We start from the raw sequence: 72089 nt of genomic DNA, 5'->3' as shown, positions 1-72089 counted from the left end.
TAGAATCCTCAATAAACTTATTAAAACTTTGTATTTCACTACTATAGTTGACATTGTTACTTTGACCTCTTCTCTCCCCAGCACATCTAATAGAATTAAAATCTCCAGCTACACACCACAACTTTATTTGGTGATTTTTCTTTATCTCACTTATCTCATCCCAAATACTTCTCTTTTCTCTAAGACTACCACCACAGTAAACATTCACTATTACTATTTCCATTGGCTTCCCTACCTTCCATATTCCTTCATTGATTGAATAGTTTTTCCCACTTCTGAACCCTTTCAATTCAAAACAATCTTTCTTCCACATCGTGATTATTCCTCCACCATTATTAACTGCTCCAACCTCAATCCAGTCGATTTCATTTGACCCCCACATTTGATAACACTTTTCCTTACTAATCTGTTCGCATTTTGTTTCCTGCAGACAAATAACTCCAACTTGTTGTTTTTTAATGAGCTCACTAATATACTTCCTTTTTATCTTTCCCCCCAACCCCCTTATATTCATACTAATGAGTTTCATCATTAACAACAAATTGTCCATCCCAACCTAATCCCTTCTTCTCGTTGTCCCTTTCTTCCAAGCATTTTAATTTGTTTAAAATATCATCCTCGTTTCCAAACCGAGAGTATCCTAGTTTCTTTCCTGAATTCCAAATTCTATCTGCTTCCAACTTTTCATTGTTTAACCAGACCAAACAGTTTTTAGTATCATTATTAGTACAAGCGGTAGAATTAGATACTAACCTTACTTCCGTTTTATGAGATAAATCTTTGAGTCCATCGACGCGTGTAAGTCCCGCCTCTTGTGACTTGCTGTTGCTACACTCCCCAACTTCCATCAACCTTTGTCCAACACCGGGCATCACTACACCTTTACGGTAAATACGCATGTTCCCCACAGGGCTTGTAGCCATGCACAACGGCCTACGGACCACCAGCGAGTACGCAGAGTTGCTACCAGATTCCGATGAGGTTTCCGCCACCACCAAGTCGACATCTCCGGCAGATACAGGCGTGACTAGGCAGTTCGGAGACACCTTCGCTTCGCGTGTGGCAGCCATACGAGTAGAGTCAAAGGTACAAGGAGGTGACGCATCAACGGCAAGGGAGGTCATCTTACCAGTAACGCGCCACGGTTCGCCGTCGAGGACTGCGGAGGAGACCCCCGTGTGTGAGATCCTTTGCGCAGCCAACGTCACCGCAGACGTGGTCGTCGTTCGAGTCGCGGGAATGGTCGTCGTTCGAGCCGCCGAGCCACTCCACGTTGACGTCGCAACCATAGGAACTCCCTTATCGTCGGCAACCGCAGGTGGCGGTGAACGGTGACCGCTGCTAGGATGACCTAGGGCCACGTCAGCCCTACTTCCCACACCAGATAATTCAGTTTCACTAAGACTAGGGCCAGATCCGGCTAATCACACTCAAGGGGCCCAATATCAACAAATAGGTTTTTTATCTCTATTAGGGTTTGTCGCTGGCCACCAATCTCATTGAATGCAACGGTATCTTCACTAGACAACCCCTCTACTTTGTCACCTACCTCATTAAAACCCCCTTCTTGGCCATCTAAAACATTAATTGCCTCATTAAAATGTTCAACAATTTGTATTCCACTAATTTTCTGACCTTCCACGTCATCACTCCTGACTAGTGTAGCCGCAAGTTGGTTTTGTGCCTCCCTGCGAAGGAGCTCTTCCTCCTCCTCCACCGTCATCTCCTCCCCAACTCCTCCATTAAAAATAAAATTACTACCAAATTCTGACTCTTCCGAAGCACCACACTCCCTCCCAACGAGACTTCCGAGATCACCATCATCAGAGTTATTTTCCCTTCCACCAAAGTGACATTTTTTAACTGTATTGACAGGTTCTTCTTCAATAGCTATTTGACATATAGTCTCATTAACCTTCATACAATTTGACCAACGAACATCCCTTTCTACAGGTAGTTTAATTAAGACTCTTGCAAACTCTAGTTCTTCCATCTCCAAAGTATCCTTATCAATTTCTACAAGTGTTCCTACCATAGACACAATATTTTCCAAACTATGTCTACTCCACAGATTCAGGGGCAATCCTCTAATGCGAGCCCAAACAAATTTTTCTGACACCATAAAATCTTTCTCCCAAGGAATAATTGATTCGAAGATTGATTCAAACCACTCTTTATTTTCCTCTATGGTCTTTTTAATTAAAATGGCGTCTTCTCCAGATAACAGTACACAATTACCTCCCAAGAACCGCACACGAATAAACTTAAAACCACCCAATAAAAACTTTCCCTCATATCCTTAGTCATACTTGGTTCCAAGGTTCTCCCGATGAAACAGTTGTCTAACCACTCTGAATGTTGCACCTCTGCCTTGAACGCTATGGGGTTCTTCATCCTTTTTTCCCCCTTACCGCCAATCTCCACAGCAGAAGGATTTGATAGCTTTTCCTTCCAAACATTATGGCTCTGATTTACGTTGGATACTCCATTCCACTTCTTCCTTTGTATACTAGCTCTACTAACTTTTGGTTTGGGATCTAAATTCCTAACGTGCCAAGGTTCTCGGTCTCTACCATATTTCGGACTGTTTACCCTTACTTTCCAATAACCAATCCAAACTGAATCCAGTCTCCTTTCTAGATCTACCGCGTCTACCACATCTTGAAACTTGAGAAAACCAAATCTCTGGTTTTTGTTATTCAGTCTTCTGGAGATAAACACGTCAACCACTCTTCCCCATTTCTGAAACACTCTCCACATATCCTCCTCTTGATATTCAAGAGGAAAGTTTGTGAAGAAAAAGTTAATACTTGATTTCTTCAACCCAGAACCTCTCTTCCTCACAACGTGCCACTCACTAATATAACTCTAAGAATGAATTTAATTAATAAAGATTTTTTTAACTTCTTATCTTATTGTCTAAAAAAAAGTACTTGATTGAGGATGGTTTTGCTAGGTAGGTTTTTTTGTCTTTGTGGTGTAGAAATTACCTATTTTGATATTTTATTGTGATTTCTAAGACTATGGAAACCTTTTTTTAATGTTCGTGCAATTATAAGAGTGTTATTTCTACTTGTTGCTTTTTTTTGATTCCGGACTTGCTAGCATGATACGACAAGTGTACCGAGTCAAAAGTAATAATTTGTCTCTTCAAAAGACGGATATCGAACCTACGTGAAACAATTCTTTTAAAATTTCAATGTATAGTGTTCACTAAATATCAAGATATGTGTAAAAGTTTAATTGAAAAGATATTGGCATTGTTAAAATAAATTCGTGTGAAAATTAAATGAAAACAAAGTATATACTTAAAAGAATTCAATTGATAAAATCGGGATTGAAGTTAATCTTTCTCACTCTTCTGAATCATGGATGAATATAGAAACTTTCAATATTTTGAATTAATTGATATTGATGCAACATATAAGAGTCATTCATATTGATGTCTCAATTATGAAATTATTAAGATTATCTCCTAAACATTGATGTCTCAAATATTTAGAAAACATTCTCATCATTAAGAAAAGATGTTATAATAGCAATTGATATATTCTAATTTATGTCTAGTATCAAAACATATCAAATATTCTCTTTTGGGTTAGATTCTTAGAAATACATTTCAGATAAATCCAAGAATCAAGTTCATGAATAAAAATTCAAGCTTTAAGCACAAAATACAATAATCAAGTTCACAAATAAAAATTCAAGCTTTAAGCATAAAATGACAATACCAATATCAATTAAGAACAAAATATCATATATCAAAATTACCAGGATTCATCCGAGTTTGAAAAGATTACATTTAATCTCAAAAGAAAGGAATTAGCCACTTATTAAATGCACCAAAGCAAAAGAAAGAAATCCAGAACGTTTCTCCTTGACGACTGCTTCCTAGGGTTTCCTTTTTCTCTCTTTCTCTCTGTTACGCCCTTATTTAACCTAATTGCACTTAGGCTAAGTGACATCTCTATTCATAATATATCTCTTTGTTTCATCTCTCCTTAAATCTTGAAAAGAAAACAAAATTGTGAATAAATAGTTCTATTAATCTCATAACTCCAAAATATATTATTAAATTCTATTTTTTTCAAATTAGGATTGAGCCATAGCTTAATCAACAATTAAAATCAATAAATGTCTAACTTTTTGCATGGAATTTCATTAAATAATAACACTTATCAACTCCCCAAATCTAGAATCTTACTTGTCCTCAAGCAAAGTAAATAAATCCAGATAAACAAGACCATGGTTCAATTATCAAAACAACTTCATTCACTGGATAATAGATTAAATTAGAAACATATGTTGCTTCCAACTCCAAATGTAGCAAGATATAAATGCAATCAATATCCAAGATAAACAAGTGTAACCATGAAATGACAATTAGTAAGGAATCTTTTATCATATTTTCATAGGTAAGTGTTTTCTCTCAATTTTCATTAAATTTTAACAAATCATAGTTGTCCTTCATTTTTTTTTATATCATAATCACATAAAAAACATGAATCTTAAGGTCTTTTATAGGGTTTTAATGAGGTTGAGTTACAAAAAGTATTGATTTTTTCGATAACAAAATGCACACTTTAAAAGAAGAAGAACATACCTACAATTTAAATGCAGTCACATTTGTATTACTCAATTATCAATTTCTCGTAACATTTTCCCCATTTTCATTTCATATCTCTTATTCATCATAACAATTTTTTTTCTATTTTTTTTCAAAAGAGAATAAAAATAGATTATTCATATTTCCAGCAAAATGAATTATTTAAACTTATAATATTAAAAACAACCAAAACCAACCACCCTTTTTTCTTATATAAATTGCATTTATGTTCTCCTTCCCTGATCATGTCAACAGGTAGGAAAATATATTAGTTAAGGTTTTGGGTGCAATAAAAAAAATCTTGGCTCAAAAGGGCTATTACAAAAATGTAATCAATTTAAACAAAAGGGCTAACATGAAATCTTATTATTTCAGTGCTTGTTAGTGGGAGGGGAAGCACAAATGCAAAAAAAATCACTTGGATGATGCACCTTAAGGTATTTGAAGTTATATTTGTTCACTCGCTTTAATGTGTCTAATTCATTCATTTAATAGAGGTTGATTATGAGTACAAATATTATGTTTTGCGGTGGATGTCGACTATTGTGCAAGATGGAATTCATAGAGGTTGGGATCAAGTAATACCTTATAATACAAAAAAAAAACTTAAGATTTGGGGTTTAGAATCACATAGAACTTTTTCATATATTTGTAGAAATTTTTTGTATAATGTTATATGTACTAATTTATTGTGTGTAGACTTTCATGTTTAAATTATGATATTACATGCATTATTGTGCTGCAAATTTGATATTTTATGCAAGATTAGGATATATATAATAATTTTTTTTTTAAAAGTTCAGTTATAACAACCGTTCCATTATATATATTTCATTTATTTTGCAGAATAACGACAGTTTTTTACACGTGTCGTTAATGGGGTTTATAACAATGGTTGTAGAACTATATTGTTATACACAACTGATTTATAACGACATCCAAAATAATGATGATTTTTGAACCGTGTTTATATAACTTTTTAACAATCGTTAAAGCATTGTTATGTATTAATGATGGTTTAACGTGTTAACGATTAATAAGTGTTGATATGTCATTTTTTTATCGGCAATAAAAAATAAATAAATTGGAACCACTTCAGGGGTGGTTCAACCTTTATACACGGTGCCCAAATACCGATTCCAGCCTAAAACCTCTGAAACTAGCTAAAATAAAGTAAAACAAACCTTGCCCTTAAAACTTCAAGTGACTAACCTCATACACACCAAAGGTTTTAAACACCAATCAGAAAATGAAAACGACACTAACCGAAAATTTGTAGAGACTCAAGACCACACCTTTACCTGCACCAGAGCAAAAACTTCAAACACATCAGCCACTCCAGTTTTGAAAATTATGTTATTCCTGTGTTTCCATATCTCGCTAACCACCCCGACCCAGATTGTGTTCCAAACAATATTAACCGTCTCTGAGCAAAAAGTGATTGATATGTCATAAACACTTAATTAAACAAGTAATTGTAAAACAAGTATAGATGACCTTTGATGAAACTAAAGAGAAAGTTATAAAGAAATACAAAACAAAATGTACTTAATTAGTTATACCATCAATGTCACAAATTTCGAAAATGATTCACAAATATTTTTTACACCACTAATTATACATGACATTTAAAACAATGTTATTAATGATCCAGTTATCTTACAAGCAAATATATGTCCATTAAACACTTGTTTAAAACAATAAATCTTTTCTTCTATTTTTTTTAAAGATTTTCGTCATCATAACTTTCAAAAATTATGTATTGATAACCTACGTTAATATACAACTTGTAATTAATGATATAAAGAAAAAATATTTTTATCATTTCATGAAAAAAAAAAAACTTAGATTTTAGAAAAAAAATTAAAATGTAAACTAATATATGTTATCAATATATCACTTATTCATAACTTGACCCGATTCTTCTCGATGTGTCGAATTTGTTGACTAATTTTTTTCTCAATTTAAAATTTTAACAACTATTTTTGAAGAATGAACCATTCTTCTTTTTTTTAATTAATGTCATTTCAGAGTAGTTAAGTTTATTTAATAGTTTCATTTTCATACAATGGAGAGATACTTTTACTGAATTACCTATTACGAAGTGAACTTTAAGCCTAACTCAACTTCAGGTTATAATCTCTAGTCGACGTGGGATTTCCAACATTACCTCAATTATAGGGGCCTCAATTATAGGGGGAAATGTGCTTATGTTTAAAGATAAGTATATAGTTTTGGATGTTGAAATTTGCTTATATTTAAGTACTTATTAGTCTTTGTGTTTCTTGGAACAAACTTCTGTTATTTCTTGGAACAAACTTTTGTTATTGTCACGTGTACTGTTCATTAGTCTGGCTTGACTTTTCTGCATTAATATAACGCACGGAAGATATAGAACTTTTGTAGCTGTGAATTTCAAAGAATTTGATAAGGTGGTATTGTATACGAGTGAGACTCTCACTGCATTATTGTTGTTTGGGGGAGTCAATTCTTGGCACTTAATATGCATCTACCTTGACATTCATAGAATTAAATTTATGATAATAATAGTTATCGCTAAATTATGACACTGGACTGGATTTCATTTTTTCATAACGCGGACTTTGACTAATGAGAAATCACAAGTCTTTTTTATCTTTTCTATGTGGTTTCTTCAACTGATTGCAAATGTAAAAAACAAATAGAAATTAGAAGTGTTAAGATAAACTAAAAGAGGCACTCAGCTCGGTTAACAGCTGTTTTCAAAGTAAGAAAACAAAATGGCAGCAGCGCTCATAACGAGTGCGATGAGGAATTCTCTTGTGGTCTGAATAAACCCTAAACCCTTCAAACTCATGACAGAGATGGACCAGCCATGCAGTTATCCCCTTCTTTGTATTTCTTGCACTGAAAATAATGAGACCATGCTTGCGCGATGAAACTCCTAGTCAGTCACATAAACTACCCAAGTCAGGAAATTAGCTTAACTACATAGCACTATAAATATAAGTGTTAATCCCTTATAAATATAAGTGTTAATCTCTTATAAATGAGATTTGAATTAATAATGAAATGTTGTCCAAGTTGTTAGCTGGTTTGTCTTCAAATTCTCACCCTCAACTTTGCACTTCTATTAGTGTTTTGCTTGAATCTTTATAGAAGTTGGTCACACCTCTTCTAAGTCTCTACCTCTCCTCTACCTTTCATCTTCTCCACACTTCAATTCAGTCATTGATGCCACTTTACCTCTCTTCTCCCTTTCATCTTCTCCACACTTCAATTCAATCATTGATGTCACTTTTAAGTCCATTATCTCACAACATAAACGAGGGATAATTTTAAAATTTTAAAAAACAATCGGATGCATGTCACAGGATTTAAGGTGTGGTAAGATTTTGCCTAATAATATAAGAAAAATGAATGCAACAAGCATTTTTTTGTTGTTGTTAATTAACAGTAGAATTGATTAGAAGAGTAGAAAAAGATAGAGGAGATAAGCAAGTGGTATCTTTCATGATTAAGACAAATTCACAACAAAACGTTCACACTTTCAATAAAAATTGTATCTTTTTAAATAAAAATTTCACATATAATATGATTTCATTTATACCTATTTGAATATTTTTGTAAACTTTTCATCAGATACAACCATAATTGTAAAATTAGTGTAGTTTTTTTTCACATATTCAATTATATTTTTTTTTCATATATTGGATGTGACTAGAAAGGTTTTAGAATGATTTTTTTTAAAATTTGAAATTGTTAAGAAATATTAATTTATTAAAATATTCTTATCACATACTTTTAATGATTTTTTAATTTTATATTTATTTTTTTACTCTTATATTGTCATAAATTATATAATAAAAAATAAAGAAATATGGTTATCTTAATTAATATTAGATAAATTATTTGATTGAACTTTGCAACTGAAAAAAAATCATTTTAATTTAAATATTTTATTATTTTATTTATCTTAATTAGTATTTCAAACTAAAAAAAATTAAGTCTTAATTAATAATTTTTTAGTGATTACGGTAATATTTGATTTTTAAATCATTTTTTTATATTTGTTCTTATTTTAAATCTCTAAAATATGAATAATTTATTTATTTTGTATTTTATTTTAAAATTCATATAATTAAAATTCTTTTGAAATAAAATATATTTAATTCTATCGTTAAAATTGTGTCAACATCATATTCCATCTATTTTATTTAAATTTTTATAATGTTTAATAAATATTTTACAACCATTTTACCTTATTGTCATCTGTATTTAAAATCGTAAAATACAATTTAAATTTTTGTATTTATTAAATGTGATATTTTGTATATAGATTCTTACTAAAACCATTTCTATAAAAACAAAAATAAAACAACCCATGTTACTACACTTCTATACTAACAGCAAAGAATAACAAAATATGTGAAGTTTCAATTTTGAGGGATAAAAAGTGAAAAAAAATATGGGTAAGAAAGAAGATATATTATATGTAATACAATAATCGAAAAAAACACTAACTATCAAAATAAGTAAAACATAAAAATGATTATAATTTTAAAAAAAATGAAAAATAGGAACTTTTTGGATCTGCGTCCAATCTCACAGCCTCCTGTAACACAAAATAAAAGTTAACAAAAAATAAATAAATAGAAAGCAAATGAGAAATATCAAAATTTATAACATACACAAAGCTCCACATATAGCAACTTATTATTGATATTACTTTTTATAATAATAATTAGTGAATGATCTTAAGAAAATATTTATAGTGCAAGAATATATATTAGTTTAATCATACTCAAATTTAGTTTAAATCTTTCAAACAACATCTCTCTTTTTCAAAGTGGTGAAAAAAATATTAAAAAATTATTTTATAATGTATCGATCGGCATCAGACGAGTCTTTTCTGGACACAGCAACCGACCGAATCAAATGATACTTCAAGTCATGCATTACATAAGAGTAACTATAGTTACAATAGCATTTAATGTGCTATAATCGTATCTAAAATATGTGGGAAACATCTCCGCAAAATTAGTCAAATACTGATTAACTAAAAGACGTTGCAGATATTCTTTAAACAACACACCTCCCAATTAATCAAGGATCACGATGTATAAGTGAATAACTAATATTCAGCCCATCATGGAGAAAGCCCATAACTAGCACTATAAATAAAACCTTCACAAAGTTGTAATAAGGTACGTTTTTACTCTGAAAGAACACCCCAAAATTCTAATACTGACTTGAGCGTCGGAGTGCAATCGCAGGTACCCCCGACCGCCTGAATTCAACAGTGAAAGAAGGAAGCTTGAAGTTACTCAGCAGATAACCAGCAAACATCGACACGTCACCAAATTGTGTTACCTAGGTCCCGCTCCCTCTATACAGGTACAATTGGCGTCCATCATAGGGCCAAGGTAGCAAACTTGATCTTCGACAACAAAAACAAGCAACTATGGCCTCAACAAGAAATAATGTCGATCGCATGATGGACGAACAAGTAGGCATGATTAGAGCCCTTCAAGCACAAATGGAGGAACTGCGTCAAAAAAGTGTCGTGGATCAACTATGCAATGAAGAAAACCAGCATCGTCATGCAGAGGAAATGTCCTTCCTAAGGGAGCAAAACAGATCCTTGCAACAACAGCTCGAGAGTCATAAACGAGAAGGGCAGTCTCATGCTCCGCCAACTAATCCAACTAATCCAATCCCACAGCCGCCACCCACTTTCCAAACAAATCAGACGCACCAAAGCTCCAGAATTCCCAGATAATGAGGAAGACGTTTGGGGATACTCATTCACAGAAACACCACTCCCTTCCAAGTGGAAAGGGCTGACTGTTAAACTGTATGATGGCTCCACCGACCCAGACGAACATATGAATGTCTTCAAGACCCAAATGACTCTGTACACGATTGACAAGTCTGTCTGGTGTAAAGTCTTCCCTACTAAGAGGCTCGGGCCAACTAAAGGTAAATGGATCGAAGAAATCCTAGAAGTCCTATGGGCCTACCGATGTATGCCACAATCCACCACACAAGAAACACCGTTCAGTTTGACTTACGAGACAGAGGCCATGATCCCGGTCGAGGTGGGAAAACCTTCTTTGCGACGACAAACGTTGGATCTGACCCTAAAAAACGAAAGCTTATTGGTTAGCCTCGACCTCATTAACGAGTTAAGAGACAAAAACAGAATCAGGGAAGAGGCGTGCAAGTAGAGGGCGACCAAACGGTATAACTCAAAAGTAGAGCAAAGGAATTTTCAAAGAGCAGACTTAGTGTGGCGAATGTGAAGTGACGCTCGAAAGGCTGAAGGCAAATTCTCAAGCAACTGGGAAGGACCGTTCCACATTACCGACCCAGCAGTCGGAGGTGCTTATTACTTAGAATATTTGTCAGGAAAAGCTATGCCAAGAATGTGGAATGTCACACATCTAAAATTTTATTATAGCTAATAAACATTGACAGTGTACTCTTTCCTCGCTTGGTTGTTTTATCCCTGAGGAGGGTTTTCGAACAAGAAGGTTTTAACGAGGCACTTTAAACATTTTTATCATCTTATCTCCTTCCCTTTATCTTTATATATTTTATTACCACGGCAGGTCAGAACATAAGGAGTTCTGACTCCAATTGCATTTATTAAAGGATTACTCCTCCTATAAACCCACAAAATGTGACCAGAATTAAAACTATCAAGAAACTCGACTCGATCCACACATCTTTTATCGGTCATTCTTGAGTAAATGTGGTTGTGTAGAAACTTCTTGATAGGGTTTCTTAGAGTGTTATTGGTGCTAAAATAGGGTTTTTCAGCATTGTGTATGCCTTGTTCTTGAAGGGTTCAAGAACCACGATCTTGTAATTGGTTGTATATTGATTAGTGGATTTCACCTTGGTGTGAGGTGAGACTGGATGTAGCTCTTGATGAGTGAACCAGTATAAAGTGTGTGTTCATCTTTCTTCTCAATCCCTGCACTCATTTTCTGCATAATTTGATAATCTGTTAGAAAATAAATCTGTTGAATCAAAATTAAATTTCTTCTTTCTGGGCTTGTTCATAACTGTTCTTCAAAGATCCTGAATAAATTCTTGGTTGTCTGCAAATATCTGAATCTGTGTGTTGGTTGTTTAAAGAGAGTAATAAATCTTTGAACTAACTCTTCACAAGATTCATATTCCATTCAAGATCACTTGTTAAAGATTCAAAGTTTAATTTCTAGGTGTAAATCTTGTTGTTGTAAAAGATCCTACCTGTTCTGGAAAAACTATCTTTTAATCTCAAGTTAATCAGATTAAGGTTCTGAATTTGAAAAACTAATCAGAAAATAAATCTGTTCTTTTTAAAATCAATTTGTTCTTTCTTCTCAGGATGCCGACCGATTCAAAGCTCAATTCAACCCCCCCCCCCCCCCCCCCCCCTTAAACTTAGACATTAATAGACCCAACAAGTATGACCTGTTAGAATATATGACCTTAAACGAGAGGGGGGTGAATTGTTTAAGAGAGATTTTCGCAAACTCTGAAGGTATAATGAAAATCAATGCTAAATTACAGAGAAAATAATCAAGGAAACAAATACCCAAAACTGTTTTAAGATGCTACCAGAAAAACAATCGGTTGTTTTTATCAGCAGTTTATCAAAACAACTCTAAAACAGAATTTAAAGAGTTAAGGGTAAGAGATAAGCACGCAAACAATTTATACTGGTTCACTCTTACACCAAGAGCTACATCCAGTCCCCAGAAACCACTGGGTATTCCACTATGCAATCAAAACCAGATTACAAACACCACACACCAAAGTAGTGACCTTGAACCCCTCAAGAAACACACTACCTTTGGCAAACCACACCAAGAATGTTGATCTTGAACCCCTCAAGAACACACAAAACTCCTTGGCAACACACCTACAGAAATGTAGTAATCAAGGAAGAAGGGAATAGAATACACCTGGGTATTACAAAGCTTAAAGTTCAGAATTACAACCCAATCCTATTCCACACACTTAAGAATGATCCAAAGCTCTTTCAAATCTTGGAAAAACTGTTTTGATAAACTCTTTCTGTTACTTCAAGATTAGGAGCGTAAAACCACCTTTAAATAGACCCACCAAGTGGTCAAAAGCATTTAATAAAGGAGCCAAGTTAGTTAGGATCATTTAAAACATATTAAAACCGCTTAACAGAATTTTGTTAAGGTTTGCAGGAAAACAATCGGTTGTTTTGTCGAAACAATCGATTGTTTTGGTTTGACAACAAAGTCAACCAAGTTTTTCAAAAACAGCTAAGGTAAAATAACCTGTTGTTTTGAAAAACAACCTGTTAAATTTTTGACAGCTTTTTAGAAAACACATCTTTTCAAAAGGTTAAAGATTCAAATGAACTTGGATCAACTTAATGAGTGAATTAACAAGTTTCAAACAACTAGACAACACACACACACCCAACAACAAGGTCTTCAAGCTTTCCTCTTGGATTTGGAGACATCAAAGCATCTTGTTCAACAATCTCCCCCTATTTGATGAAGACAAATCCCTGGTTTGTTTGTGTTGTTGTTTTTGAACTTGAAAGGTCCTGCAAAACAGAATTTGTGCATATACAAAGCAAGTATACCAGCAGGATACCAAGGCACACAAAACCAGTTTTCTGCATAAGCCTTTAAGCAGAAAAACCAGTCAAATAACCATAAAAACCTTTGCCCAAATGAGACTTGTGTGCAACAGAACTATGGTGACTAAGAGCATGGTAGCAGCAGAATTTAAACCATGATAAAACCAGATAACCCCATAGTGTAGCAACAACAACTTAACACATAAAACCACACCATTCTCCCCCTATTTGTCTTCTCAAATAGAATGAAAGAAGGGATACAAACAACAGAATTTCCAGCATTGAAAACCAGCATATAACAGCAACATGATAAACCAGAAAACCTATGTGTTGTAGCAGCACCATTGCAGCAACAAATCTTTGATACCATATCAGAATTGCAGTAAAAACTATGGTGTATCAGAGCTATGACGACAGCAGAATCAAAGTACCATAGACTCCAAGAAATTTCAGCAAGGAGACCACAATTTCTCCCCCTATCTTTTCTTCATCCAGCAGCACCCAACAATGGAGTACTTCAAAAAGTTCATCTTCAAGTTGGTCAAATGATTGCTCAAGAGTTGGATTTGGTAGACACATTGTCTCTTCTGTTAAGAGCAAACCTTCCAGATGTTCCAAAGATTACATTCACAAATATTCATCAACCCCATGACCACCAATGTGGTTGCCATTCATAAAAAGCTTTGAATTTCAAGGAAAACAAAGAATATATCTCTTTATGATCTAATTCAGAGGCACAAAGAATGCATATTTGACTCATAATGGATTATGAAAGAAAAGAAACAGTTGTAATCATGCATAAGAAATCATGACAGCTTTATTCAAATGTTCCAGAGGTAAAACAATCGGTTGTTTCGTGAAAACAATTGGCTGTTTTTCTGATACAGCAAGAAAATGTTATTTTTCAAAGCAAATCATCTTTCAAAGTGATGGGAAATGCATAATGAAATACATTCATACCTTTGCATTACCACAAGCATGTTTAGAATCTCATTTGGTCTTATGAAGCCAAAAGCATAGGATGAACATATACAACTTACTTTACATAGGTCATGAATTTTGACTTGTCAAAAATTTGAATAAGGTGTATACTCTTGAACCATAAGCATCACTTTGATTATTCTTCATCATAACACCTGTACTTGAAAGGTCCTGTAACACATAATTGATGCATATACAAAGCAAGTATAGCAACAAGATAACAAGACACACACAAACCAGTTTTCTGCATATACAACATTAGTAGAAAAACCAGAAAAAATTAAAGTAATCAAGTGCTTTCAAGTGCAGAGAAGCAACAACATAATGCATCAGTTTTAAAGCTATCTTATACAACCAAATCAAGCATAAACAACTCCCCCTATTTGATCTACAAATAGACAATGAGAAGGGTTGTACATACCAGAAATCAAAATGATAATAGAGTAGTCCAGCAGTACAAACAATTTTGACATTTCAAGAATAGAACATGTCATAGAGCTTTCAAGAAAATAAGTGGATATAACTTTTATTATCAAATTCTAAGGCACACTCAATGTATATTTATCCAAAAGCAAGATTTGAAAAAGAGGAATGGTTTAATCATGCATAAGAAAACTTGGCAGCATTATACAAAGGTGCCAGAGGAAAAACAATCGGTTGTTTCGCAGAAACAATCGATTGTTTTACTGTGACAGCAAAAAGAACATTTTTTAATGCAGTAAGCAATTTGTTCATACCTTTGCACAGAGAACCCCAATAGATTCACTCAAAAAGAAGACTTTGAGATGTTCATATGGTCACAAGGCACACTTACATAAATTGAGAAATGAAAATACACATACTCTCTTTATTCTTGAAGTTTCTCTTTTAAGCACCCACTATGCATGTGCCAAGATGTCTCTTGACTTTCAAAGAACCTTGCAAGACATATACAATTGAAAGTGTAGGTACAAAGATTGACTTTACTCTTGTCACTTTTCCCTTTGACAATCATTCTTCAAGCCCAAAGATTATTCTTGGCTGCCAAGGATACCTACAAGAAAGGATTAAGAAGCAAGATTTGGTCCCCTTATGAATTTGGGTCCAATGATGTTAGTAGGAACCTTAGAAACCTTAGAAACCCATTTCAAAATACCTTTAGGAACAGAAAACCTTCTTACTCTGCAGAATCTAATAGTGTGGCCCCTTTTCATGCAGTAATGACAAATTTCAACCGGTTGTTTCGATAAAACAACAGGTTATTTTTCAAAGAAACTTGAAAAGGGTTTTGAAACAGATTTGTTCTTTCTGTTTGGATTAAACCCCAACCCAGCCTTGCCAAAAACACATTTTTGAGAAGCAAGAACAGTTTCAAGATTGGATTGGCCTTTGGAAAACTTGTCCATGGTTTTTAAAAGATAGTGAACCTTCTTTTGAAGAGATTCACAATTTTCACAAAAGCTAGAATCACACTTGCAAAAAGAGTTTTTGTAAATCATTTCCAAACTTTCAAAATCTGTTTTTGAATGGTTCAACTCTTCTTCCAAAGTCTTGACTCGATTTTCCAACCAGTTGTTTAAACCTTTCAACCGATTGTTCAAAAGGGCCAACCTATTAGCTTCTTCATGAGTCTCATTGAAGGCCTCAAGAAGTTGGCTATAATTTTAAACATTAATGGAAGAGCTTGAACTTACACTGCTTGTGTCACTTTCTTGTCTTGTCATTTGACATAAAATTGCTTCTTCTTCATCACTTGAAGAGGAGCTTGATGAGTCATCATTATAAGCTCTTCTTGATTTTCCTTTCTTCTCATGCTTCTTGAAGTTTTTCCTCTTTTTGTTGGGACATTCAATTTTAATATGACCCTGTTCACCACATCCAAAGCATGTATATTTGTTAGTGTTAAACTCAGTAGGTTTCTTGTTATCATACCTGTTGAATGAGTCACTTTTGTTGTTTCTCTTCTTTAGGGACTTGCTGAATTTCTTAAACAACAACCTAAATGTTTCCTCTTCACTCTCATCACTTGAGTATTGACAGTTTTTGTTCCCAACAGCTTGACTTGATCCAAATTCTTCTTTTGTCATAAGACAAACCTCTTTTTTGGATTTTGAAGAGAAAGATTCAACAAAAGATTCTTTTTTGTCCATCAAGGTACTCCTTGGATTCTTGTGATACTGTTCAAGGGTATTCCACATTTCTTTGGCAGAACTACATTCTGAAACCTTGAGCAATTCATTAGAATCAAGTGCAGATACAATGATGTTCATAGCTACACAATCAAGATGCTTTCTTTCAGAAGAAACATTTTCAGATATAGGCATGAGATAGCTATTTGTAATAACATTCCAGATTTTTCTATCTATAGATTCAACAAAGAATTTCATTCTTATGCACCACAATTCATATTTCATACCACAAAACAAAGGTGGTTTGCTTAAACAGGCACCTTCCCCAAAAGAAAACTTTTCAGCCATTTAAAAAAGATTTAGGATCAAAACTTGAATATCTTTCAAGAACTTAGCTCTTGATGCCAATTGTTAGAATATATGGCCTTAAACGAGAGGGGGGGTGAATTGTTTAAGAGAGATTTTCACAAACTTTGAAGGTATAATAAAAATCAATGCTGAATTACAGAGAAAATAATCAAGGAAACAAATACCCAAAACTGTTTTAAGATGATATCAGAAAAACAATCGGTTGTTTTTATCAGCAGGTTATGAAAACAACTTAAAAACAGAATTTAAAGAGTTAAGGGTAAGAGATAAGCACACAAGCAATTTATACTGGTTCACTCTTACACCAAGAGCTACATCCAGTCCCCAGAAACCACTGGGTATTCCACTATGCAATCAAAACCAGATTACAAACACCACACACCAAAGTAGTGACCTTGAACCCCTCAAGAAACACACTACCTTTGGCAAACCACACCAAGAATGTTGATCTTGAACCCCTCAAGAACACACAACACTCCTTGGCAACACAACTATAGAAATATAGTAATCAAGGAAGAAGGGAATAGAATACACCTGGGTATTACAAAGCTTAAAGTTCAGAATTACAACCCAATCCTATTCCACACACTTAAAAATGATTCAAAGCTCTTTCAAATCTTGGAAAAACTATTTTGATAAACTCTTTCTGTTATTTTGATAAAACCACCTTTATATAGACCCACCAAGTGGTACAAAGCATTTAATAAAGGAGCCAAGTTAGTTAGGATCATTTAAAACATATTAAAACCGCTTAACAGAATTTTGTTAAGGTTTGCAGGAAAACAATCGGTTGTTTTGTCGAAACAATCGATTGTTTTGGTTTGACAGCAAAGTCAACCAAGTTTTCAAAAACAGCTAAGGTAAAACAACCTGTTGTTTTGAAAAACAACCTGTTAAATTTTTGACAGCTTTTTAGAAAACACATCTTTTCAAAAGGTTAAAGATTCAAATGAACTTGGATCAACTTAATGAATGAATTAACAAGTTTCAAACAACTAGACAACACACACACCCAGCAGCAAGGTCTTCAAGCTTTCCTCTTGGATTTGGAGACATCAAAGCATCTTGTTCAACATGACCACCCGGGTTCAGGCGCTCTGCATATGAGTAGTGACTAAGTTGTCTAAGTGTATGATAAGTTGGATTAGTTTGTTGAGAGGACGATCACCCGAGTTCAAGCGCTATATATGGAATGCTTAAGTAATGTGCGATGAAGGTGTCTGGTTATGTTTATGACAAATTGGGGTTGACTCGGTGTATAAATGAGCATCCGAGTTAGATACCCTAAGAAAATGAATCATTCTTAATGTAGGATGAGATGACCAAGCTCATAAAGGTGCAACTATCTGAGTAAGTGAAGCAATGCCTGGCAAGGTCAAGGTATATGACCCCTACCCAAGTATATGAAGTACACATATGTACGTCAAGAATGGGCATCGATTCTTTGTGGCTAAGGGGTATAGTTCGTCAAAAGGTTAGTTCCTTGAGAACCCCGTGATTTCACCTGCTCAGTTTTGTGCATTGAGTTCTTGTTATTTTTATTACTTCAAGCTTAAAGCCTAAATGTTAAGTTGATGTTAACAATAGTTGTTATACTTAGGTTGATCGTAGTTCACTAAGTTAAATAACAAGGCATGCATTGAGTTACACTATTTGAAGTTTACTAAGCTAAATAGTGAGATTAGCAAAGAAAGTCCTAGTTAACAGGCATGAGGTAAAGTAAATGAAAAGCATGATATTGTTTAAAATATTCAGATATTTACAAATAAATGAAGAGTAAGACTACTCCTCCATTAATTGACTATCGACCACGGTTTTACTCGGGCTGAGTTAGGAGTAATCAATGTTGGGGTGAAGTCTTGAAGCTTGTTCAATGGCCACCTCAAATCCTACAAGGAAGGCTTGGGTGGCGTCTTGTTTGCATGCTTTGTTTTCCTTAGTGAATTCTTCATCTTTTGCGAGCCAGCTCCCCCTTAAGTTTTTCGACCTTAGCCAAGAGCCTTCCCCTTTCTGCCACAGCCTCTTGAGCTTGGTTTGCAGCCTCTTTGGTCTTCTCGGCCATGAGACGCTCAACTTCTTGTTGGAAATTCTTGGTATGCTGGAGCTCGCTTTGCAGATTTTCTACCTCTTTGCGGAGCTTGAAGGTCTATTGGGCTCTCAAGTCTTCTGCGGTCGCCCGTTCTTTTATCTTGGTATCGGCCAATCAACTTGTAGCAAGAGCTTGGCCAAACCGCCTTATGGCCTCACGAATCAGGTGGCCTTCATCGTGGGTCATGACCTTTTCCCTCTCCTCGGTAGGCAGCAGAACTGTTAGATTTAATGACTTAAACAAGAGGGGAGGGGTGAATTGTTTAATGGAAGATTTTGGCAAACAATGGAGTAGAATGAAGATTAATGAAGAAGTACAGACAAAACAATCATATCAGCCAAGAACCAAAACTATTTTTAAACTGATTTCAAAAAATCAATCGGTTGTTTATGCGAATTAACCAATTGTTTATATCCGCAGATGTTAAAATCACATAACGGACAATTTTAAAGGATTGAGAGAGAAAGAGAAAATCACACAAACAGTTATACCGGTTCACTCCTTACCAATGCTACATCTAGTTCTCAGAAACTCTATGACATTCCACTATGTAACCAACAACAGATTACAAACACACACACCAACAAAGAGGTGATCTTGACCTCTCAAGAACACTCACCCTCTTTGATAAACCACACACAAAGTCATAACACCCTCTGACTTCACAATACAACAGTTTGCAAATTTACAAACTAGGAAACAATTACAAATGAAAACAGGAAAGATTACACCTGATTCAAGGAATTACAGTTAGACCTACTCCACTCTTAAACCAATGCAAAGCCAAAGCAATCTTGCAATCTTGAATCCAATCTTTCACAAATGTGTTTTTGAATCTCTCTTTTTGTATGTTTTGATATAGGGAGATAATCCCAGTTTTATAGCTTTCAAAAATAATCGTTTAAGGAATTGGATTGATTCATATTTGAATTGACTAAGAGTGAATTTAACAAATTCTAAACAACCTAAAACCCATGCCCATACACAAAAACACAGACTTCAAGCTATCTTCACAAATTTGGAGGCATCAAAGCTTCATTTTCAACATTCTCCCCCTGATGAAGACAAATCCCTGGGTTGCTTTGGGATGTTCTGTTGAATTTGGCACAACCTGCAATACACAAAATGTGCAGGTACAAGGGGTAATCCATTCCAGAAACAATAAACATCACAAAACCAATTTTCACTGAGTGATTTCCAAAAAGGAAGATCAGCAAAATCAATGTGAAAACCAGCTAAAAACAGTTTGATGCAGCGGATAAAATCAATCGGTTAAAAGAAAAATCAACCAATTAAAAAAAACAGAGTTAGTGTAGTTAAACTAAAACCAGCCAAGCTAACCAGTCTTAAAACAAGATTAGTGGCAAACCTCAGAACATTACAGACCCCATAGCAATTCTCCCCCTATTTTTCTTCACAAATAGAATGAAAGAAGGATAAAAACAAAAACAATTATTTAGAAACTTAAACCATAATGAAAAAAAAAAAAAAAAAAACTATTACATGTCTTCAGTCATCCTTGTCATACTGCATTTCAAACAATTGATTATGTACTGCTTCAATTTGCTCATCCAAGGTCTGAAACCTTGCATCCATGTTTTGAAATCTTGCAGCACACGGCTCATGGAGACTCCTTTGATTATCAGCAAAGTTGTCCATCATGTTCACCATGAGTCTTTCAAAGGGAGACATGAATGTTATTCTTTCATCCATGTGTTTCGAACTTGGTCCAACTTCAAATGCTCCAGCAGCAGCAGGTTCATCTCTAGTGGCGGCAACTTCATCTTCTTCCTCAGCATGAGCCACTTGATGAGTCAGCTTGATCTCCATTTTTACTTACCCATCTACCATCAACTTTGGTAAACCCCATCTTGCTTAAGGAACCATTGTTGATCTCACTTGTGGACTTCACAATTTCAAAAAGTTCCTCTTCTAGGTCCACTTCAAAATACTGCAGAAATTTAGAAATCAAAACAGTATAAGGGTAATGATAGTCACTTAACCTTGTTGATTTCTGCATATGATCTTTGAAAATGTGAATCCAGTTGAGTTTCACTTTGTTCATTATGTAATAGATGAGGACCATATCTTTTTCAGACAAGGTGGAGTGATTGCTGCCCCTTGGAGTAAATATCCATGAGATGATAAAGGCAATGAGCCTTTCATTCAGTTTCAGTCTTCCTACTGAAAAATTTCTCACTCTTGAAAGAGAATTCTTTGGACAACTTTTGTAATACTGCATTTTGTTGAACTCTTCAACAACTCCTATGTTCCCTTTGTTGATCCTTAATCCAGTGTACTTTAGGCCAGTGATTGTTGTCCAAGCATCATGGGTGATCTTCATGTCCACCCCTTTCAAATGACAAATATTATCCCCAACAATTTAAAAATTGTAGTAAAAGACCCTTACCAAGTTTGGATAGATGTTTCCAGACATCTCAAGAAACCTTTTCAGCATTTGTTCCTTTAGTAATCTCCTTACTTCCATAAGTTTATGCTCTTTTAAACAAGTTTATGCTCTTTTAAACAGCTAAAGGTATCTTCCTGCTTGTTTCATGGAGATACTTTTCAATCACCTCCTCTTCAGTTCACTGCCCTAGTAATTTATGATATCTTTTGAATCGATATAGACCTTTCTATACTGTAAAAGTATGAACTCTTATGCTTCAGTGACCTTGTTTAAATAATGCTCTTTTGGATGTCACCAATATATTCTTTCTATTGCAATCATAGGGTTAGGTTAGGATATGTACCGTGGTGGAGTAAATCAAAGTTAATTTTATGCCAATCCATTACTGTTTGCATCATAAACATCAAGCTCATAAAATTTCTTGTTACATTGAAATATCTTAAAATAAAAGTACAATGCTCGAACTTCATCAGATGCTTTGCTATTAATTTTTAAAGTTTCTAAATTTGATATGCAAGTTCTGCATAATAACAATTCAATGGTGGATTAATCAAAATTATTTTCTATATAGGGGCATTGATTTATGTGAGTGTGTCAAGTTTTGGATTGGTGTCATTTGATTTAGAGTTCGTTTGGACATGCTTCTCTATAAACACTTACAACAGTTTCCCCGTAAGCTAAAATTAGTTCAGCTTATGCATAAGGTGATTTTAGCTCAAGAAAAAAATTTAACTTTTTCTTATTTATTTTCTCTTAGAAATGCTTATGCAGAAATTTTTCGAAGCATACCCTTAATCTATAAAATCATTGGAGGCTGATATTTTTGTGAATTTATCATATAAAGAGTGGAGACTTACCAAAACTTGTACAGAGACATGCTTATAGGTCCTGTTATAATTTTAGAAACAAGTAGTAGATCTTATATAATCAAGAATATTTATATTATATATATATATAAATTATGAAGAATACTTTTATTTATTTGTGTCATAGCTTTATTATTAGAGGATATCAAATCTCGTATTTATTGTATTGATTCCATTTTCTTAATATATAGATAAATCATGTGTTGTAGGCTTAACTGTAAAATATTGTTGTGTGTGACATTCTATTTGCATTGTTAATATTTGGAACCCATGTCCCTACAATTTTATAAAGTTTCTGCAAGTTTTTTGAGATAGCAATGATGAGTTTCATTAAGCCTTATAGGTTGTAAGTCTTCAATGTAAGTTTAGTTACTTGTTTTCTTTGATTTAGAGTTCTTTTTATTTGTTAATTTTTATCCATGAGCGTGCATTTTTGTGTGGAAGAAGATACTTGTTTTAAATTTAAACATTTGGTCGGATTTTAGAGAATGCAACATAATCTTTCTTGATGAAAAATACAACATTTTTCAAGGATGATAAAGCTTATATAAAGTCTTCAACCAAATTCCCCACCTAAAACTCGTTCAATTTCTGTCTGAAATTTTGCAACATGCTTTACTTAAAAAATAATCTACTAATAAAAATCTGCTTGTTGAACATTGATTTATGAAGATTGATTTTACATCATAACATTGATTTATGAACATTCATTTAGAAATTTTGAATATTTTGTTGCTTTGGTTTTGAATGTTCAGTTGATTCCTTTCCATTGTAAAATTTCCCTATTTAGCATTTATAGGAAACTTTTGGCAGCAGCACTTCAAATTTCATATAATCTTTTTTTTTATCTAAAATATCCTAATTAAACACCTTATCTTCAAAGATAAAATAAGAATCTTTTAACATTTATATCATAATTTCTACGTAGTTCAATTATGTTTTTCATTTAAAAGGTCTTAATTAGACACCTTTTATTTCAAAGTTGTAAAGAATAAAAACACTTAGAACTTTGAAATAAATGAGTTTAGGATGAAAAATATAACAGAAGAATTATGATATAAATTTTGAAATTTTGAAATATTAAATAAAAAATCATATAAAAAGCAAAATAGGTAATTCTGTTATGCAAAATAAAACAAATAAATATTATATAAATTTGATATTACTTTTATTAAAAGGGTACGAGTTGATATAAATAGTAGAAGAAAAATTTTCACAGTAATTTATTTGAAGAAAATCTGGGTAGCAACTAGTGTAGAATTAGAAAATAATCTCCTCAACAATCTAATTCTTGTTCTTCATCTTCTCTCGTCGATTCGCTAAACACCAACAAACATGAAGAAGCTGCTATATCAATTACCATTCACTCTTCCCAAATCGCTAAGCAGCAATGTTACTATTATCAGGTTAACATCCACGGTTTCTAATCACCCGGAAATGAAGCGCTGCAATCTCTTAATCTTCAGGCTCTGTGAGGATGGCAAAATCGACGATGCACGCAAAGTGTTTGACAAAATGCTTGATAGGGACATTGGTTTGTGGACCACAATGATAAATGGGTACTTGAAATGTGGCATGATCAGGGAAGCCAGGAAGCTGTTTGATAGACTGGATGCCAAGAAAAATGTGGTCACTTGGACAGCCATGATTAAAGGGTACATCAGACTTAACCAAGTTAAGGAAGCTGAGAGGTTGTTTTATGAGATGCCGCTGAGGAATGTTGTGTCTTGGAACACAATGGTTGATGGGTATGCAAGGAATGGCCTCACCCAGCAGGCTTTGGACTTGTTCAGGAGAATGCCGGAGAGGAATGTGGTTTCTTGGAATACAATCATTACAACTTTGGTGCAGTGTGGGAAAGTTGATGATGCACAGAGGCTTTTTGATCAGATGAAGGAAAGGGATGTGGTTTCGTGGACTACCATGGTTGCGGGTCTCTCCAAAAATGGGAGGGTTGAGGATGCTCGAGCACTCTTCGATCAGATGCCTGTTAGGAATGTGGTTTCTTGGAATGTAATGGTCACGGGATATGCACAAAATGGGAGGTTGAATGAGGCTCTGGAGTTGTTTCAGAGGATGCCTGAGAGGAATATGCCTTCTTGGAATACCATGATCACGGGTTTCATTCAGAATGGGGAGTTAAATCATGCAGAGAAGCTGTTTCGTGAAATGCGTGTGAAGAATGTCATTACTTGGACTGCAATGATGACTGGGTATGTGCAACATGGGCTAAGTGAAGAAGCAGTGAAGGTATTTAACAAAATGCTGGCTGCTGATGGGTTAAAACCCAACACTGGAACTTTTGTGACCGTTTTAGGCGCTTGTAGTGATTTAGCTGGTCTTACCGAGGGACAACAAATTCATCAAATGATAAGTAAAACAATTTTTCAGGATAGCACATATGTGGTATCAGCTCTGATAAATATGTACTCAAAATGTGGTGAGTTGCGAATTGCTAGGAAGATGTTTGATGATGGGTTATTGAGGCAAAGGGACTTGATATCTTGGAATGGTATGATTGCTGCCTATGCGCATCATGGGTATGGCAAGGAGGCAATTAATTTATTTAACGAAATGCAAGAATTAGGTGTCCCTGCTAATGATGTCACCTTTGTTGGACTTCTCACTGCTTGTAGTCATACTGGTTTAATTGAGGAAGGACTGAAATACTTTGATGAAATTCTGAAAAACAGATCAATACAACTCAGAGAAGATCACTATGCATGTTTGATTGATCTTTGTGGTCGTGCAGGTAGGCTGAAAGAAGCATTCGATATTATTGAGGGGCTTGGGGAGGAGGCTTCATTGACTGTTTGGGGAGCTCTCCTTGCTGGATGTAATGTGCATGGAAATGCTGATATTGGGAAGCTTGTAGCAGAGAAAATTTTGATAATTGAACCACAGAATGCTGGCACTTATTCATTACTTTCAAATATGTATGCTTCAGCAGGGAAATGGAAAGAAGCTGCCAATGTCAGAATGAAAATGAAGGACAGGGGGTTAAAGAAGCAGCCAGGTTGTAGTTGGATTGAAGTTGGCAATACAGTGCAAGTATTTGTAGTTGGTGATAAATCACATTCTCAATATGAGCTTCTTGGACATTTACTTGATGATATACATACAAAAATGAAGAAGGCCATGGACACGCCACATAATGACTTATTAATTAATGTGGAACTTTACTAGTATAAGTATGTCAAAGCTTGGATTATGCTGTGGAGTTAGAATGTGAGACAGTTCACTTTGACTTGTGAGCTACGAAAACGCTTGAAAGTGGTGACATCTGGAAAGGTAGGGGGATCTTGTTGCCATTGGAGGTCTTTGGACAACATATTTTGAAGACTGCTACCCTTGAAATTTTGAAGATAAATATAAACTTTACTCAATCCCACAATGGAGGTCTTTGGACAACATATTTTGAAGACTGCTACCCTAGAAATTTTGAAGATAAATATAAACTTAACTCAATCCCACAAAAATGGACAAAAATCAACTTGTAAGTTTAAATTTCTGAGGTTAAAAGTAAACATTTTAGTAACATTTCGAACCTTCAACTTGTAAATTTAAATTTCTAAGGTTAAAAATAAACATTTTAGTAATATTTCGAACCTTAAATTTTTTAGATGTACTTCATTAGATCTGTATATGATCTGTATATAAAGTCTTGATGCATTGAATAAATGAATTTTGTAAATACAATTTGTAAACATGAAGATCAAACTGACTATGCTAATGAGTTTTATTTTCATTTTCAATTTTTAATAAATAAATACGTTGTATAGAAAATCTTATTATAGACTTAACTGGACATTAAATTTCGTTCTTATTTATCTGGGCTCTATTTTCAATGGAATTTCGAACCTTTTTGTCCATGGCTGTGAATTTTCCATCACAAAGAACAAAATTGTTTATACCTTTGACAGTAGTGAGATTTTCTACTATTCAAATTTAGAATCCTTTTATCTATTTATTTATTTTAATTACTTGGATTTTTTTCTATTTAGTAACCTTTTAATTCCAATATATATCTCCACTTTTTCCAGTATCATTAAAAGAAAAACAAGTCATTCACTAAGAAAATTCAAACATGGTCTCTATCTGTGTTAAAGGATGTCATAACATGTTTCACAAACGTTTTGGGGGCATATATTGCACACGCTCGTCCTCGCATATAGCCTGCAAAAAAAATAATTAGATAAATATATAAATAAACTTATCATTTCATAATGAACAAGCAATTCATTACTTAAATGGCCAATCTAGTAACCAAAAATTATAAGTACTTAAAGAACTTGATCAAAACACCAACTCCCCATGAAACTGTGTTGTACATAACCCAACCCACAAATTCAGAGCTTCTCTCCAAATATTTTTGGCTTTAAAAAAAACAGAGGATTTCAACAAACCAAACATTAAATCGCCATATATTATAACACCCCACTATGTACACTAGAGGTAGAAGGCACGCCTAAGGAGGCAGTCCTCAAAAAAGGTGGAGTTAAAATATGGTTGAGATGAAACCCCTAGCAAGAAATGCATGATGGAGACGGAACAAACTATTTTGAACGAGTTCAGATGATGAAGTCTATATAGTGATTCTTGCTTGTTGGAGAGCAAGTTTGAGCAAGCAACTTAGTTCATCATTTTCAGGAATGAATCATTGCTTTAGCATGATTGAGTGTGACTATTGATTTGGTAAGATTTTATGTGGCAGACTAGTCAAAAGCACGATAAAATGCTAACATTGAATTTCAATTGTCTATGGCAGCACTCACAAAATTGAAATTCAATACTACTCCTGCAGGATCAGGATGCACAACGCAAGCTAACAACCATTGTAAGTTAATTTTGAAGTTGTATATGATTATTCCGCATTGGAATGAAAATATGACACAGGAAGTTTTTAGAATGGCTTCTATAGAAGTTACTTAAGCCTATAAGAAATTAAGGTTTTCCTATGAACTCTTCCAATAAACATCATGGAGAAGATTTTTTAAAAATAAGCACTTTAGAGCTTATTTCTTGAAGTTTCACAATCAACCTTATGCATAAGCTCTTATACAATAAAAGCTTTCCATATAGCTAGCCGCATGCTGTGACCCTGTTTGGATACACGGTGATTTGCAAGTTTTATTAAGCCTTATAGGTTGCAAGTCTTCAATTGAAGTTTAATTATGGGTTTGCAATTGATTTCGAGTATTTTTTATTTGTTATCTTTTATCCATGAGCTTTCATTTTAGTTGGAACTACATCCTCCTCCTCTATTCCAACATTAAAACTTTATTTTAGCAAACTTGCCCTTGATAGAGGAGCAAGGTCTAGGGGCCAATGAATAATGTGGCTGGATGAATTGACAAAGTCATCATTAGACAATTGCCAACTCCTGTACAAGAAAGAAATAGCTATGAATCCCCCTTTAAAAGCATCCTAATATATTATGAAATCTATCACAAGTAATATATTATGCAATCTAATTCTGTATCATACAAATAGAAGTATACCAACCTGCATCTCTTCTGGAAGTGCCTCTGAGACAGCAAGAGTATAAACACCAGGAGCAAATTTGGCTGCAACATATTCAAGGAGAACCAAATTTTATAACTTAACGGCAACACAAGTAAATTCAGTCTACAAAAAAACATCCATTCAGTTTTCCTCTTTACATGTTATTGTCACTTTTCTTGGCATACAATTTAGTTGATTCCTTGGAATGAAATTTAACAAAATAACCAAATAAACACATTATCAAATCTCTACGGTGTTATTTTTCTTTTACCTTTAATCTTTATGCTGCTTATCACGATCCAATCTAACGTATATAAACACATTAACAAACAACAAAAGTAGTGGCAAGCAAACAAAGTAGAGAACACCTTCCATCATTATATTTCATATTATTCAAATTCAAGTTCACGCAGCTTCATGAGTTCTCAAATTATGTCTTAGGTCTTGAAAATTTGATTATAAAGTCAAAGAATGTGAAAAAGATGAAAAACTTAATCAAAAGAAAAAATGTAATGATGCATATTCCAAAGTACCACTCCCATCTCATCAGAATGCTGCTAAGGAAGGGCCAAAATGTTTTTTTGTCTTTTAAAAGAATTTAAATTACATTTTTACTCCAGGTTTTCACCGTGTTTATTACCCTTTAGATTCAAACCTTAATTGGTTTCCAAAAATTCCATTTAATTGAATCTAAAGTAAAATACTTCATGAATCAGTAAAAAAACTAGTTCAAAATTGGTCCCCAAATAAAAAGTGATTAATGTTCCCAGAAGACATCAACCCAAAATTAAGATATAAAAGGACCAAAATGAATCTTTTAAAAGTCAAAAGATCAAAACAATCTTAGTAAAAAGATAAGGGGCCAAAAATATATTTTAGTCTAAAGAAAAAGAAAGCTGGAAGGTAAGGAAGGGAAAAATTACGATCATCACAACCAGAGATGAATGGACATACCAATGCGCAACCATCGGGCAGCCCAGCTGCGAGTGGGATCCATGACTGAAATGATCCTGTTGTATAATTAAATGGAAGAAGAAAACCAAAATGAGTACTGACAGAAAAAAAAAAAAGTGGAGGGAATTTGGACGAAAAACAATTGACAACAACTAACCCATTAAAATTAGGAGTAGTGCATTCAACAACACGCTCATGATCTTCTTCCATCTTAAAGAATTGGCAGTTCTCACAGCCTGACTCTCGGAACTGTAAAACAAGCACAAAGTGTAAACAATAAAAGCATAACAAAAAAGCAACAAAAATTGTTAAAATAGTAATAAACCTGATCGTAGGTTTTGACAAGGCGGCAACGAAGACATGCCCTCAACTCATGGCCAAAGCTAGTAGGAATTTGTGCGGGCGCAATTGCCATTTTCTGTATGCTCACTTATAGACAGACTAATAGAAAACAAGGGTAAGCTAAATAGAAAGAGATAGGATTAGGCTAAAGGAATTTCATTCACACCTCAAATTATCACATATAGTGCTCACAACAACACCACACAGATCCACTATATGCAACTCTCTAGCCAAGTGGGCATTTTTATTTTTCTTTTGGCCTATTCTTCTTCTGTTTTGTGTTCATCTTGGGCTGTTGCATTAGGCTCACTATCATTACCTGGCAGTCCTCAAGGTCAGAATGAAGGAAGGAAAGCTACAAGCATTGAGAAATTCAACCACTGGGATGGTTGTCTTGGGTGTGACTGTTTGATGGAATTAAATACCTACATCTCGGAAATCCTATTTTTTGCAATTTCTAGCTCACATTTGTTTCAGACTTTAACTAACAAGCATTAGCAGTTGCAGTTGAATAAATATTCTCTGAGTGAGTGGGTTATTTTACGGGCTATATTAAACTGAGAGAAGGACTCTCCTTTTAGAAACATAAAAGACTAAATGAAACTTTTTAAAAGATAAGGGACTAAACCAGATTTAACCCAAAAGATAACAAACCAAATTGATAATTTCCCTACTAATATATGCAAAACTCATGGATCGAATAACACTGACATCTAAACTTTGCAAGTGAAGCAGTTCAGAAGGTACAAATAATATGATCCTAGTCAGCATGTAAGATGTTGATAATTTGGATTTTTTTGTGTGAATGTGGGTGCATACCTCTTCTTATAAAGATGCTCGAGGGAATACTGTTAGTGAGGTTTCAAACCCAATGGTTCTATACAATAGGAGAAAAGCTAAGAGTGTAAACTGCTGACAATGTACAGTGCCCTTGGGCCTAGCAAATGATTTCCTGAGGTGAAATCCCATGCACCCAACCTCTCTACTACATACAAATTTTATGAGAAATCCAATATATGATTTCTCTTCAAAACACTAAGGCTCGTGCTATGAAAATCTAGGTTAAGCGTCCAATTCTAATCCCATGATATATAAAATAATTATGTGGCAATCACCAATTCAAATGCAGTAGTAGAAGTTGAAAGTAATTAACAGATACTGCAACTATAAGGTAAGCCATGACGGTTATGGCGGAAGCATCACCAACAAAAAAAAAACAAACAATTGAAATGAAAAAAAAAAAGACAAACATAGAAATTTAAATTCAAATAAAAATAAATATAAAAGCAAAACACCAAGGGCAAACAGAAAAAAAAAAAAAAAAAAAAGAGGACGAACCACGATGGCTGGACGACGGGACAGCTGCGATACGCGATGGGACAGCCGCAAAAGGACGAACCAGGCGACGGCGGCGGTGGCACAACTCGCAGGTGGCTGCAGCGACACGGCGAGGCGCAGTCGACGACAAAGTCTGTAGGATGAGGCGTAATTAACTGAGAAGCATCATTTTTTTATTTTTTTTATTTCTTTGTTTTTGTTTCAGTTTCGGTCGGGTTATGGGTTGTATTACCCAATCTTTTTTTTTTGTATAAATTGGATGTTTCTTTCTGCACCCAAATCCTTTCTCTCTACACTTCATCAATTTTGGAAAAGATATTTTTTATAACTTTTGAATTACTTTTTCAAAATAGTTTCGGAAGACATTTTTCAAAATTTATAAAATATATTTATTAAAAAACATAATTTTTAAAATAAATTGTTCATATTATATATGTTTTGAAATGTGCTTTCTAAATAAATTTCTAAAATATATTCCAAAAACAATATTCTAAAATGATGACGAGTTAAATGAGATATTTTAGCAAATTTACTAATTGACGCAGTCTAAGAAAAAATTTGACGGAATGTAGAACAGAACATCCTTATAAATTTTCTTAGATTGATACTTCTAAAATATCCCATAATGAACATTTTTATGATAAAATAATGTTTTTCAAACCATTTAAAATATCTATTTTCGAATAACTTAAAATACATTTTGAGATATTAGTTCTAGAAAATAAAATTTAAAATCTTTCAAAAATATTTTAACCGAAATGTTTCTAAAAATCTCAAAAGCTTGTTCTACTTTCTTATACATGAAGCTTTCAAGAGATTTTCAAAAGCTTTTAAATTTTACTTTTTTGAAATGAATATTTTAAAATATTTTTTACAATATTTTGTGTAGCAAGTAGAATAGTTGCAACAATTTGTACTTTATTTTCATATAATAAACTTTGGACACAAAAAGATGTGTGGTCGTCTTTGATGACACTCTTCAAACAAAATGAACAAAAGAGATATTAATTTATTTATTAAATACTTTAAGAGAGACTTTCCTAAACACACACATTTGGTAAATTTTAATTCTTATTATATGCATCAACTTTTAGATACTTAATTTGTTTGAAATAGATTATTTAGCTGATATAAACACTAAGACTGATTATTTTCATGGCTAATGTCATGATACTTCTTAACAAGACTTTTGGGCCTTCTTTGGAGCATTATGTTTTTTCTTGTGGGCTTCCTTCGGAGCATAGAGTTTGTTTCCTTCAAAATTCCATTTTCATGTGCATGCAATGAAACAAAATATGAAAATATCGTTTAAACTACAAATACAAACTTTTAAGAAATTTAGAAAGAAACTAATGACAAACCATCCTACCATCACATCTTGATATGGAAACAAAGGATCGCTAGACGATGATCGTCTAACACATGTTAGACATTCCTTATACAGTACTAGGTGGTGTTTATCTTCTGCTATACACTAGACGTTAGACGATCTTCATATACTACGTTTCAAATTTGAAATCTTTTTCCTCTTTCGTTTGGATAAAAGCAACTAGGCTAGAGGCTACAATTAGAAAAACAACTTTGCATGTACCTTAAATATGACAATGAAATATTATATTGGTAGAGTTCAAGAATTGTGTGTTAATTTCACCATGATTTTTTGTTTGTTTTTTCAAAAAATTTACTAACACATTCAAATATAAAAAAAATAAAAATACTACCAACGTTTATTAATAATTCATAATTTATTATGACATTATTAATAATTAATATCTTTTTTACAAATATCTTACAAATCTTTCTAAATTTAAATAACTACTCACATTCAAAAACCATACATGTAGTAAAAAATTACTTACAATAAAATTAAAAATGATTTATTATTATAACTATTTTTATAAAAAAAATTATAATTTAATAATATATTTTTATTTTAATTTTAGTCATTAAAATTACATATACACTTTATCAAAATGAAAGTTAAGAGCATCTCATATGTAAGAATGTCAAACTCTTTTAAAATGTTAAACTTACATGTTGATATCAAAATTACACAAGAATGGATAAATCTCCATAAGTCCTCTTTAGCAAGCTAACAGTCAACTCTCATGTTTGATAGTTATTTTCTTGTCTTCAATCCTATCAGCTTTCAACCGAGAGTCAATGCACTTTCCTATCGGAGATCCCAAACTAGAAATAATGATATTTCACAGTATATAAGTGGATGCAAAACTCATCTTATGGATTGATTTTATAAGATTGAGTTAGACTTAAAGTCCACTTATAAAGTTTATCCTAACGAGAACGGGTAACCTTATGCCAGTTTTGTCTCACTATTAACTTGTCATGCAAGAGTGTATGCTTTGATTGATATATGTCAATTAATTTATCAACAACTTCCTTGCAAGCATAGAGTTTTCATCATCAAGAATTTGATTTATTTTAGGTTACCTCTGCCAAAGAAAGAAAAGGTTAAGACATTATATTAAATACAAACAAAGATAAGAAGACATTATATAAAATACAAACAAAGAAAACACAAAAGGTTTTCACAATATATGTCTTTTGTTTCCAGAAAGAAACCAAAACATATTCACAACGAAGTTATTTCGTTACATCACATGTAAAGATTCTATTATTGATCCAATTGAGGCAACTTAAGCTAACTATATTTTTTATTAAACAAGAGAAAATTCTTGAAGAGTTCTTAAATTTAGTTAGTTGTGTTTCAAAGTAAATGTCTCTTGAAACTCCAAATTTGAAAAGGATGATTCACATTGATACCAATTATGGAAAGGTGGATGCAAGAAGCCACCTATATGCAAACTCATTATGCTCCCAGGTATTGTATTCTCGACTAATCTTTCCCAGATGTTTCCAAAAATTTGCTTGAGAATTTTTGTATGAACTTAATCGTTTGTTCTTATTGTCTGACCTTGTGGGGTTTCCTTGTGTAATGGAAGGAAGTTCAGCTTGTCTAAATGTTACAAAGTTTGGTTGAATTGGGTGTTAATGGTTTGGATGATTTGCTTAGGTTGTGAGGTGTTTAATGTTTTTTTTTGTCAGAGCAATAATTGGTTTTGAAATTGTGCATTGTATTTATAGAGAGAGTATGGTAAGCTTAGATTGACTTTGGATATCTTATTGTATGTTTTGGACATTTCTATTGAGTAAGACTATTATTCCTCTCTCTTCTTTGAGAAATTTGATTATTGATGTTGTACTACCAGGAACAAAGAACTCGATAGGTCGAGTAGGCACATGACGACAATTCGGCCTCTCGACTGAGACCAGATACATTCTAACTCGAAGGTTAGGAGATAAAATCTAATTAAGCATTATAAATGTGATTAAGAGAGCATTGGGCCTAGGCTAATTTTAGTGCAGGAAAAAGCCCAACAGGAAAGTATAAATAAGGGGAGACCCATGGTAAAAGGTAATTATTGTTTTAATCCTGAACTTGCAAACTAAATAGCACCTCAACTGACTTGAGCATCAAAGTATCTTTGTAGGTACCCCATTTCCACAGTAAGAAATCGAAAGAAAAGACTGAAGGAGCTTGATAGGAGATATTCGATCTTATATAAATTGTAAAAGCAAATGCTTAATTTTGTTCTTGGATGATTTTTGGTAGTTTAACCGGATGACATCTAGAAACAGTTGGCAAGAAATATTGTCATAAACTCCTACATTCATTTACAAAATTTATTATATATAAGTGTCTATAAAAATCTGAATACATATGAATCCCCGTCAACAGGGGAGGAGAGGTCGCACGGAGAGAGGACGCCTGAACTACCATGGAAGAAACGGTATTGCACAAGACTACATAACTTTCTTCTTCTCGAATTTCCCAAGTGAGCTTGGAGAGATCGATATGTTCAAGATCTTCCAGAAATGGGCTAGAGTGAAAGAGGTTTTTATCCCACGTAGACTCAACAAATGGGGACGGAGGTTTGGGTTTGTGAGCTTCTTCGGCGTTAGAAATGCAGGGCAGTTGGAGAAAGAGCTGGATCAGGTGTACATAGGGAGTAGGAAACTCTATGTTAACACTCCAAAATATAAGAGAACTTACTCCGAATCATGCAGATTGGACACGAAGGTCTCGAGGGTTATCTACGCAGAGAAACAATCGGAACAAAGGAAGCGATACCAGAACGTAGCTGAGCCTAGCAGAAAACAGAGTAGTCAGGAGACTTGGGTGGAGAAGAAGGGGAGAAGATCCTATGCTGAAGCTGTGACGGGAGAACAGTCGGAACAATGGAAGGGTCCGAGCATCATAACCCTTTTCTCTGTTTTTCCATGGATGGAAAGAAGTGTTATTGGGAAGCTCCGAGATGCTATGGATAATGACATATTGGGGGAGGAAGTAGTGAAAGGGGGAATGAGTATGCTTACATTGAGGGCCATGGGGGACAACCTTATAATGCTTACTCCGAGAGAAGGGGAGAGTATGGAGGAGATTATTAAACTAAACGGTGAATGGTTTGACAATGTTTTTGCCAGCATAATGCCTTGGACGGTATCTAGCGGCTCGAGTCATAGATTAGTATGGATAAGATGTTATGGTTTATCGCTGCCTTATTGGAATAGGGACTGCTTTGCCAAGTTGATCGGAATTGTGAACCCATCGGCTTCACTTATATCCATTGATAAGGCGACTGAATCGTGGGAGATGTTGGCATATGCACGGCTCCAAGTTCGCATTTTGAAAGTTGATAGTGCGAGATTAGCAAAATGTGTGCAAATTAATAAGCAGTTATGCAATATTCTTATTGAGGAGGAGATACCACTGTGTTGTGAAGATAGTTATAAGTTTAAAAGTGCCCATTCAGAATCATCAGACAGCGTTTCCTCCTCAGAAACCTATGTAGAAGAAACAGATTTTACAGCCAATAATGGTTTGGAGGACCACCGGTTGTGGGAGGGGGAGAAACATTGGTCAATCGGGGCGAAAGAAGGATGGGAGGCAAAGGAAGAAGATGAACAGTGTTCGCAAACGACAAAGCCGCTAACGACAAAACCACTCAATAGGGGCTACACTGCAGAAAATATCACATGTCAAGGGAAAAGTCACACAACTATAACGAATGTAGCAAGGAAGGAGCAAAAGGTGTCTGAAGATGTTGACTTCTACCTGTCTGAAGGTGGCTGTGGCGCCGTCCTACGGAGTGCCCCTGCAAAAGCTGAGGTGGCAAGACTAGTGATGGACATAGAATGTGGTAATAACTTAGAAGAAGCCAACGTAGGGTTGGGCTGCGCAAGGGAGATGAAGGCCCATTGTATCCCAACCCAAATAGAAGCGGAACAGAGTGGGTCTGCGAAATGGTCAATAGAAGTGGCTAGTGGTGGTAGGGGTGCCAACGGTAATATAGGTAAAAATGGGGAAAGCCTTGTAAGAGGCCCGATGAGAAAGGAAAATCATGGTTCAAGCCAGTGTATTCTTGGAGGTAGCCCAATGGGAGCAGCCATGCTTGAGAATGGATCGCCGAAAATCATGAAGAAAGGGAAAGGTGTGGAGCAAGAGGAAGGAACTCAAGAAGATGACAGAACAGAAGGAGATACATGGTTATGTGCATACGCTACAAAATCTACAGGAGAGGGGGTACTAAAGGCGAGAAGTATGTCTAATTCCCCTTTACGAAGGAGAAAGAAGAAAATTTTGTCTGAGCTAGGGGATTCGTTACCCAACCCGAGACGGTCAACAAGGATTAGTGCGAGACTTCAGAAGGCTGGTGCAAACTTGGTTCGTGGGGACGGTGTATCGATGGACTCAATTTCTGATAAGGACATCAATCTTTGCAACTCCCGTTGGTGCTCCTATCGTGCTGCGGATGATCCTATCAATTTGTGGGAATCTGGAAAGCGGTTTGGGATAGCATGCCGAGGAGATGAAGATGCAGTCATTAATGAATATGTGAGAATGGAAGCAAGGGATGAAGAGGTGGTGAACTGCAATAAGAAGGGTGATGTAAAAGGTGATTAATGTTAATTGTGAATTTCAATATCAGAGGTATCGGGGGGAGCATCAAAACAAGTTATTTGAGACGTATCATAGGGAGCGAAGGAGCAGAATTTGTCTGTAATCAAGAAACTAAATCGAAAGTGTTTTCTGATGCTAAGTGCTTTTCTTTGTGGGGGAATAACAATATTGGGTGGTTACATTACGAAGGTGATAACGGAAGTGGTAGCATTCTGTCAATGTGGCATAAAGAGGCCTTCAGGTACGATAGTCATGTCATGGGAAAGGGGTTCATTGTGGTGTTTGGTTATTATTCAAAAACCAACATAAGATGTGTAGTGGTAAATGTGTATGCTGCATGTAACCTGAGTGATAAGAGGTTACTATGGGAGGAGTTGTCTAATATTAAAGCGTCTTCACAGGATATGGTATGGTGTATGTGCGGTGATTTTAATGTCATTAGAAGACGAGGTGAAAGGAAAGGAAGTAAGGATAGGGTTGACCATTCAAGTGAGATGGATGGGTTTAACAGGTTCATTGATACAAACCTGTTGCTTGATATACCTATTGTGTGTAAAAAATTCACATGGTTCAAATCTAATGGCTCGGTGAAAAGAAGACTGGATAGGGTGCTTGTTACGGAAGAGTGGTTGGATCATTGGCCTATGAGCAAACAGTATGTTCAACGAAGGGAAGTATCTGACCATTGTGCTATTGTGGTCAAATCTATGGCTAAAGATTGGGGGCCTAAGCCTTTTCGAACAATCGATGCCTGGATGTTGGAAAAAGGTTTTAGTGAGATGATAAAGGAAAAATGGTCATCTTACGATGTCCAGGGGTGTGAATTCGTTAAGTGTAAAGAGAAGTTGAAGCGGATGAAGGGTGATCTAAAAGCATGGAATATGGATGTCTTTGGTAATATTCATTCCAAGAAGAGGGAGATTTTGCAGGCAATTGAGAATTTTGATAACCAAGACTGTTTCAGTAACCTTACGGAAAGTGATAGGGCCAAGAGGTGTGAGTTGATTGGTTGTCTGAGGGATATTGACAAGAAGTTGGAGTCTGTTATGTGTCAAAAGGCTAGAGTAAACTGGCTTAAGTATGGGGACTCATGCACTAAGTTCTACTACTCAACTCTGAGGTGGAGACGTCTCAGAAATGAAGTAAAAGGTGTGGAGGTAGGGGATCAATGGTGTGAGGAACCTAGTACAGTTCGACTGGAAGCGAAGAAGATCTTTGAGAAGAGGTTTAAAGCAACAAAAGATTTTGGAGTACGTCTTGATGGGGTTGAGTTTAAATCCCTCTCAGAGGAAGACAATGCGAGTTTGATAGCTAGTTTTACTGAGGAAGAAATAAGGAATGCAGTGTGGCAGTGCGAAGGCACAAAGAGTCCAGGCCCTGATGGGTTCAATTTTAATTTCCTTAAGAAAAGTTGGGATTTCATTAAAGAAGACATTGTGGCAGCGGTGTGTCTTTTTCATGAGAATGTGTGTATACCGAAGGGTTGTAACGCCTCATTCATAGCTTTGATTCCTAAAGTAAGGGATCCGACCACTCTTGAGAAATATAGGCCAATATCTCTGGTGGGTGCTGTGTATAAGATTATAGCAAAGGTGATGGCGGAAGGATTAAGAAAGTGCTATCGGCTGTTATCGATGAAAGTCAGTCGGCTTTCTTAAAGAACAGAGGAATTCTTGATAGTGTCCTCCTGGCCAATGAAACGGTGGAGGACCTAAAGAGGGGAGGGAGGAGCGGTCTGTGTTTAAAAGTGGACTTTGAAAAAGCGTATGATTAAGTAAGATGGGAGTTTCTTTATGATATGCTACAAAGGTTGGGGTTTCATAAGAGGTGGATTATGTGGGTTCAGGGGTGTCTGGAAAGTGTCACGGTGTCAGTACTCGTAAATGGGAGTCCCACGAAAGAATTTAAACCGTCAAGGGGGCTAAGGTAGGGTGACCCTTTAGCTCCATTTCTCTTTTTAGTGGTTGCTGAAGGCATGGCAGGGCTAGTAAGGCAAGCTGTGAAGGCTGATTTATTAAAGGGTCTTAAGATCGGAAGAAAGGAGGTTGAATTGAGTCTTCTCTAGTTTGCAGATGACACCTTGTTCCTATGTGAGAATTCTTATGCCAATATAGTCACTCTCAAGGCTATCCTTAGGGGATTTGAGTTGGCATCTGGCCTGAAGATCAATTTCCATAAGTCGAAGATAGCTGGTATCAATGTTCCCCAACGAGATTTGGAGTGTTACGCAAAGACTCTGAATTGTGATCAAATGGGAATCCCGTTTACGTACTTGGGATTAGAAGTGGGGGGTAATCCAAGGAAGAAGAAGTTCTGGGAGCCGGTTCTGAACAAGCTGAAATTGAGGCTTAGTGTATGGAAAGGGTGATTTTTGTCTATGACTGGTAGAATATGTTTAATAAAATCTGTTATCACGGCTATTCCGCTCTACTATTTGTCTCTCTTCAAAGCACCGGACTCGGTGTGCAAAAGTATCATAAGCATCTAAAGAAGGTTCCTTTGGGGATGGGGCAAGGAGAAGATACCAATATCATGGGTAAGCTGGAAAATCATATGTAAACCGAGGGAGGAAGGTGGTCTAGGTATAAGAGACATTCGGAAGTTTAATGTAACACTTCTAGCCAAGTGGAGATGGCGGTGTATTTCGAGTGAGAAAGGAAAATGGAAAGAATGCCTGGACTCTAAGTATGATCTGAAACACAGTGGTAATCATACATTTATGAGACTACAATCCTGGTGGTGGAAAGACCTTGGGAAGGTCTGTGGGGAGGGCGATGGAGATGGGTGGTTTCAAGAAGCTGTGGGGTGGAAAGTAGGAAGGGGTGATAAAGCAAGGTTTTGGGAGGATGTATGGATCGGAAATGTCAACTTAAAGACATTGTTCCCTAGACTGTATTCTGTGTCGTTGAACCAAGGTCAGAAGGTGGAAGAGGTAGGTATGTGGGACGACGCGAGGTGGATGTGGTGTTTAAGATGGAGGCGTGCAAGATTTGAGTGGGAAATCCCACTGGAAGAGGAGCTCGGTATACTCTCAACTAGAGCCATCATCATTAAGGATGTAAAGGATATACAGGTATGGTCATGTGATGAATCTGGATGTTATAATGTGAGTTCTGCTTATGTTTGCCTTGATGAAATTGATAGGGGACCACACTATGATGCCTTTAAGTATTTATGGAAGGCTAAGGCATTCCCTAACGTGTTAACCACAACATGGAGGGTTTTGTTGGGCAGGAGAGGAGTTGTGTTAAGCACACTAGTGTGTCCGATGTGCCAGACAAAGGAGGAATCATGTCAGCATCTGTTCTTGGAATGTAAGTTTGCACTACGTGTATGGGCTTTATGCTTCAAATGGATTGGATTAGTGTTTGTCCAACATAATGACATTATGGCCCACTTTGTGAGTTTCCATTTAATACAGAGCAGTAATATACAAAATGAGGTTTGGAAAGGTGTGTGGGCAGCCATAGTACGGTGCTTATGGGAGCATAGAAACTTAGTGGTGTTCAATCAAGGAGTAGTTGATGCAGAAGAAGTGTTTCACAATGCCCAACTCAAATCGTGGTTATGGCTGAAAAATAAGGCACAACATTTCAATTATTCTTTTGCTGAATGGATGATGAATCCTCTAGTGTGCATCACCAGTTGCAAATGAGTAAGGCTGAAGACACGTATTATGCAGCGAAGGTATCAGGGGAAGGGGAAGAGCTGGCTGAATGCAGTTTTGGAGCAGGCTTTCATTCGAAGGAAGGAGTGCCTTGGACCACATTATGAATATGTAAAGCATTGGATGCTCGTGGGGGTTGACAGAGTAGGTGAAATGTTGGACGCAGGGAGAGAATACCTTGGCATAGGATCTCAGGCAATATGTTGCAGTAGTGGTTTTACTGCAACCTGCAGGGTGAATGACTCATTCCAGGTGTGAGGTGGACTGGTGTTAGAGGGTCTAATGCCTAGCTGTTTGTTACGCTTGCTAGGATGCCACTGCAGATCCAAAGAACCTAAAAGGGATTTGATGTCTGAGAGGTGTGCACGGTTTGGCTTTTGGCACCACATGGTTCGGCTTTTAAGTGTGGAATTACAATTAGTGGTTCGTCTTTTTTGGGTTGGAAAAGGAACAATCGATACCATATAGAGCAGTATATGACCCTCTTATATCAGCTACACTTGTCACTCGAGTAAACACAACTAACTGAGAGGATCCAAGTAAGACAAATCCAGGTAGCATGGCTGTAGGGCTGTAATTGGGGTAATAGTTAATGCAATTGTATCTGTCATCCTTACTGTAAGTGGCTGGAGACTTCATACTGGAAAAGAAATTAATTGGCAAAAGGTGATAAACCAATTGCATGGCCAACATCTATGAATGAGGACCTATTCAGACTAGATGCTGCGCAGGGACCTATTAGGATTTGTGTTGTGTACTGTTATAAATGCCTTGGTGTTGTCTCAAATGTGAACCTGGGTTCTGAAGTAGTGAAAAAGAATGTTTATTGACGAAGCTGATTGAGTTGGGGGAGTTGGCTTAAACTGGAAGTGGCCATCCTGGGCAGTGTGCGGCTGCTGCAAGCTGATAGCTTAGTGCTTTGCAAGATTGCAGCAGTAACCATGTCATGAACGAAGAAGGCAAAAGTATGAGGGGATGGAATTCGTCTAGTAGTAGAGGTGGGGGCTGGTTTTTTGGCACTTAGGATGCTCTAAGAAGTAGACAGCTTTCCAGCTTAAACCCTGTAGTGTTAAGAGATTCAAACTGTAACTATGTTTTGTACTGTTGTTCGCTTAACTGTAGAGTGGTCTTGTAAAAGGGTTGGGACACCCCTTATGTGTCTCTATTTATTCTATTAATTTATTGCTGATAAAAAAAATATATAAGTGTCTACTTTAAAAAGAGCTAATCATATTGAACTAAAAATAGAAGTTTTTTACTTTTTTGTCTAAATTGTTCCATCTAGTAGAGGTTCAATAAATGAGACTTTGATTTTAATATTATAGAGGTTTAATATGCACATTTTGTATTATAAATTTGAAACTTAACAAATTAATAATGTAAGTGTCATCTAACTGAAAATTGTATCATTAGTTAATTGTGTTTATAATGAATGTTCATGACTATGTCATTTAATCCCAAATATTTTGTAAATTCATATGTTGATTATATACTTCTATTTTAATATGTTATAATTTAAAGTTGAATTTTCCCAAATAATAACAATAGAAATTATATTATCTTATTTCGGATATTTAATGTGGAAGGTGATATTAATGTAGAAATGGAAATTTTTAAATTATACATTATGGAGTGAGTGTGTTTCAGAGGTAATGAGATTTTGGTATTTGTTTGTGTAGGTTCTTGGTGGACAAATCATTCAATTGTTTCTACTCTTTAAAATGAAATCACATGCCAAACAATTGTCTAGAGGTCATAAGACAAATGGTACTCAAGTTGAAGGGTCTAACTGACTTATTTTTGTTGTTGGTGCTTTGTTACATGAATCCATAAGCAATTAAAGAGGCTATTAGAGATGGATGGTATATGAATGGGGACCTTGGTGTTAGACAACCACATGGTTCTATAACAATGAAGGATAGAAGAAAGGATATAATGTATTGTAAGGGAGAGGTTATGAACTCACTAAAGGTAGAAGTAGTGTTGTTGAATCATCCAAAGGTTTTGGAAGTTGCTGTTGAATTATAAACTCTCACCCTTAAGGTATTCATTATTGCTACGCTATTAATATTGTCTTTATGATATTTATAAACAAAAGTTTATTAATAGGGAAATGTTGTCAACTCCTTGCAAGCAATATGAGAAAGAGAGAGGGAGCATACATTTCAACGTCCTTAAGCTGGTAATGTATCTACAACAACCACTATGACTTTAACTCTATCACCTAATAGAGGGATTCCACCAAATTTAGAATGTTTCTCTGCTGAAAATTGCAAATCCCTGAGTTTTTGTTGTTCAGCCATGCTATATGACTAGTTTGTTTTTAACTGTATCTTCTAATCAATCTGATAATTGATGATGTAATTAATGTTGTTAAACTTATGCAATATTTTTTACTATCTTTTTGTTTTCATAATCGATAATGTACTTAATGTTACTAACCTTATGCATTATTTATGACTATACTTTTTTATTTGATCATTGATAATGTAATTAATATGGTTAAACTGATGAATAATTTATGATTATCAGGAAATGCATGAGGCTGGAAACAATATGTTTTGTTTGATAAGATCTAGGATTCCAGAATTGTTAGTGCAACAAAGTATAGGTCTATCATTATCTTTTTGGTTCCCTGTCATGGATCTCTGTTTTATTATTGGGCCAATGGGTAATGACTCTATTTTTTTAGACCAATCATGACGATCAATGGCAACACAATGGAGATAAAATTATTCGTGTTACTACATTTTTTCCAGAACAATACTTTCACACACCTGATTTTCTGAAATTAAAGACGTGCCTTCGAATTTCTTCAATCTTTCCACAATTTAGAATATCAATGTGGAGATAAATACCAAAAATTTTAGGATTATAAGTTACCTTCAAGAAGTTATAACAATAACAAAAGGCCAAAATAGAGGGATTCCACGTAATAAGTGAAAAGTGAGGGTGGGAGAGTGAAACCTGAACCTTCACAAATTTACTTTTTTAATCCGCCGCCTCTATGGTTTGTGTTCATGTTTTGGATGCTAACTTTTATTAACTTTTATTATTATTATTTTATTCTTTTTTATAATTTCACAAAAATGGTATAGTAAGTTAAACTTACATTTAATATTTATTTTTTATACATCTTGCATCCCTAATGTGGAAGCTAACTAATTGTTATAAATTTTATAATTATTAGTGTAGGTGTATCATTTCTTTAGCCCACATTACTCTTTTATTTTTGTCCTTGGTTTGTGTGGGTTGAGCCCATGGTAATAATGTCCATTACGTGCCTTCAATTTTCTTTGGCAGCTAATATGTGTTTTCCTCAAAGTGCAATTTATTAGAAGAAATTCAAAACTTTGTTCCTCTTCGAAAGAAGGATTCTTGATGAAGAACTTCTACCTCAAAAGAATGAAAAGATATTGCATAATGAACTAGAAGAAAATCATTAAATATAAATCAATTTTAGAGACAAAATAATTAATCATTGTATTGAGTAAAGTATATATTATTTTAGAGACTAACAAGTTTTTGGTATCTAAATTGATTTCTATTATTGATATAAATTTATAAATTAGTTTCTAAATTGGTATTCGATTAGCCGTCAATGTTTTAATTACTAACTACTTTAAATTCTAAAGTTGGAAGTTAAAACATTGATAACTATTTAGATATCAATTTTAAAACTATTTATTAATATCATAAACAACTTAATTTCAATAGAATCTGCACCTCTACAAAATTCCTTCAAAGACGAATCTAAGGTCTCTTGAAAGCATATATTATCCAAATAGAGAAAAAAAATTCCCTGTATTTCATTTCCACAGCCATTTCTCTCGTATTATTTGCATGGAAGACAATTCATGTGAAAAAAATTAGCTAACTTTTGACCTTTCTCTTGAATAATTATCTGTTTGATTATTATATTAGCAGTTATAATTTCGTTAAAAATTGGATTCAATTTACTTTGTTTAGGAAAAATACAATTAAGCCGCAAAACACTTTCAAGAGAAACATACTCATACGTTTGTTTGAGGTTAAATTATTTTAAATGCATACTATTATATTTTATTTAGTTCAATTCTTGATTTTGAGCCTAAATTAAACTGTTTGATTGAGGAAATAGTATATCATAAAAAAAATAAGATGTTTTAAAATAAAATCAGGAGAGAAGAAAATTGAGAAGGTGTGAGAGAAAGAGAGATAAGTGAGAAGGTTGAAGACGCATAGGGAGTAGAATGAGAAAGGGAAGTTGAGTTGTTTATTACTAAGAAACAGATAGCAAGATAGTTAAAGAGTTGTGAGATGCAGATAAGGTTGTGATGAAAAGACGAAGATGGATAGGGCATAGCAGTGTTGTTGTATCAGATCCTTTCTTGAAGATTTGGCTGCATGGGCTGCACACGAAAGGCAAATGGCATATGGGAATTGTAATCCCTCACGCTCTCATCAAACCCGTTCTCCACTTCTCTTGCTCCTTCCACTGCCAAACGTTGTTGCTGCTCAAATAACACAATACAAAATTAATTTAATGCTCAAACAAAATCATTTTTCAGCATTGAAAGAGTGGGTGTGTGTAATGTATTACTTACCCAGAGAAAATTAAGTTCCCTGTTCTCCTCCTCCAAGATCTTGTCCTGAACAGCAATCACCAGAAAAAGTTATCAAGTTCCTTTTGCAATATTATAATAGCATAAATCAAAGATTTCAATTACACATACATTTCTCCGGAACATCCTGTACACATCCATCTGCAGAGAAAAAATAAGTTCATCTGTCAGATAATGTATATATTGTTTAATGTTTTTCTTCTATTCGAGTTTTCAGTGCACAAAATAAACTGAATTAGCTACCATGGACATTAAGTACACCCCTTATCAATAGAAGTTATATATTATATATGGTTATATTTAAATTAATTTCTTCATAAACATTTATAAGAAAAGAGAATAAAAAAGTTATTCTATGAAGTAAAACTGTTGTACACATTAATTTTTTTGTAGAAAATAATTCATATTGGCTTTTTCAGAATAAAATTTTATACTCATGAATTAGTTTTAGTTTTGAAGAGTTTATTTCAACTTTTTCTTTTCACTTTTGTTGCAAGTATTTAGGAAGAAGTTTAGTTAAACAAATCCTACATATTTTAATTATATTCAGTTTTTAAACCTTTCTAAATAGAAGCCAGGAAAACTTAAAAATTTAGCTTCTTGAAGATTCATTTGCCTGTTTCTCACGAACACTGACGAGGCCAGTTTCTAAGGCATCTTCTAAGGCCATGAGTTCCTTGTAGTTCAGAGAGTTTATGTCTTCCCCCTTCAAGTGCCTGTAATGTATAAGTTGGTGAAAGGTGATGAGAGAGATAGAGAGAAGTAAGATCGTTAAATGACTTTAAAAGGTGCAATTAATGTTACAATAATATACCTGAGCTCAATTTGCATACTGTCATTCTCTTTCTTGAGTCTCTCAATTTCGCTGTTTAGGTTCTGAGTTCAACAACATTAGTTGTCACAAACCCTAAAACACTATTTGTCTTTCTTTAGAAAAAAAAAACATAGAAAATAGAAGGGAGTATACGATGTTGAAAAAAGCCAGAAATTCTCAAAAGGGCTATTTGGAGTAGATCTGACTCTCTCTATGCCGGTTCTAATGCCAGACAATGGAGAGATTCATCAAGTGTGAAAGACGTTAATTTGCATAGAAAGTCTTTATTCCTATACATATATGTTCAGTTGCTGTTTCATTTTTTTGCAAGGAAAAAAGTAAGCAAGTGAGTAACGTTTTACTGCCAGATCTGTTCATAGATGTTACATTTCTTGTAGTTCCTGCTTCTCTTTTTTGATAATAATAAAAAACAATATAATACTCATATATAGGGAGAAGGTACAACCCAAATTTAGATCTACTCAGAGAATTCATAGTTCATGTTCCATAGCATATTTTTAGCAAAAGTAGGTCATATTTTCCTTTGGACAAATTGAAAGCAAACACAAAATAGGAGCTACATATTAACCAACCTCATGCTTGGCATCCCAAAGCCTCTTCCCTGAGGTCTTGTGGTACCTCTCCAATATGTCAATCAACCTTCATCAGCCAAAACAAAAACCAAAAAGTAAGAGTTTAATTTGTAGATCAATCAAATAGTACTATTTCCATGCACCTGGTCCCTTGATAAAACTACCCTTTATGAATCAAGAACAGAAATTAAAAGGAAAACAAAGAACAAACTTTGACATGAGAAACACGAGAAGAAGCTATACAGAAACATCAAGATCCTTACGTGGTAGAAGGGCTGATGTAGTCATGCATCTTTCCAGATGCAGCGAAGATGATAAGAGAAACTTGTGCATCACATAGAACAGTGATTTCCTTAGCCTTCTTTAGGATCCCATTCTTTCTCTTAGAGTAGGTAACTTGCCTGTTGCTCGAGTTCTCGATCCTCTTGATCTCAATCTTTCCCCTCCCCATATTCTCAGAATCCCTTTTCTCTCTTCTATGTTCTCTGGTCTTCTAACTTGTGAAATGGAGTAGATGAAAGGGTTGCAAAGATAAAAGTAAGAGAAGAGGTAGCAACATGCCATAACAGGTTTGCGGATAAGAAACTTTCTTAGGGGCACAGTGGAAAGTGACAAAGCCAACCGAAGTAACTTTTACATGATGTTTGATTTGGCTTTGTTAGTTGTCGCACTTTCTTAACCATTGGTCTCCTTACACACTCTCATGGTCATTTAATTGCTATGGTTTATGGCATTTTTTTTGAAATTTTCATTTTGTTATTTAAGTGGTTTGTTATCTATAGAGTTAAGAATTATGGGTAGGAAAGGGGTAGGGTGTGGTTGTGTGACTTGTTAAATTGGGTTTGGTGCTGGATTTGGACGACACGTAATTAATTTGCATTGAAGTCTGTGATATACATAAGCACATGACTTTCAAAGCTAGAATTTGGTAGTGAAGCTAGAATTTGTTTGTTTGATAGAATAGGGATTTTCAAAGGGAAAAAGAAAGATGAAAATTTTGGTTTTAAAAAGTTGAGATTACAATTACTATTTATAGTTATAAATAATATTTATTTTGAATGATGAAACGGAAACAAACTTAATGTATATCTAGAGAGTGTTAAATGAGAAGACTTATTATAAGCGAGTGAAATGAAAAGATATTTTTAAGGAATAATCATGTAATCGCTAGCATAATCAAGAAATTGAAACTAAATTTAGAGACAAAAAATAATTAATTGGTATAGTGACTAAATTAGAGACCATTTTAGGGATTAAATAAATTTTTGGTTTTTAAATTAGTTTCTATTATTGTTAAATGATTTCTAAATTGATATCTAATTAACAATCAAAGTTTTACTACCAAATTTAGAATCTAAATAATTGATAGTTAAAATTTTGATTGTTAATTAAATACCAATTTAGAAATTATTTAACACAATAATATAAATTAATTTAAATTTTTTTTTAATTTTTAAAATGATCTCTAATTTAATTATTATTTTAATTAATTATTTTGGTATATAAAAATTGGTTTCTATTTAAGAAAATCAGTGAATTACTAGTAATATGATATGATGTAAGATTTTTCAGTTGTTATATAATTATTAAATAATATGATATGGGAGATACCAATCCCGGGTTTTTTGCTTTTTTTTTTCTTGTGAAAGGTATAAATGAATTTTTTATCATAAAAAAATAAAATTTTTTCCTTCTCCTCGTTTTTTTTATAGATATTTTCATTGATCAGTAATTATAATAACACTAATTTTTAATTTTTTGATATAAATACTAAATCCTATTTTTTTTATTTAGAAATGAAATCAATTGAATTTCAATAAATATAAAGGAAACTAGTTTGATAGATTAAAAAAAATTGTATACATTAGAAAAAAAGAGAGTTTAATTTAGGCTACATTTAAGTAAAGAGTTTAATTAAACATTCATTGCATATACAATTCTTATAAATATAAAAGAATACTCATAAATTTAATTTAGAAACTCATGAAGTTATTAAAATAATTAAAATATAAGAAATTAAAAAACCTTTTCTTACAGAATAGTTGGGATGATTTTTTATATAAAACTTTTTTATTCCTTGAAAATTATATTTAAAAAATACGTAGTATTCACATGAGAAGCAAAACTTGCTTCTTTGGTAGTGAATTACATTGGCCTGTAGGGACAAAAACAAACAGAAGTATAATAATCAGGGATGGACCATCAAATCAGAAGAAGGTTAATTAATCACGGATTCCCATGATAAAAACGAAGAATATATATTTGAAGTAAAGTCTCAAAAGGGCAATGGATTTGTTTGAAACATAAAGGGAAGTGCACAATTTGGTCTAAGTCAAGGTCATGGTTGAAACAGGAAGAGGAAGATAGGGTCTCTGTCATGGTTTGAACAAGCACCTGTGTGTGGATGATTCCTAGAAGGGGGAGTCTCTGATTTGAAAGGTTCGTAAATTTCTGAAATGACAACATTCACTGAAGGAACCCAAGAATATTTCTCACACACAACCTTCTTCGATTCACTATATCCATTGAATTATTGTGTGTTTCTGTGATTGATTGCAAGTTTATGGTCTCAATTTTGTAAAGTAAGTTTCTCTTAAATTGAAAATATTTCAACATGTTTTTAATCTCTTGAATTAGATATTTTTTGCAGTAGATTTCAAATTAACCTTTGTAGTTTCTGCAAGTTGAAAAACAAAAAAAAAAAGCTTGCTTAATTTTTTACCTAACGGCCAGTTTGGCAGCAACGATAAAGAAAGATGCTGAAAATAAATAATCTCAATAATCACGCACGGTTTAATAACGAAGATTTGCGAAGAAATGAGGAAAAAATTAAAAGAAAATTAAAAAAGACGTGTAATACTACTGTTCATATAATCTCAAATTAGTGAAAAAAAGGGGAATTGCTCAAAACAGTATCACTCTTAAACATGTCTATAATTGTGAAGATTTGCTATAATTATGATCATAGACATAAAAGCAAGAAAATAAAAGGAGGAAGACACTACACACAAAATAAAGTAAGAAAGAGAATGCAAACGAGTCTTAGAGTGAAAGTATAATTGATACTGAAAGTCTATTGACACCCTTTCATACTAATAGACATGTAATATTATAAAGTTTATTGGTATGGTTAAAGGACAAATAATGATCTTTTTGCCTATAAAGTTTATTGGTATGGTTAAAGGACAAATAATGATCTTTTTCCCTAAGTGATCAAAACTAATTTTATTAGACTGAACATCATGCATAACCATATGATCATATTGTTATGGGCGTCCAAGTAAAATATGTCCAACATCCATTGGTATAATGTTACACAAAATGGTTTCTTTATAAGACTCAACGGTGATTGGAATATTTACTTTGTTACAACAATACCACCATCCTCTTGAATTCATTGTAACTTATAAGGTTTTAGATGGGGTGTGGTAGGAAGATTTAACTTCAGGATCATTCTTTCACTGCAAAAGTTACAACATGATCCACTATCCGCAATTAAAGAATATGTTTTGTCTAAAACTTTTGCATCTTGTGTGGAATAAATTCTCCCATTGTGATTGTTCCGAATTACTAGAATGGTTACCAAGTAGTCTTGTGACCATGAAACATTTTTTCTGACAAAGACTTTTATGAGCTATAAGAGGTGGATAAACAAAAGAAACATTTTCACTAGAACATTGTGTAGTTAAAATTGGCTTTAAAATGAACAAAATTGGTTTCTCGAGACGTGAGTGACTCTCCGTAAGGACTTATCCGCAGTGTATTGCGCAAGTCCCCTAGGATACAACAGGAACTTCCCGGAGATTTTTGAGGATCAGAACTAGCAAGTTTCTCTTTAAAAGAGTAATAACCAAATAGAACCCAAAAATATTATAATAATAAAATAATGAGGAGAGAGAAATTGAAAAGGAAAAATGGAGAAGGAAGAAGATGGTGAATGGAGGGTTTGAAGAAGATGAAGAGGTGAGGTGTGAGATGCGTTTTCTGAAGGAGGGGAACCCTTGTTTATACAGGGAAAAAAGTAACAGCCCCAAACGGCCACTACCCACGTTCCAGCAGCCATTGGTGGCACTATTCCAAGTTCCAACGGTACAACTTCTTCAACCTCCGAAAATCCAGCAATGTGGAGGCGCAGAACTTCCAAGTCGTGCGGCACGATCCAAGGTGGGGAGGGCAACGTTTGCTTTTCAAACTTGGAGTCATTCTCCGCTTCACTCTGCTTCCGAGATTTCCTCCAACAGAAGCATCGAAAGATTAGGGTTTTCCACGCACAATCTGATTTCTGTTTCACACACTCTGTTTTTCGTTTTTATTTTGCTATATTAGGTTCTGTTTTACAACAATCCCCCACATATTGCAAAAGATAAAACATAGAGATAGAGAAAGAAAAAGATTTTGGGTTCATCTAAGATGTAATGCATCAGAACGGGTATAGCAAGCTATATGAACCAATCTTAGATTGATGAACGTAACACATAGTGTAGCTGGTATAACAAGCTATATGAACCAAGACACTAAGTATGTGTTAGAGGTTTATCAATCACAATACACCCCCACATTACTTGTTGTTATCGCTGTGTTGCGCCACTAGGCCATGCGCGTGCCCGGTATTCATGAGTGTTATAGAGATCTTGCCAAGATCTCATGCAAGCGGCCCCACTTGTCACTCATATAGGTGATTTCATCAAGCGTATGCTGCAAATCATATACCACCCATAAGGGATATGAAAATCATTAAAACTTTGTAAATCACTAAAACTCTTTTACCTCTGAATTTTAACCACAAAGTTTATCCTCTAGATTATGCAGTATCTAGCACTTTCACACACACCATAGGAATGGACAAAATTGATTTAAAATCAATATTAGTGCTAGCAGAACTAACAAGTGACTTGTTTTTACCCATATGAACCTTATTCATGGGATCTCCAATCACAAAGGTTGGGTTTCCATCACTTGTTTGTTTGCAAGTGGCTTAAGTCTCATTCCCCTCGATGTTTCTAAAATCATTTTTCTCCCTAGGGGTTTTGTCAGAGGATCTGCCAAATTCCGTTCTGACTTGACATAGTCAATAGAAATCGTTCCACTCTTTAACAGCTGTTTCACCAAATTATGTCTCAATTGTATATGTTTATTCTTTCCATTGTAGCTTTTATGTTTAGCTATAGCTATTGCCGATTGGCAATCACAATGCATTGATACAGATGGGGTTGGTTTCATTCCTAAAGGAATGCTTGCTAAGAAGTTTTTCAACCACTCAGCTTCACTACCAGCCATTTCTAGAGCAACAAACTCAGATTCCATTGTTGATCTTGCAATAATAGTTTGCCTGGCTGATCTCCATGTAACTGCACCACCCCCAAGTGTAAATACATAACCACTAGTGGACTTTGTCTCATCTGAATCAGAGATCTAGTTAGCATCATTGTACCCTTCTAGCACAGCGGGAAATCTACTATATTCAATGGCATAATCCATTGTACCTCTCAAGTATTTCATGAGTCTCGCAAGTGCATCCCAATGATCCTAACTAGGACATTGAGTGTACCTACTCAATCTACCTACTGCATAAGCAATATCTGGTCTAGAAAAGCTCATTAAATGCAATAAGCTCCCAATTATCTGGGCATACTGAGTTTGAGAAATAGATTCTCCTTTGTTCTTCTTTAATTTAGAGTTAGCATCATAAGGGGTACTCACTGACTTAAATTCATAGTAACCAAACTTCTTTAGAAGTTTCTCAGTGTATTTTTCTTGGGATAGTAATATACTATCTCCTTTCCTTATGATTTTAACTCCTAGAATCACACTTGCTTCACCCATGTCTTTCATCTCAAACTTAGATCCAAGAAACAATTTTGTTTGAAAAACTATATCATTGCATGTACCAAAGATTAGCATGTCATCCACATACAAACATATAATGACATATTTACCATTTTCAGATCTAGAATACACACATTTATCAGCATCATTGGTAGAAAAACCTTCACAAAGTAAAACATTATCAAGTTTTTCATGCCATTGTTTTGGTGCTTGTTTCAAACCATACAAAGATTTTAAAAGTTTGCATACTTTTTCCTTTTGACCTGGAACTACACATCATTCAAGTTGAGTCATATAAATTTCCTCTTCTAATTCACCATTCAGAAAAGCTGTTTTAACATCCATTTGGTGAATTACTAACTTATGGATAGATGCTAAGGCTAGCAACACACAGATAGAGGAAATCCTAGTAACAGGTGCAAAAGTATCAAAGTAATCTATGTTATGTTTTTGAGTAAACCCTTTAGTTACTAATCTTGCCTTATATTTCTCTATGGATCCATCAGGATGATACTTCTTCTTAAAGATCCACTTATAACCAATGAGTTTTGCTCCTTTAGGCAGATCTACTAAGATCCACGTATTATTTTTCTTAATTGAATCAAGCTCAGTTTTAATGGCCTTATCCCAATGTTTAGCATCAGGAGCACTAGTAGCTTCTAAAAAACTTATTGGATCATTTTCAACTAGATAAGTATAAAAGTCATCTCCAAAAGATGTTTCCTTTCTTTGTCTTTTACTTCTCCTAACATCCTCACTCAAGGCATCACTAGCATTCTCTATAGGTTGTTCAGATGTACCACTACTCTTTAGAGGAAAGATGTGTTCAAAGAACTCAGCGTTTTTTGTCTCTACTATAATGTTACGTTCAATTATATCATTATTAAGAACTAGAAACCTATAGGCAACACTATGTTCTGCATATCCTAAGAACATACAATTAGATGTTTTAGAGCCTAATTTCCTTTTCTTAGGATCAAGTAACATCACTTTAGCTAAACACCCCCGCACTCTTAGGTATTTCAGATTAGGTTGATAACCTTTCCACAACTCATAGGGTGTTTTACCAGTTTTCCTATGTGGTATCCTATTTTGCAAAAAACACGCGATAAGCAGAGATTCACCCCATAAATTATCAGGAGCATTAGAACTAATAAGCATGGCATTCATCATTTCTTTAAGAGTCCTATTTTTCCTTTCAACTACTCCATTAGACTCAAGTGAATACGGTGGAGTTACTTCATGAATAATACCTTCTTTTACACAATAATCATTAAATAAAACATATTTACCACCTCTATCTGATCTAATTCTTTTAATTTTCTTATTCAATTGATTTTCTACTTCCGCTTTATAAGTTAAGAACATGTCAAAAGCTTCATCCTTATTTTTAATTAAATACACTTTGGTGTATCTAGAAAAATCATCTATAAAAGTTACAAAATAATTTTTACCACCTTTAGACATGGTTTGTTTTAAATCGGCAAGGTCAGTATGAATTAAACCAAGTATTTCAGTTTGACGTTCTACATAGTGACATGTTTTCTTCGTTATTTTAGATTCTACGCATACATCACATTTACTATTTTGTTTGTCATGCATGTTGATTAATCCTAGTCGTTGCAATTTTATAACATACGAAGAATTCACATGTCCTAATCTAGCATGTCATATATCATACGAGTCAACAATATAAGCAGGAGATTTAGATTCATTCATAATTTCATAAATGTTTAATACAAAAAGGCCTTGATCACAATATCCCTTTCCCACAAAAACATTGTTTTTTGTCATAACAATCTTGTCAGATTCAAATGACACTTTAACCCCAACTTTGCTTAGCAATGCCACAAAGACCAAATTAACTCTAATTGATGGCACATGTAACACATCATTCAAAGGCAAAGTTTTACCAGATGTGAGCTTCAAAAGAACTTTTCCTTTTCCTAGGACAAGAGTTGTCCTGGAGTCACCGAGATATACTTGTTCTTCTCCATCCCCCACACTTGTGTAGGAGGTAAACACATTTCTGTTTGCACAGATGTGTCTGGTAGCCCCAGAGTCTACCACCCATTTGCTCACATTTGTCACAAGGTTTACTTGTGAAACGACTGCCACAATAGTATCATCCCCTTCGACTAAATTTGCCTTAGGAAGATAGTCGTTTTTGGCCCTATGTCTGCACTGAGGTGCATGATGACCTGGCTTTCCACAGACAAAGCAATTACCTTTTTTCTTGAAAGTGGGGTTAGTTCCACTGAGACGAGAGAATTTTTTATATTTCTTTTTATGATCAAATTTTTTCTCGTACCTTTTTGGAGCTAGTTTGTCTTCTATCAGGTTTGCTTTGGCAGACAAAGTTTTGGCCTTTGCAGCAGCGCACTCCTTCATGTTTGTGTCTTCGATGATGATGTGGGTAATCAAATCTGATAGTGACATCTGTTTTTGTCTGTGCTTCAGTTGTTTTTTGTAATCCGTCCAAGATTGCGGAAGCTTTTCGATCAAGAGTTCGGACACGAATTCATCCGGCAAGGTTATGCTTTTAGTTTTGATATCTTCAATCAGCTTGTGATATTCATTTATTTGGATTTTGATGTCTTTGCCTTCGATCATCTCCCAACGGTAGTAGTTTGCAATTACGAACCTTTGCCTAACGATGTCTTCGGCAGTATATTTGAGGATAAGAGAATCCCAAATATCTTTCGCATTCTTATAAGAAGCATAAACATCGAATAAATTGTTAGATAACACACTGAGTAAAGTGTGACGACATACCTTATTTGCATGGATCCAATCGTCAACTTGTTTTGTAGCCGTGGTTGAGTTGAGTTTGGAAGTTGTAAGTGCAAGAGCAACTTCGTACATGTCCAATAGGGTGGACACGCATTCTTGCCAATGTCGGAAGTTCTAACTGGTGAAGACTTCAGTTTTGGAGACATCCGAAAATGGTTTCGCAAAAATGGTTTGCGTTGCGAAAACAACATTTGACGTTCCCAGAGCAGTGTTGTTGTTGTTGTCCGTATTTTCAGCCATAAGCCCTTACGATTGTAGTTAAAATTGGCTTTAAAATGAACAAAATTGGTTTCCCGAGGCGTGAGTAATCACTGTCCGTAAGGACTTATCCGCGGTGTATTGCGCAAGTCCCCTATGATACAACAGGAACTTCCTAGAGATTTCCGAGGATCAGAACTAGCAAGTTTAAAAGAGTAATACCCAAATAGAACCCAAAAATATTATAATAATAAAATAATGGGGAGAGAGAAATTGAAAAGGAAAAATGGAGAAGGAAGAAGATGGTGAATGGAGGGTTTGAAGAAGATGAAGAGGTGAGGTGTGAGATGCATTTTCTAAAGGAGGGAACCCTTGTTTATATAGGGAAAAAAGTAACAGCCCCAAATGGCCACTACCCACATTCCAGCAGCCATTGGTGGCACTATTCCAGGTTCCAACGGCACAACTTCTTCAACCTCCAAAAATCCAGCAATGTGGAGGCGCAGAACTTCCAAGTCGTGCGGCACGATCCAAGGTGGGGAGGGCAACGTTTGCTTTTCAAACTTGGAGTCATTCTCCGCTTCACTCTGCTTTCGAGATTTCCTCCAACAGAAGCATCGAAAGATTAGGGTTTTCCACGCACAATCTGATTTCCATTTCACACACTCTGTTTTTCATTTTTATTTTGCTATATTAGGTTCTGTTTTACAACACATTGTACAAAAGATGGTGAATGAGAAAGAGGGGTTGGAATCTTATTTGGAGGTATATAGACAATGATATCAACAAAAGAAAATTTCTTACAAGGTCTATCTTAGATGAAAAAGAGTCAGTTATATTTTTCAAAAATTGATTCCACAAACGTGTTAATTTAGCAATGTCTTTACATGTGTTTTATCTCTTGATTTCAAAAACCGAGAATTCCTTTTCTACAACCCCAAAAGTGATGAACACCAACACTTTCCACCAAAATTGGAAGCGAAGAAAATAAAAGCAACAAAAGCTCAATTTGGAAAGTTAAACTCAAAAGGAATTAATGAGACAAACAACAAAAGAAAGCCAAAAATTTACAAGCAACAAAAGGCTGAAAATAAAAGGCTAGCATAAACAAATGGAACCTAAGATTAGCTCTAGAATAGATCAACAAAACAAAAATCTAGAGTAAACTGGCATTGCCTAATCCAAAATTTATGAGAATTTTTCCAGAGAAAATTTGTGGAAGAAATTTTTATGCCCAAACTTCAACTTAAAATATGATAAAATGCAACAAATTTCAGGTCAAGTCAACGGATATTCAGGGAGAAACAAATCAAACAATTTGATACACAGTGAAGCGCTAGGCAACCAGGATTAAGCCTTGCTTTCACTTTGGCAAAGACAATTCAAAAATTTATTGCGGATTTTGTACAACGAATTTGAGGCTTAAATTTTAATAAGAACAAAAAAAACACTATCAGAAAGGTTTGTTAAAAATTTCAACACAAAAAACCAAAGGAATAAGGCGTAGAAAATTCTAGACCAAGAGCAAACTACACTAGGCCAAGTACACCTTGATGTGTGCCTTTTGTGCCCAACGATCTATCATACTTTCAGTAGAAACCACTTCCACTTTTCACGAAGTTGAGCCTTCATGACTTTTGAAGTGAAAGGGTGAAAACTAGCGAAGTTTGCTATCATTGACTCATTTAACAAGGGCATTGAAACAACCTTAAAAGGTTGTTATCGATCACATGCCCATTATTCCTTGAGATAAGGAACCTTGAGTCTGATTTAGAAGTCATTGCATGTCATTAGTTCATCTTGCGGAACGGGATTAGTTTTCAATCTGAAACCACTATATTCCTGTCTTTGTTGCTACCCTCTGGGATTGAGTATCATGTACTAGTCATCCCCCATCCTCGACGGGTTATTTTTTGTTGGGTCAGTACAAGACTCAACTACCTGCTCAATGCAATGGGTTATGACCTATAGTTTCTACTTGACACAATGTGTATTATAGTCCTGGTTGAGTATTACGAGTTGCTCAGAAAGAACTTGCAACTCAAACTGATGTTGGTTTTACATGAACTCCAAATCTTTGTTAAAATTGACCTACATGCCAACTATTATATTTTGGAGGTTCTTCTCAATTTTTTGAAATACATTTTTTATATATGAGAAATATTTTATAATATGCACCTATGAATATATTTTCGAAAAGTTGGATAGATACAATTATTATAATAAAAATATTATTAATAAAATAAACATTAAATCATATTTATTTTTATTTTATGTTTTACTTCTTTCTTTTTTTGCATTATTGTTTCTTTCTTTTAATTCTTTCATTTATACTAGATATACCATAATTTGTACATACACATTGTAAAAATGAATATTTTGAAAAAGAATCATGTATGTGATAAGATATTTTATAATTTAAATATAAAATCCAATTGTGTTGTCATGTAAACAATTTTTTATTGTTAGTTAATTTTAAGTGTATTTTCGCAGACTAAAACAAGTTTGCTACAATTCACAAAACTACAAAAGTCTATTTTAAATTTAAGAGACTAAAAACAAATTAATATTACTAATTTGTTTTATTTTTTAGGATATTTTTGTAAATATTTGTTAAAACTTCAAAAAATTATGAGAACTCAAATTTTTATTGAAAATATGCAGGAAAGTCCTACGGAAATATGTAGTGGTGTCATATGAAATTTGAGAAACTAAAACTAGGATTTAAATCAATTAAAAATCAAAATAAAATTATTTATGTTTCAAAATATGCAATGTAAAATTTGTAATAGAACCTTGGTTCATTTGGTTTATATTTTAATCAAATTAAAAGAAAAAGATTGGCAAAAGACTGAGGTAAAAATGAATGAATGATATTTTAAAATCAAGGTTAAGAAGTCGATCATAATTGAAATATAAGTTATGTATCGGTATGGGCGAGGCCGAGGTCCACCTGGCTGTCCGAGGCCGAGTCCACATGACCGAGATCAGGGGAACTTGGCTGAAACATTAGAAGACTTGGCCGAAAGGTCGAGAGGCCGAGACCTTAGAAGACTTGGTCGAAAGGCCGAGACCTTAGAAGACTTGGCCGAGAGGCCGAGACCTTAGAAGACTTGGCCGAAAGGTCGAGAGGCCAAGACCTTAGAAGACTTGGTCGAAAGGCCGAGAGACCGAGACCTTAGAAGACTTGGCCGAAAGGTCGAGAGGCCGAGACCTTAGAAGACTTGGTCGAGACCTTATAAGACTCGACCAAGACCAGTGGAATTTGGCCGATGGCCGACCCACACCATGGGAACTTGGCCGACAGCCGACCCCTACTACAGCTAACGCTCAAACCAAGATCAGTGAAGTTAATCCATCATCAAGAATTAGGTAATGCAACCCTAAGCGGTATCCACCTCGATAAGCGGGCCCAACAAGGTAGGCCCATTAGAATAATATAAATAGCACGCATTCCAAGGAGTAAGGTATGTCATTTATTACTGTTCACCTACTTGAGAGCTGACCACCCACTTTACTGACTTGAGCGTCAGAGTGCCTTCGCAGGTACCCCCACCATTCGGTGATTCGCCCGACAACCGAGTGCCGAGTACCGAAGGATAAGCAGAAGGACGAGAAGAATCACAGTTCATCACCCAGTCACCTACCCGACCGAAAAAAGGAGAATAAGACTTTAATAGTTCTCTAGGTTTCATCTCCCTAGCATGAACAAGTTATAATAATTTTTATACACATTATAGAGATAATTAGTGGAGTTTACCCGTGGAAATTAGAAACAATTCTAATCAACATAAAATTCGTTAAATATTTTGCTTGTTTTAAAATTAATTCTGCTCCACCGTAGCGTTATTTCTAACCTTTGCAACTTTAATTTTTAGCCCGAATATTTTAAGGAAATGTTGTGTGTATAAATTTTTAACCATTGCAATTAGTACAACTTAGTTAGGATATGAGAAAATTTAATTTTAAAAAATTCTATCTTTTATTTTGATAGGAATTTAACTTTGAGTTAAAAGTTGCATATTTAAAAAAAAAGAATAAGATAAATAATATATTAGTAAAAAAAACTTAAAAATTTACTTTTGAATATTCAAAACAAAATCAAGGTAATGTTTCATATGAACTTGTACATGAGTTAATAATGTTACCTATTATGATATCATTCATTTACAGCCAACTTTTAACTAGGTATTCATAATTCTTTTTGTCTCAATAATATTTTTGACAAGTTAGAATTTAAAAAATTAATTTTGGTGCATTTTAAAGAACGGATTCAAGTTATATTATGGATTGTCATAACATAACCTAAATTAATGTTATATATTCCCTTTAAAAGTATAATTTTTAAAAGATATGTACCAATGATAATACTTATTGACTTAATAAATAATGTTATGCTTAGCATTACATTATATTTATATTTATATTAAAATATGAATCTAGCCTAAGAAAAACAAATTAATAATTTTGCTTCCATATAAAGATGTTTTGGATGAAGCACAAAAAAGCAAGTCTTTCTAAAATCACAAATATTAACAAAAATTTATTTTTTAGTGCTTCTTACACATAGGTATACTTATCCTAGGTCTTTTCAAGGAAGTCGAATAAAAGATTGAATTGAAAAATTTAAAAGCAAAATAAATTTTGTTATATATGTATGCATTTATTTATTAATACAGTTTAATTAGTGTAACCAATCAATAATTTATTGATTGACAGAGTAATCAGAGACTCGATATTTTGATTGAGTCAATGACTAAAATAACTTCAATTTACAATTTTATGTTAAACAGAAACAGATAGTCTGAGAGTAGATGATGTAGTTTCTCAATTCCATTGTTCAAACTGCAACTTGTAATTCAACAACATGCTGTTCACAAAACAAGAAAATGTATATACCATTAGACTATATATGCTTCTTTGATTACATTTACAAGTATCAGAATTAATGTACATATAACAAGCAGCAACCCTGTGATTCCAATGTCAGTATGAACAAATTTTCCTTTTCATAATTCTTTAGATGGATGAATATTGCAGTGCATGAATTGTTTCAAAACTCAGCCAAAAGATATTTTCAGGCTGGCCACTTTGCCATGCATTTCTTCCTTCAGCATCGAATCCAAAGAAATCTACCATTTCCCCCACCCTTTTTCTTCTCAAGAAAAAGTGTTGAAAGCAAAAAAGTAGAATAAAAGAGCAATGTCTAATATAAGTTCTCTTAACCCACCATACACAGAATGATTATCTCCAATGTTCATTTATTCATCCCCCTTTTGAAAATCCTGACAGATGTACAAGTGTTGCACTAGTACCTCTTCAGCAAACTTCGAATACGAACTAAGAACCATGTTTTTAAGAATGTTTTGTGCTTTCTCCAACCACTAAAGTACTTACCAATCACCCTTTTATAACTAGGCCTTTGCTGAACCAAAAGCCAGTACTCAGCAATGTTTGGCCTTCCAGTTATGTACTCGTTCTCTAAATCCAAGAGTTTTATACGAGCTAATACTGGAATGAGCATCACATCAGCCATGGTAAAATCTTGACCTGCCAAAAAAGGTGTTTCACACAGTTGCCTCTCCACCTCATCAAGCAATCTAAACAAATGCTCCTTGCTCCTTCTCAAAACATCAGCTTCTTTCAATTTCTCTTCAGTCTCATAGGCTTCTCTCAACTTCCTATGGTAATCTCCTGCTAATTCAGGTGATTCAGACATGCGAGCAATCACTACTTGCCTTATGAACTTGGAAACATAAATGCGGTATTTCTCGGGTATATGTGCAAGTGTGAAAAACTTGGGGTCCCACTCTTGTATCTTCTGCATCCATTCCATCACTTCCCTGTTACTGGTACTGATACTCTCAGCCCCTGAGGAAACCACAGCAATTCTTTCTATGTACCTGAACATTCAACCCAAGTGTATAACTTCTGTCAGTAACATAAAGGTTTGAAAGTAAACTCAAAATTGTACACACTCTTCACTCTTAGTGTGCAAATAATTAAGCTTTACCAAGAAACAATACAAACCAGTTCATATCTAGAGTGCATACACAATTTGCCGCTTTGAGGGAAATGGTTTTGGAGTGATGATGTATATGAAGATAGGACTCGGTCAGCAATCATTTTTCAACTAGTTTTTCTTCGGTAATTTTAATTTCCAGTGCCACATAAGTATACAAAAAATATATTCCTTTTATGTACATTTATTTAAGTAGAAATAAATGGAATGATACAAGAAGGGTGTGAAGAATAGGACATACTGGATTATATCAATAGTATTGTAAATGATATGAGAACCATTTTGGAAAACAGGGACCCTTCCACGGCGATTCATCTTGAAGAAAGAAGAATCCAAGTTCTTGCCAGTAATGGGATTGACATGGTGAGATGTATAATCCACACCCTCCTCCTCCAATGAAATTCTCACCCTCTGGCTGTCCAAATCCAAAGGATGATGATATAGCTGCATCTTCTTCTCAGCTCTTGCAATATTTATTCCAGGTAGTGAGCTAATAGTTAAGCATTGTTGTGTTTAACACCAAAAATCATACAGGAACCACTGAGACAGCATTCAGGGCTGCAAAACAATGATAACAAAATTGTCCTGAGAAAGTTACTAGTAAACTATTCACCCTTGTCCTTTGGTCACCCAAGCTATTACTGACATGTTATAGAAGCCTCATCACATGCATGATTAATGCATAGCACACAGAAAATTTAAGCCACACATTGCACAATGAATTGACCACTAAAGTCTAGGACACTTGTATGCAATCTCGATTGAATACAACCGGAACCAGATTGGGTCCTTCTACTACTAAAACAACTTGAACAATACGTTGCTGGTTTAAGTGAAACTAAACTTAGAGTTAGATCCTTTAAGCAATGTTTTGGGTAACCTTTAAGCAAAGTTTTGAGCATGAATCTTCTACACGGATAAAATATGATTGAAAGGAGATTTTCAGGCAAAGATTAGTTATCAGCCGATAAAGACACCATAAAAAATGTCACACTAAACCACAAAATTTGATAACTTGCTAATTTGGAAAGTACTAGCAGTGCAAGCACCAAATCAAATCAAATATTCAAGACACAAATACCCTTTTCGGTAATGGGTGTCTGAGGATCGAAGGAGGTGTTTTGGAAGATCAAGATTCCAAAGCTCAAGTTCCCAAAGAAAACAATCAACTTAGTTGCAAATAACCCATAGTGATCAAACCTCCTAAAACCAAACCTCCAAACCATCTTCAAGAAGATAAAAAGGAAACATAAATATTGCTAACAATAGATAAATAACTTGGAATTATGCAAACTCAAATGCAACTAATCTCAATAATTGAAAGTGTTGAGACAACATAAGTATAAGCAGACACGAAATTGACAAGGTGTTTCATCGTGTGTTAACAGAAATTAAAGTTGAGGAGAATGACATACCCAGAAACAGAGAGTGAAGAACAAAGAAAGGAACAAGTTAGCGTTGAGTTGGGCTTTTGAAGAATTTTGCAGGAGACAAGAATAAAAAGCTGAAAAGGCTTTTAAACTAAACTACAAAGTGAAGAGTAAAAAATATGCAAAGTGCGAAACTTCCATAACTTGTGCTCTGTTTGGATCAGTATATTATATTATTAATATTGGGTTATTGAAAACCATGGCCAACGCGTTCTGTTGTTAGGTTTTGGACACGTAGATGAAATTTCTTGCGCTTGTGCGTTATTATGCTAATATGAAAGTTATTTTTTGAAAGAAAATAGAAATAATAAAAGCAAGTCAATAAAAAAAAATTAAGCATGCCAATATTCAAAGTTATTAGAATTAAAATGATTCATCTAAAAATATCACAACTAATTTTTAAAGCATACACAAGCAAGATAATAAATTAAATTTAAATATGATTTGTATGTAAAATCATACAGTTTTAAATTAATAATTTTTATCCTATTAAAATCTAAATTATGACTAAATTGATCAAATACATATACATACATGTATATATATATATATATATATATATATATATATATATATGATAATGTGATAGACCCTACTAGGGCTTGAGAATATTGTATTGATGATAAGTCTATAGAAGTTTGCAGGGAATACTTTTTGAAAATCTACCTAGAATTAGCATAAAGAATGATCTCACTTTTACCAATTATATCTAATTATGTAGTTTTAGCAATTTACTTTGTTCTAAAATATCTTATAGCATTAATTAGTTTATAATGTAGTATTAATTTTTTAATGTGTCCTTATTATATAAATTACTTCAATTTTCATAATGTATTTATTTAAAAAGTGAAACTATTATAAGTAAAAGTATATTAAAAAAACATATATTTATTATTATATGTGTAAATATCTTATACCGTATAAAAAAAAGTATATAAAAAATCTTATGATAAACTCTGGAAGTAGTATTTTATAATAAATTTGGAAGATTACGTATAATCTTTTAAACAACATATTTGATTTCTTAAAAGATTATATGAGTAACATATTTAAAATATTAGTTACTCGCAACAAAAACTTTAAATAGCCAATAAACATTTTATAAATTTCAGAATATTTTTTTAATAAAACATGTTTGTCCCGGTCTTTTATATTTTAAGTGAGAAAAATAACATAAAATTAATTTTTCATAAATCAAATTAATTTTATTCTTTTTTATAAAAAAAACTTTCATGTTAGGTTTCACTATGTTCCTTGACATCTCAGTTAGGCTGACACATCAAATAACAACAATCATTTGTCATCATATAAAAAAAATATTATTAAAAAAAAATACAAAAGTATGGGGGACTAGACTAAAACCCATATGTTAACAAAAACGATACATAGGTAGACTATACCTATTAATAAAGAATTCTAAGAACATACTAGATGAAAGTTTATTATACCAATGAAATGATTCTCTATGAATAAATTTTAAATTAGTCAACTTCACACGCATTCCCTTCACGAAAATATGAATAACCCTAAACTTGATTTTTCCACAGTAATTAAGATAAGTATTTCATCGATTACGAAGCATCCAAGGAACATTTGTCCTAGCAGTAAACACATCACAAACCAAGACAGAGTCACATTCTAGTCAGACATTAGTAAGACTCAACTTTTGAGCTTCCTCCAAAGCATATATAACTCCATACAATTCAGCAACCAAAGCAGTCTGAACGTCAAGAAACGCAGAGAAAACTCCAATAAACTCCCTCATACTTCCACGGAAAATACTTTCACAAGCGGCAAGACCTGGATAACCCCTAGCAGCCCCATCAGTGTTAATTTTAACCCAGCCTGGTGAATGAAACTCCTATAAATCAAATTAATTTATCTATAAGGTAATTTATATAATTTTTTTAATATAATTTAAGTTTTTTTTTAAATACATAAAATAATTTTAATTTATAAAAAATATTTTATATTTTATTATATTATTTTTAAATTTTTTTATACAAAACATCGTTCAAATAATATATATAAATAGATAGAGGCACGGTGAGTTTGGAATTTTCTTTCTAGTATTTCTTTGACTCGCTTCAATTAATATATATTAGTTGTCTGTTGAAAGTCACTAAAATGTAAAATATATTTTATGTCAAAATTATTTTAAACCATTATAACTATATCAATTTGTATAATTGAAGATATTAATGTATATGTACTAAGAATTATATAATTTGGATATATTTAATATTTTATTAATTGTTATTATTAGTAATTTATTCAATGAATTTGAATAAGTATATGTCATTGATATAAAAATTAATGGGTAAAGTTAATGTTTAGTACAACAATTATTATTTTGCTTTTAGTATATAATAATAAAAGAAAATCAATTTTGATACAATAAATATATATTTATTTTTCTTGAAATTTATTAATGTTCTAGTTATATGTACACAAGAAAATTATAAAGTGGCAATGGAGAATGAAGAGTAATGTATCAATATTTAAGTAAATTATTTAAAAAGAAACGTGTTAGTTTTAGAAAGAGGGTTTAGATAGTCATTAAAAATATTTTTGAAAAATCTTTCACAAATTATCAAATTATTTATGAGATGTTATGAAGAGTTTGTTTGAGATGTTATGAAGAGTTTGTTTGTTAGTATTATAAAATACCGTTATCTTTTAAAGGAATAGTCAACAACTAATGTAACTAATGTAAGTTGTAATAGAAGGATTAGCAATAACATAATTTTATATTGATTTACCTTAATTTGTACTGACTTTAGTTTTCCAATAATTTCTACTAACTTTAGTTTTTCAATACTAAATGCAAATAATTCAACTATTACAATGAGTACCTAAAATCATTATTAGTTATCTAAGTACATAACACTTCTTCAAATCATTTACAGGAATGACTCCCACCTTATCCTTGGGCATTTAACAAGTGAGTTTCAAGTCAAAGACGTTAAGCTGCTTAAGTATCATAACACTTCTTCAAATCATTTGTAGCAATGACTCCTACCTCACCATTGAGCATTTAACGAGTGAGTTTAAAGTCAAAGACGTGAAGTTGCTGACCAAATTCGACAAGCTCATGATTTAACACATTAAACGAGAGCACAACACTAAGGTCGACCTACTGTCAAAGTTAGCCAACAACAAAAACAAAAGTCAACATAGTTCAATCATCCAACAAACTCTATCGATACTTAGCATCAATAAGCAAACCAAATGCTTTCAGGTAACCAACGTCGAATCTTGGATGACCCCTATCAAGAATTTCATTGAGACTGGAAATATGAAGGCAAGATGAAAAGGTCATGCGAGTGTGCACAGTTTGTCTTAATTAAGGACGAACTATTCAAAAGAAGTTTTTCTCAACCCTTGTTAAAGTGTGTCTCAAAGAAGCAGACCATTTACATAATCAAAGAATTGCACCACTGTGTGTGCAGATTACACTTTGGAAGCTGGACAATGACAACCTGAGTAATTAGAGTCGGATACTATTGGTCGACGATGCAGACCGAGTGCATCGAATATGTCAAACGATGCGAAAATGCTAAGAATTCTCCAACGTAGTGGTCAATAAAGTCATCCTCATTGTTGGGTTTAATAGTGCCAAAGTTCAAGAGGGGGGGTGAATTGACCTTTTAAAACTTTCTCACAGAAACAGTGTTTAACCCAGTTTTACAGAAAATAAATCGATTTATGTGAAAATGAACAGATTTATTTCAGCACTGTTTTTTGTTTGAAACGCTTTTAATACAGCAAGGTTAATCACAAGACTATGCAGATAGATTTTCCAGATGCACACACACAGATATCAGAATGAAAAACAGTGAAACACAAAACAGCAAACTTCAATTTCAAGCAAATGATTAAGGTTCAATTGATAGCATGCTAATAAATTGAGTGACCTTTGCAAACAACCTGTTCCAGTGGCTTTTAACAGACTATGAGTGTTCTTCTTGATGTCAAGCAATTTTCCAGAAATTAAGAACAATGAATCACAGAACAGCAAGCTTCAACTTTCAGCAATTGTTTAAGGTTCAATTAATAGCTTTGACAGTTTCTTGAGCAGCCTATCACAGTCACTGTGTTCCAATGGCTTTTAGCAGATTATATATGTTCTTATCATATTCAAACAACTTTTTCAAAAATCAAGAACAGTATGCACAGTGCCCGGAAAGAACAGATTTATTTTCAATTGAACAGATTTATTTCTTTGTTGTTTTATCAATTATGCAGAAACGAAATTGCAGAGAGTGAGAGAGAATGAACACAAGCAGTTATACTGGTTCACTCAACCTGAGCTACATCCAGTCTTCACCAACAACAGGTGGAAATCACTAAAACACAGTACAACCAAGTACAATTCCCACTGTTCTTGAAACCTACAAGAACTTAGGTACTCTTGCTGAAAAAACCTATTTCAGCTCACACACACACTCTCCAAGAACACCTATCAAGAAGAGTGTTCAACCAAACTATTACAAGAAATGAGAAGTGAAACGATTACACCTGATTGAGGATACTAAGATCTGCCTTAAACCAGTAGGCAAGATTGCTAGAACAGTAGTTGCACCTCACACCAAGCTTTTTGGAACCAAACCAAGAACAAGCACTTTGTGATTTTTGAAATCTTTGAAGAACAAATGCTAATCCTTTGTAAACACTTAACTCTCTGCTGTCAAAACTTGTTTGTGCAAATGTATGAATTGTTGAATTGATTTTTAACTCAGAAAACAAGTTTGCATTTTATAGAGAACCAACTTATAACAGATATTTGAAAAACAGTTAAAGCTGTTATAAAATGAACAGATTGAAAATAAAATGAACAGATTTATTTTCAAAAAACAGTTAGAGAATCTGTTAAGTGAGGAGACTTAGTCAACCACTCTGGTGCAGAGATAAAACTGAAAACGTTTAAGCTTGTCATGGCACCAGAGACAAAAAAGAATCTATTCATTTACAGATGAACAGATTTATTTTTCAAAACGAAAACAGAGAAAGTTTAACTATTTAAAACTCAGTCGTTTTGAAAGGTAGAAGACTTAGCCAAAATACCTGATGCACAAAATCTAATTTTCACAAGACATAGCCAAGGCATCAGTGTAAAAATGAATCTGTTTATTTAGAAAAGAACAGATTTATTTTTCTGCAGTAAACGTGTTTTTTTCAAAACATGTGAAAAACAGTTTAAGAAAACTTATGCTTGTTCTTATCACATGACCAGTGGTTATGAGGTGAGTTACTCAGCAAAAAGCCCACTCTTAGACAACCTCTAAGCACTATCTAAGACACACTTAAAGCAAAGCAAAAACAAATGAAATGTACATATAAGTCTTCATCAAACACTACATATAAGCCTTCATCAAACACAATCTTGAAGGGGCAGCAACCATCTTCAACAATCTCCCCCTGTTTGATGGAGACAAATCCCCATAGCTAACCTCATAGCTTTGTTGCTTTAAGTACCTGCACTGCACCAGATTTTAAACCAGAATTGCACCTGCACTGCACTAGATTTTAAACCAGAAAAAAAACAGCAGTATTGCATAGCATAAGACATGGTTTTAAGGTGCAGAATTAACTCCCTGTCACAGCTAGCTTCACCTAGCATGATGAGCTATTTTTCTCCCCCTTTGGATTCATCAAACAGCATATAAGCATAGGGAATAAAGGGATATAAAGCAAAAACCATAATCATAATAGTTCAGAAACAGAAAACCAAATTGTTCAGCATTACAGAAACTTGAAAACTGATAAAGAAAGCATTAAAAGCAGAAAACTACTGATTCTTGTAGTAAAGCTCTGCAAGTTGTGCCTGAACCCCTTCAATCTGATCATCAAGGTGTTAGAACCTTGCATGAGTAGTCTCAAAGTGTGCCCTTTGTTCTGCAGACATTACATCAAGATGATACAGCACTTGCCTCTCAAACATAGACATTGGTTCTCCACGGTATTTTGGACCTTGATAGGCAACAATGGCATTTGCAGCAACTTCCTCATGTTCAGATTGGGCAGCAGGTGAGTCATCATCCATAGGGACAGCTTCATCCTCATCCTCATGTTCTGCTTGAGGGTCCTTCTCCTTGAGAACCACCCACTTGTCTTCAATTTTGTGAAAACCCATTTTGGTGAGAGTTGAAGTATCAATCTCACTTACAGCTTTGATAGGGTCATTTCTCTCATTTGTAACATCAACACCAAAGTAATCAATTAATTTGGAAACAAGAATAGCATAGGGAAATCGGTAATCAGCCAACCTTTTTGACTTGAGTATGTATTCATTGACAATGAACACCCAGTTTACCTTAATCTGGTTCATGATGCAATATAGGAGAATGAGATCCTCTTCATGTAAGACAGCATGGTTTGTCCCTCTTGGAATCAGTTGCCATGCTATGATGTATGCAACTAGACGTGGAGTGAGGTTCAAATGCCCAGCATGAAACCTGTTTATACTCTCTGTAGGATTCCTCATGCAACTCTTATAATATTGCAACTTGTTGAATTCTGAAATTCCACTGGTATTTCCCTGCCTACTTTCAATCCAGCATATTTTATTCCAGCCACGGAGTTCCACACCTCACTTGTGATCTTCATCTTAGTTCCTTTCACATAAGAGACAACATTCTTCCCATCCAATGTGAGGTTAGTATAAAACACCTTAACCAAGTCAGGATAAACATTACCCGTTAATTCCAGCATCTTTTTCAGTTTCTGGTGCTTCAACACAGCCCTTGTTTCTACCAGTTTTTCAGATTTCAGCCAGTTGAAATCCAGCACCTTGGGTATGTTGATCTGCTTCCTGCTTGTCTCATGAATGTAGGCATTGATGCCCTCTTCATTTCCAGCGAACCAGCCTTCTAGTACACCTTGAGAAGTGGTTTGCTTTCCCTTGCTTTTCTGTTTTTGTCTTGAAGACGAAGCCATGTTTGAACCAGAAAATATTTCTTGTTTCTAATGGTGAGAACAGAAAGAGAATGGCCAATGTGGGTAGCAAGTATTCACACAGATTTATAGCAGAATAAATGGATTGATATGGCAGTTATGAGTGGATATGCATGAAGATTTTATGCTCTGAATTTGTGCAGAGAATCTTTGAAAATATGCACCAAATATTTAGGGTCACGATGCATACACTCAAACTCTTATTGAGCACCCAAACCATCAAATCGGTTACATAACCATGACCAAAACCGTCAAAGGTACAGAGGTTAATGCCCACTAAGTCAGTCAAGCAGTCAAAGATCAGAAATTCTCTTTCCTAGTCATCAATGCATATCAGTGCAGAAAATAAACACATTTAATTGTGAATAAACCGATTTAATTTTTACTGCTAGGCATAATTGACATTTATAATACCCAATTCATTAAGCAGAAAATTAAACCTATCTTTGGCTAATGGTTTTGTGAACAAATCAGCAAGCTGTAAATCAGTACCAATGAACTTAATATCACATGTTCCATTAGATATGTGTTCCCTTAGAAAATGATGCCTAATTTCAATGTGTTTGGTTCTTGAATGCATAACAGGATTTTTGGTTAAGTTGATTGCACTTGTATTATCACACAGCAGAGGTATATGGTTAAGTGAGATACCAAAATCATTCAATTGTTGTCTTAGCCATATAATTTGAGCACAGCAACTTCCTGCTGCAATGTATTCTGCTTCAGCAGTGGAAAGAGCTACACAAGCCTGCTTTTTGCATTGCCATGAGATCAAGCTTGATCCAAGCAAATGACAAGTTCCACTTGTGCTCTTCCTATCAATTTTGCAACCTGCAAAATCTGAATCAGAATAACCAGTTAAGCTTAATGAAATATTACCTGGATACCACAAGCCAACTTCTTTAGTTCCTTGCAAATACTTCAAAATCCGTTTGACAGCATTGTAGTGTGATTCTTTAGGAGCAGATTGAAACCTTGCACACATGCATACTGCAAACATTATATCTGGCCTGCTGGCAGTGAGATATAGTAGTGATCCTATGAGTCCTCTGTATTTGGTTTCATCAACAGAAATTCCAGCTTCATCATGATCCAAATGACAGCTTGTTGAGAAGGGTGTGCTTATTGGTTTACACTTGTCCATTTCAAATTTCTTCAGCAGATCCTTGCAATACTTAGCTTGACTTAAGAAAATGCCATCCTTGAGTTGTTTGGCCTGCAAGCCTAGAAAATAGTTCAACTCACCCATCATTGACATTTCAAACTCACTCTTCATAACTTTCACGAAAGCTTCACACAATTCTCCATTGTTTGATCCAAAAATGATATCATCCACATATACTTGGACAAGAATTGAGTCATCTCCTTTCTTCTTAATGAACAAGGTCTTATCTGATGTGCCTCTGTCATAGCCTTGTGAGGTGAGAAAATCACTTAGCCTCTCATACCATTGCCTAGGAGCTTGCTTGAGTCCATAGAGAGCCTTTTGGAGTTTGAACACATATTCTGGATGTTGATGGTCTTCAAAACCTGGTGGTTGTGAGACAAATACCTCTTCATTTATATAACCATTTAGAAAGGCACTCTTCACGTCCATTTGAAATAGCTTAAACCCTTTGATGCAGGAAAAGGCAAGTAGCAATCTGACAGCTTCTAACCGAGCCACTGGTGCATAGGTCTCATCATAGTCTATTCCTTCTTCTTGATTGTACCCTTTAGCTACAAGCCTAGCCTTGTTTTTGGTGATCACTCCATGCTCATCCATCTTGTTTCTAAACACCCATTTTGTTCCAATTACATTCATCTCAGGTATTCTAGGAACAAGAGTCCAGACCTCATTAAGAGCAAACTGATTCAGTTCCTCTTGCATAGCTAAAATCCAGTTGTTGTCCTTAAGAGCTTCTTTCAAATTCTGGGGTTCAACTTGAGATACAAAGGCCATTGCTTCACAGAAATTGTTCAAAGATTTTCTAGTTGACACTCCTTTCTCAATGTTTCCAATGACATTATCAAGGGTTAAGTCTCTTGGGGTTTTCCACTCTTTTGGCAAACCTGCAGCTGCAGTAGATTCTTGTATAGCATGTGTATCAGCAGTATCAAAATGAATAGATTCATTTTAATTTAAAACAGATTTAAATTCATTACTGTCAGGGTCATCAGCAGTTTTAGATAGGCTATGATCAGTTTCATCAAAAACAACATGCATTGATTCTTCTACTATAAGCAACCTTTTATTGAAGACTCTATATGCATGACCATTCAAAGCATAACCAATGTGCACACCTTCATCAGATTTAGCATCAAACTTACCAAGATTTTCTTTGCCATTATTCAATACAAAACATTTACACCCAAATACTCTGAGGTGACTCACACTAGGTTTTCTGCCCTTATACAATTCATATGGGGTTTTCTTAAGAATTGGTCTTATTAAGGTCCTATTTAAGACATAACCTGCAGTATAAACAACATCAGCCCAAAAATACATAGGAAGCTTAGATTCATTTAACATAGTTCTAGCAAGTTTCTCTAGTGATCTATTTTTCCTTTCAACTACACCATTTTGTTGGGGTGTCCTAGGGGCTGAAAAGGTATGAGCTATCCCATGCTTCTCACAGAACCTCTCAAACTTAGCATTTTGAAACTCTCCCCCATGATCACTTCGAATTGATTTAATGCAGCAGTCATTTTCATTTTGCAGAATTTTTGCTAATTTCTTAAAGGCAGTGTAAGCATCATGTTTATGTGCAAGAAATAAAGTCCATGTAAATCTAGAGTAATCATCTACAACAACTAAAGCATACAAATTTCCAGCCAAGCTAGCAACTCTAGATGGACCAAATAAGTCCATATGTAACACATCCAATGGATTTTTGGTAGAGACAATATCCTTTAACTTGAAAGAAGATTTGATTTGTTTACCTTTCACACAAGCATCACAAAGCCTGTTGTCCTGAAATTTAATGTTAGGCAAACCAGAAACTAAATCCTTAGATTTCAATTTATTCAAGTGATTTATGTGTATGTGAGCTAAC

At 34.3% G+C, this 72089-nt stretch overlaps 4 protein-coding genes across 5 annotated transcripts; 1 reads left to right on the top strand and 3 right to left on the bottom strand.

Annotated features, from left to right (window-relative positions):
- The first annotated feature begins 23256 nt into the window (after positions 1-23256).
- Positions 23257-25711, top strand: LOC137813487 (Pentatricopeptide repeat (PPR) superfamily protein). Its single transcript, XM_068615778.2, has one exon. The coding sequence runs from the start codon at positions 23364-23366 to the stop codon at positions 25212-25214; it is 1851 nt and encodes a 616-aa protein (XP_068471879.1). The 5' UTR covers positions 23257-23363; the 3' UTR covers positions 25215-25711.
- A 306-nt stretch (positions 25712-26017) lies between these two features.
- LOC137813486 (transcription elongation factor SPT4 homolog 2) lies at positions 26018-30342 on the bottom strand. The gene is made up of 6 exons (XM_068615777.1): positions 30168-30342; positions 28813-28928; positions 28645-28736; positions 28488-28543; positions 27534-27595; positions 26018-26204 (listed from the first exon to the last, which is right to left on the bottom strand). Exons 2-6 carry the CDS (start codon positions 28900-28902, stop codon positions 26154-26156), a joined length of 351 nt encoding a protein of 116 aa, XP_068471878.1. The 5' UTR covers positions 28903-28928; positions 30168-30342; the 3' UTR covers positions 26018-26153.
- Positions 30343-44047: 13705 nt separating this feature from the next.
- LOC137813485 (agamous-like MADS-box protein MADS9) lies at positions 44048-46384 on the bottom strand. 2 transcript variants are annotated; one of them, XR_016519414.1, is made up of 7 exons: positions 46092-46384; positions 45829-45895; positions 45236-45297; positions 44981-45137; positions 44533-44562; positions 44404-44448; positions 44048-44310 (listed from the first exon to the last, which is right to left on the bottom strand). XR_016519414.1 is itself a non-coding variant. In XM_068615775.2 (7 exons), exons 1-7 carry the CDS (start codon positions 46277-46279, stop codon positions 44176-44178), a joined length of 627 nt encoding a protein of 208 aa, XP_068471876.1. In that variant the 5' UTR covers positions 46280-46375; the 3' UTR covers positions 44048-44175. The 2 variants fall into 2 exon arrangements, 1 of the variants encoding a protein (XP_068471876.1); XM_068615775.2 differs by having other exon boundaries at positions 45038-45137; positions 46092-46375.
- A 13132-nt stretch (positions 46385-59516) lies between these two features.
- Positions 59517-62250, bottom strand: LOC137813484 (glutathione S-transferase TCHQD). Its single transcript, XM_068615774.1, has 3 exons — positions 62083-62250; positions 60909-61225; positions 59517-60548 (listed from the first exon to the last, which is right to left on the bottom strand). Exons 2-3 carry the CDS (start codon positions 61115-61117, stop codon positions 59954-59956), a joined length of 804 nt encoding a protein of 267 aa, XP_068471875.1. The 5' UTR covers positions 61118-61225; positions 62083-62250; the 3' UTR covers positions 59517-59953.
- Positions 62251-72089: the final 9839 nt, after the last annotated feature.

This window comes from Phaseolus vulgaris, chromosome 1 (assembly GCF_051622355.1).
Source record: "Phaseolus vulgaris cultivar YP4 chromosome 1, ASM5162235v1, whole genome shotgun sequence".
Classification (NCBI taxonomy): Eukaryota; Viridiplantae; Streptophyta; class Magnoliopsida; order Fabales; family Fabaceae; genus Phaseolus; species Phaseolus vulgaris.
This window is presented reverse-complemented; position numbering and strand designations above follow the sequence as displayed.

Bases quoted from the DNA above. Each gene is read 5' to 3' on its own strand.
- LOC137813486 (XM_068615777.1), bottom strand. From the start codon at position 28,902: ATGGCAATTGCGCCCGCACAAATTCCTACTAGCTTTGGCCATGAGTTG. The intron at 28,544-28,644 runs GTTAGTTGTTGT...ATTATACAACAG, and splicing joins ACTACTCCTAATTTTAATGG to GATCATTTCAGTCATGGATC. The intron at 27,596-28,487 runs GTATGTCCATTC...AATATGTTGCAG, and splicing joins TGCCCGATGGTTGCGCATTG to CCAAATTTGCTCCTGGTGTT.
- LOC137813485 (XM_068615775.2), bottom strand. From the start codon at position 46,279: ATGGGGAGGGGAAAGATTGAGATCAAGAGGATCGAGAACTCGAGCAAC. The intron at 44,449-44,532 runs GTATGTGTAATT...ATTGCTGTTCAG, and splicing joins ACAGGATGTTCCGGAGAAAT to GACAAGATCTTGGAGGAGGA. The intron at 44,311-44,403 runs GTAAGTAATACA...TTATTTGAGCAG, and splicing joins GGGAACTTAATTTTCTCTGG to CAACAACGTTTGGCAGTGGA.
- LOC137813487 (XM_068615778.2), top strand. From the start codon at position 23,364: ATGAAGAAGCTGCTATATCAATTACCATTCACTCTTCCCAAATCGCTA.
- LOC137813484 (XM_068615774.1), bottom strand. From the start codon at position 61,117: ATGCAGCTATATCATCATCCTTTGGATTTGGACAGCCAGAGGGTGAGA. The intron at 60,549-60,908 runs GTATGTCCTATT...TTGAATGTTCAG, and splicing joins AATACTATTGATATAATCCA to GTACATAGAAAGAATTGCTG.